Source organism: Vicia villosa, linkage group LG1 (assembly GCF_029867415.1).
Source record: "Vicia villosa cultivar HV-30 ecotype Madison, WI linkage group LG1, Vvil1.0, whole genome shotgun sequence".
Lineage (NCBI taxonomy): Eukaryota > Viridiplantae > Streptophyta > Magnoliopsida > Fabales > Fabaceae > Vicia > Vicia villosa.
The window spans coordinates 22097387-22168479 of NC_081180.1; the positions used below are offsets into that span (position 1 = coordinate 22097387).

At 35.0% G+C, this 71093-nt stretch overlaps 7 protein-coding genes, 1 long non-coding RNA gene and 1 other non-coding gene across 9 annotated transcripts; 7 read left to right on the plus strand and 2 right to left on the minus strand.

The window, feature by feature from the left end:
* Window positions 1-7619: 7619 nt before the first annotated feature.
* LOC131631001 (uncharacterized) lies at window positions 7620-11642 on the plus strand. The gene is made up of 7 exons (XM_058901765.1): window positions 7620-7809; window positions 8076-8325; window positions 8727-9249; window positions 10630-10727; window positions 10856-10945; window positions 11024-11151; window positions 11269-11642. The coding sequence occupies exons 1-7, from the start codon at window positions 7802-7804 to the stop codon at window positions 11411-11413; spliced, it is 1242 nt and encodes a 413-aa protein (XP_058757748.1). The 5' UTR covers window positions 7620-7801; the 3' UTR covers window positions 11414-11642.
* A 2389-nt stretch (window positions 11643-14031) lies between these two features.
* Window positions 14032-16561, minus strand: LOC131602430 (ubiquitin-conjugating enzyme E2 32). Its single transcript, XM_058874539.1, has 5 exons — window positions 16289-16561; window positions 15990-16121; window positions 15679-15763; window positions 14765-14928; window positions 14032-14652 (listed from the first exon to the last, which is right to left on the minus strand). The coding sequence occupies exons 1-5, from the start codon at window positions 16394-16396 to the stop codon at window positions 14212-14214; spliced, it is 930 nt and encodes a 309-aa protein (XP_058730522.1). The 5' UTR covers window positions 16397-16561; the 3' UTR covers window positions 14032-14211.
* Window positions 16562-24651: 8090 nt separating this feature from the next.
* LOC131631006 (probable bifunctional TENA-E protein) lies at window positions 24652-25604 on the plus strand. Its single transcript, XM_058901773.1, has 3 exons — window positions 24652-24824; window positions 24906-25123; window positions 25215-25604. The coding sequence occupies exons 1-3, from the start codon at window positions 24693-24695 to the stop codon at window positions 25525-25527; spliced, it is 663 nt and encodes a 220-aa protein (XP_058757756.1). The 5' UTR covers window positions 24652-24692; the 3' UTR covers window positions 25528-25604.
* A 2017-nt stretch (window positions 25605-27621) lies between these two features.
* Window positions 27622-28611, plus strand: LOC131631016 (probable bifunctional TENA-E protein). Its single transcript, XM_058901785.1, has 3 exons — window positions 27622-27791; window positions 27870-28087; window positions 28182-28611. Exons 1-3 carry the CDS (start codon window positions 27660-27662, stop codon window positions 28492-28494), a joined length of 663 nt encoding a protein of 220 aa, XP_058757768.1. The 5' UTR covers window positions 27622-27659; the 3' UTR covers window positions 28495-28611.
* A 329-nt stretch (window positions 28612-28940) lies between these two features.
* Window positions 28941-29012, plus strand: TRNAH-GUG (transfer RNA histidin (anticodon GUG)). The gene has a single exon. It is a non-coding gene; the product is annotated as a tRNA-His (tRNA).
* A 7778-nt stretch (window positions 29013-36790) lies between these two features.
* LOC131631025 (uncharacterized) lies at window positions 36791-47516 on the plus strand. Its single transcript, XR_009292588.1, has 3 exons — window positions 36791-37362; window positions 39550-43235; window positions 45429-47516. It is a non-coding gene; the product is annotated as an uncharacterized LOC131631025 (long non-coding RNA).
* Window positions 47517-47722: 206 nt separating this feature from the next.
* Window positions 47723-49367, plus strand: LOC131602436 (uncharacterized). Its single transcript, XM_058874551.1, has 6 exons — window positions 47723-48172; window positions 48265-48375; window positions 48460-48541; window positions 48635-48730; window positions 48832-48930; window positions 49169-49367. The coding sequence occupies exons 1-5, from the start codon at window positions 48117-48119 to the stop codon at window positions 48928-48930; spliced, it is 444 nt and encodes a 147-aa protein (XP_058730534.1). The 5' UTR covers window positions 47723-48116; the 3' UTR covers window positions 49169-49367.
* Window positions 49368-51368: 2001 nt separating this feature from the next.
* LOC131602442 (uncharacterized) lies at window positions 51369-51839 on the plus strand. The gene has a single exon (XM_058874564.1). It carries the CDS (start codon window positions 51439-51441, stop codon window positions 51745-51747), a length of 309 nt encoding a protein of 102 aa, XP_058730547.1. The 5' UTR covers window positions 51369-51438; the 3' UTR covers window positions 51748-51839.
* Window positions 51840-58500: 6661 nt separating this feature from the next.
* Window positions 58501-60033, minus strand: LOC131631033 (uncharacterized). Its single transcript, XM_058901794.1, has 2 exons — window positions 59876-60033; window positions 58501-59639 (listed from the first exon to the last, which is right to left on the minus strand). The coding sequence occupies exon 2, from the start codon at window positions 59605-59607 to the stop codon at window positions 58795-58797; it is 813 nt and encodes a 270-aa protein (XP_058757777.1). The 5' UTR covers window positions 59608-59639; window positions 59876-60033; the 3' UTR covers window positions 58501-58794.
* Between the last annotated feature and the right edge of the window lie 11060 nt (window positions 60034-71093).

Consider the following 71093-nt stretch of genomic DNA (forward strand, 5'->3'; position numbering starts at 1 on the left):
AGAAACTTTATGCGAAACTGTCAAAGTGTGAGTTCTGGCTAAGTGAAGTAAGCTTTCTTGGGCATGTAATTTCTAAAGATGGTATTGCCGTTGACCCAACGAAAGTAGAAGCAGTGTCTCAATGGGAAGCTCCGAAGTCAGTTTCCGAAATCCGTAGTTTCCTTGGTTTTGCGGGTTACTATAGAAAGTTCATTGAAGGTTTCTCGAAGTTAGCGTTACCATTAACTAAGTTGACTAGGAAGGGTCAAGCATTCATCTGGGATTCGAAATGTGAAGAAGGATTTCAAGAATTGAAGAGGAGGTTAACTAGTGCGCCGATCTTGATTTTGCCGAATCCGGCGGAATCTTTTGTTGTATATTGTGACGCTTCATTGTTGGGATTAGGAGGTGTACTAATGCAAAATCAACAGGTAGTCGCGTATGCGTCGAGGCAACTCAAAGTACATGAGAGAAACTATCCGACTCATGACTTAGAGTTGGCAGCAGTGGTATTTGTGTTGAAATTGTGGAGACACTATCTGTATGGTTCGAGGTTTGAAGTGTTTAGTGATCACAAGAGCCTGAAGTATCTCTTTGATCAAAAAGAGCTGAATATGAGGCAAAGGAGATGGTTAGAGTTCCTCAAGGATTACGATTTTGGACTAAATTACCATCCGGGTAAAGCAAACGTGGTTGCCGATGCTTTGAGTAGGAAGTCCTTGCATATGTCTATGCTTATGGCGAGAGAATTGGATTTAATTGAACAATTTAGAGATTTGAGTTTAGTATGCGAAGGCACTCCTGTCAGTGTTAAGTTGGGCATGCTGAAGCTGACTAGTGGTATTCTGGAAGAGATTCGAGAGGGTCAAAAAGCTGATGTAGAGTTAGTGGATAAATTGACTCTAATTAACCAAGGCAAGGGAGGTGAATTCAGAATCGACGAGAATGGTATTATAAGGTTTGGTAATCGTGTTTGTGTTCCTAATGTTTCCGAATTGAGGAAGAGTATTCTCGAAGAAGGACATCGTAGTGGATTGAGTATACATCCTGGTGCTACCAAGATGTATCATGATTTAAAGAAGTTGTTTTGGTGGCCTGGAATGAAAAAGGAAATAGCTGAATTTGTCTATGCTTGTTTAACTTGCCAGAAATCGAAGATTGAGCATCAGAAACCATATGGAGCTATGCAACCGTTATTTATTCCGGAATGGAAGTGGGATAGTATATCTATGGATTTTGTTTCTGGGTTGCCGAGGACGGTGAAGAACTATGAAGCCATTTGGGTCATAGTGGATAGGTTGACAAAGTCTGCTCAATTTATACCAATGAGAATGGATTACCCAATGGAGAAACTGGCTCAATTGTACATTGAGAAGATAGTGAGTTTACATGGTATTCCTTCGAGTATCGTGTCAGATAGAGATCCAAGGTTTACATCCAAATTTTGGGAAGGGTTGCAGAAGGCTTTGGGTACTAAGCTGAGATTGAGTTCTGCTTATCATCCGCAGACGGATGGACAGATGGAAAGAACTATCCAATCGCTAGAGGATTTATTGCGTGCTTGTGTGTTGGAAAGAGGTGGTACTTGGGATAGTTATCTACCCTTGATCGAATTTACCTACAATAATAGTTTTCACTCGAGCATTGGTATGGCTCCGTTTGAAGCTTTGTATGGTCGGAGGTGTAGAACGCCTTTATGTTGGTATGAATCTGGCGAAAGTGCGGTGATTGGACCGGAGATTGTTCAAGAAACGACGAAAAAGATTAAGATGATTCAAGAGAAGATGAAGGCTTCTCAAAGTCGTCAGAAGAGTTATCATGACAAGAGGCGGAGAACACTTGAGTTTCAAGAAGGAGATCATGTGTTTATGAGAGTTACTCCTATGACTGGTATCGGACGAGCTCTAAAGTCAAGGAAGTTGACTCCACGTTTTATTGGTCCGTTTCAGATTTCAGAAAGAGTGGGAGAGGTGGCGTATCGCATTGCGTTGCCACCGACACTTGTGAATCTGCATGATGTATTCCATGTATCGCAGTTGAGGAAATACATTTCTGATCCATCTCATGTGATCCAAGTGGATGACGTACAGGTAAAGGATAATCTGACAGTTGAAGCTTTGCCTATGAGGATTGAGGATCAGAAGGTGAAACAATTGCGTGGCAAGGAGATAACGTTGGTCAGAGTAGCTTGGGGAGGACCAGCCGGTGGAAATGTCACATGGGAATTGGAGAGCCAGATGAAGGACTCCTACCCGGAACTCTTTGCCTAAGGTATGTTTTCGAGGACGAAAACTTTTCTAGTGGGGGAGGGTTGTAACACCCCATAAAATTCTTTATTTAATTTAATTAATTTTTTTTTATTAAATATTAGAATTAATTGGATTATTTGGGAAATATGGATGAAATAAGGCTAATGGGCCAGTGTTGCTAGTAGCAGTTGGGGGGTGTCAGTTGTAAAGCCCTTTTTCTAAAATAAAGTTATATTTTCATAAAATAGAAAAGAGAAGTATTTTATGAAAGGAGAGCCAAAAAGGGAGAAGAAAGAGTTGAACGTGAAATTGGGAGAAGAGAAAGTGCGAAGAGAAAGAACATCCAAGAAGTCGACATCGAGGTAAGGGGGGATTCTTCTCATTAACCTCTATTATGGGTATTATGAATGATTCAATTGAATTCGTATGTTAGGATTCTGAATTGGATTATGTGTCGGTGTTTGGGGTTTTGGGGTTTATAGAACTTTTGTTCAATTTATGTTGTGAATGATGATTGGTGTTGAATAATGATGTTAAAGCATGATTAGAAGTATGTGTAAATGTGTATTTTCGTGTTTGTTGGTGCTGTTTGATGTTGCAATACGTTGTGGTACGTTCTGGTATGGATTGGAATTGATGCAGGTGCTGAAAAATGGAGTTTTGGGGTTTCTGGTACGAGGTAACCGGTTACCTGGGGAGTGGTAACCGATTACCTGAGGTTACGTCACTGAGATGGCCTATTCGTTGTGAAGTAACCGGTTACTTGAGTTGGGGTAACCGGTTACCACTGTTGGAATTTGTGTTCTGTGGTTCTGCTGGGAGGCAGTAACCGGTTACTGGTTTTGAAGTAACCGGTTACCGCTGTTACGAATAGACTTGTTGGTTACTCCGTAAGGTAGTAACCGGTTACTTGAATTGGAGTAACCGGTTACCACTGAAGCTTTTTGGAAAAATACTTATTTTAAAAATCCGTAACTTCTAAACCGTTAATCCTTTTTGCACGCCGTTTCGAGGGCCTTGTAGATGAATTATTTCCCTATTTAATGGTGTATATTAGGGGATTATAATTTAAAAATCATTTTGTTGGTTTTGTGGATTGTGTTTGGTGAATATCAAATGGTTGTGATATTATTATGCTTGTATGTTGTGACATGAATGATTATGAATTGTTGGTGGATATTAATGATGAGCATGTCGTGGTTGATGCATGCATTTCATAATCATGTTGTGGGCTGTATCCTTTATGGTGGTGGGACAGCGGTAGCTAATTCCCATTGTGCGGAATTAGTGAGAGAAGTAGCCGAATCTTTATGGTAGTGGATCGGTGAGATGGGTTATCCCATGATTGGTACCACATGCATTTAGTTGCATTGCATTAGGTTGTTGTGTATAATTGTAACATGAATGGAAGTTGTCCAATGTTGCAATTTGCGTGTATTTTGGTAATAATGACTGTATTTGATAAATGTTGCTATGCTATCTGAATATAATTGATTTGGGTGAATAATGTATGGATGAAGTTGTAATTGTTTATATTCCTATAACATTTGTTAATGTGAATGAAACTCACCCTTACTGTTGTTATTTTTCAGATTGAGGAGTAGCTTGTGTACTTGGTGAGGATTAGCTCGTCAAGTAGTTCGTTAGAGTCAGTTGGGTCTGTGTCATGCTCTGGTCGTGTAACACCGGGAACGTTATTTTAGAGTTGGCTGATAAACTTCTGTTTTGTTTATGGTTTATGGTTGAATTATGAGTCTATGACTCCGGTTGTTTGATTATTCAGTTGTTAAGAATATTCCGCTGTGTTAACATGCTACCTGAATAATTTTGGTTTATCGTTCCTTATATGGCATGACATGAATGTTTATTTATTTTATTGGAGTTGTAATGCCTTTCCTCATGTTTTACTCTGATTTTTGAAAAATTTTCCGCGGGGTTTAGAAGGGTGTTACATGTGATATGGAAACTTTTAGAGTGTGATGTGTGTTTGATATCATGAGAATGACCATACTTAAACTGTTCATACAAAGGTTTATATTTAATAATCATTTCATCAACAGGTTCTAGTTTATATGGAATTTCTCCCTCAAAACCTATACCTATTCTTTTGTTTCCACTAACACCGTAAATCATAGATGCTAACCGACTTCTGCCTATACCTCTAGATAAGAACTTTTTGAAGCTCAAGTCATATTCTTTCAGAATATTGTTAGTGCTTGGAATATACGTGTCTGAATTTGAAGATGTTTTCAAAGCTTCAACATCTTTAGTTGATTTTAAAACTTTTTCTTTTAGTTCAAAGTTTTCTATTTCAAATCTCTTAGTTTCAGATGCAAAAGACTTTTGTAGCTTTTTGTATTTGAGACTAAGTTTACTCTTGACTTCCGAAAGTTATGATAAGCTAGAAACTAAGTCATCTCTAGTGAGTTCAAAAAACACCTCTTTAGAGTCTGAATCAGAAGTAGATTCTTCTTCAGCATCAACTGTTGCCATGAGTGCTATGTTGGCTTGCTCATCTTCAGAGTCTGACTCTTGATCAGATGAATCAGATTCATCCCATGTAGCCATCATGTCTTTCTTCTTTTCAAACTTCTTTCTTGGCTTTTCCCTCTGAAGCTTAGGACATTCATTCTTGTAGTGTCCAAGTTCTTTGCATTCATAGCACACTACCTTCTTCTTGCCAGATCTTATGTGTTTAGAAGATTCTCCCTTTTCTGGTTTCTTGAAGTTCTTGAATCTTCTCTGCTTGCTCTTCCAGAGTTGATTCACCCTTTTGGATAAGAGAGACAATTCATCTTCTTCTTCTGACTCTGATTCGTCAGATCCTTCTTCTTCTGCCTGAAAAGCGTTAGCACAATGTTTATTTTTAGATTTTAAAGCAATAGACTTACCTTTCTTCTGAGGCTCATTTGCATCAAGCTCAATCTCATGACTCCTTAGAGCACTTATAAGCTCCTCAAGAGATACTTCATTCAAATTCTTTGCAATCTTGAATGTTGTAATCATTGGTCTCCATCTTCTGGGTAGACTTCTGATTATCTTCTTAACATGATCAACCTTTGTGTATCCTTTGTCAAGAACTCTTAACCCAGCAGTCAGAGTCTGAAATCTGGAAAACATTGCTTCAATATTTTCATCATCTTCCATTCTGAATGCTTCATACTTCTGGATGAGAGCCAGAGCTTTTGTCTCCTTGACTTGTGTATTTCCTTCATGAGTCATCTTTAGAGATTCAAAAATATCATGAGCAGTTTCCCTGTTTGTGATTTTCTCATACTCAGCATGTGAAATAGCATTTAACAATATAGTCCTTGCTTTGTGATGATTCTTGAACTCTTTCTTTTGCTCATCACTCATAGCTTGTCTAGTAATCTTGACTTCACGAGTAGTTACTGGATGTGTGTAACCATCCAACACTAAATCTCATAGATCACCGTCTTGGCATAGAAAGTAACTTTCAAGTCTATCTTTCCAATATTTAAAGTTCTCACCATCAAAGACGGGTGGTCTATTGAATCCATTAAAGCTAGAGTTACCATTGTTGCTTTGTTCAATATTAATTGGTAGTGGAGTAGGAGCTGCCATAATGTGTTTTTCTTCCTGAATCTTTTCTCTAACACTGTTAAGTGTTTGCATCTAGAACTGACGCTCTGATGCCAATTGAAGGACTGAAAAACACTTAGAAAGGGGGGATTGAATATGGGTTGTTTCTAAAAATGGCAGATAACAAATAATCACACAGATATTTTTATCCTAGTTCGTTGTTAATCAAACTACTCCAGTCCACCCCTTACAGAGTGATTTACCTCAACTGAGGATTTAATCCACTAATCAGCCTTGATTACAATGGTTTTCCACTTAGACAACTTCTAAGTCTTCTAGAGTATACAGATCACAACTTGATCACTCTAGGAATTTCTTTTTACAAAAGTAAACAATATTACAAGAGTTTAATGTGCTTCTTAATAAGCTATAATCACCAAGTGATTTTTCTCTCAAGATTAAGTTCTAACACTCACTAAGATATTACAAGATTTGTGAGTTTGAAGATGAAGTTTATTTGCTATTTATGTGATAAAGTTAATAATCAATTTGCCAGCGTAAGGTCTCTTAGCATGTATATTTTCTTCAGCATCCAGAACTTCTCTTTTATAGGCAATTAGAAAAGTGACCGTTGAGTAGCATTAAATGCTTTGCGTAAATAATACACTGCTGCATTTAATGTTTCCCTCTTTTGTCAACTACCTCAAGTCATGCTTCAACTGCTTTTGTTGACTTTGCCTTTTGTAGCTTCTAACTTTCCTTTTGTCAGTCAGACAGATTTGACGTTGTAGCTTTTTCATCTTGTACTTGCTTCTGGATTCAGACTATTAGAATTACGTTTGAATATCAGAGTCTTCAGCGTTGGTGCAGATGCAACTTCAGTCATCTGACTTTGGAAGTTCTTTGTAGCGTGATACCATCAGATCTTTAGAGCTTTGCTTTTGATTGCCATCTTCTGATGCCTTCTAGATCATGTTCTGATTTTCTCAAGACCATCTTCTGATGAAGCCATCCAGATCTTCTGGGTTAGATCTTCTGAATGATGATTTAGTGCACACTCTTTTAGACTTTTCCTGAAATGGAAAACGTGAATAATTAGAGTACCACACTGTCTTATACAAAATTCATATATAATGTTATCATCAAAACTAGAAATATTGATCACAACATTTCATGTTCTAACAAAAAGGGTGGTAAAACGGGTGTCTGCTCCGCGCTTGTCCCGCGTTAAACCCGTCAAAAAGAAAGCAGGGTCGACAAGTCTGTCAAATAAAATGAACATAAAAATCATGTCTGCTCCGCCAAGGTGGCGAGTTGGCGGACGACGGATTTATCCACCTATTTTGTTTTCATTTGTTAAATAAATTAATAATTTTTTATCATTCAATTAGTTCGATGTCCGTTTTTCCACCGCTAGTTAAAATATGCTATAAATTAATATAAATTGAACTCAAATCAATATGCTATGCTCTAAATTACCACATGTTTTAAGTTTTAACCTACTTTTTTCTTCTAACATTAATGCACGACATGCGTTTGAAAAAATTTAAATCACTTATTAATAAAAAATGGTTAAATATACAAAACCACCCTTCGCTTTTTCTCCTGTAAAATTTTTTTTCTTCCGCAAAAATGAGAATAGAGAACAAAGTTTACGAAGGGTAAAGCGAATTTCGCCTATATTGCAGGAGAAAAGTGGTATTAACCCTAAAAAAAATTATTATCAATGTATCTTATTTATTTTTATTATAATAACAATTTGAAACTTATTTATATTTCTCTCGAGATTAATAAAAAAAAACTCTTGTTACTGAAAGAAAAAAAAAACGCATTTTAACGATTAAAAAACCCTAACAACAAAACTCTTCAATTCCATGAAATCACAAAAGATAAAATGCAGCTGCTACTACATTGCCTTTATATTAGAAACAAATTGGAGTCCCACCGAAGTCGCCGGAAAACGAAAGGTTCGCCGGAAAACACAGGCCGAGTTTTAACCGGTGAACGGAAGGTTACAGGGAACAGTGAGAATGTCCAGGTATTTCACTTTTCTTTTTTCGGAAATTCATTCCTTGATACTTATCGCGCGCGAGAATGTGATTCCATCATGATTCGCAAAATAATCGCGTTTCGGAAAAGCTCTTTTCCCCACCGTGATTTTGCCAGTGTTCTCTAGTTGCATTGATTCAGTTTTGCATTTTTTTTTCTGTCTTTGAAATTAATTGTGATTTTTCTAAGCTGATTTTCTGTCACGTAAGATACAGAAGAAATTTTCATTGATGGAAGAATCTTTGATGTTTATAGGCTTGTGATTGATTTCACTGTGAAGAAGAAAAGAAGTAGTGTGCGACTCAAACCTAGGGCTAATTGTGATGCAATATTTAAGAGATACATTGGGTGGTTACCAAATGCTGAGAATGAGAGTTTGAGAGATACAGTGGTTGTTTCTGATGGATTAGGAAGTAATAACAAGCTGAAGAAGCTAAAACTCAAGTTTGGGGGTGTTACTCATACTATTCATACCAAGTCTGGTTCTGATGGTCGAAACCCTAAGGTAATGTGTCACTTGGTTCATATTGTGAGTTGTTTTCATTAAAGATTTTTCTTATGCGTTTAGATGAATTGAATAGATTTGCCAATTGAATTACGATTCTTCAGTTTTTGGTAGCCGAAATCAGTATTTGCAAAAGCAGCTTCTGGTGTCCTATGTATAACTTCGAAAAGTTATGCTAGCAACACACTTTCTTATTGGTTGATATTCTAATGGATCTCACCAATTAGATAGTGTGTTGAGAGGACAGAGGAGTATTTTAGAGATTGTGTTGAAAGCACTGCTCAACTTCTAAATATTCAATATCATGTTTAGTCTGTATATGTTAATGCTACTATATTTCCTCCTGATAACTTGTTATTACTCACTAAAGCTTCTTATCTTTCCGTTAACAATGCATGCAGGACAACGCAAATACTAATGATCCCCGTTCTTCTGATAAGAAGAGAGATGTTGGGGAAAAATCAGTTAAGTTCTCAAGAACTGAATCTTATTTTGCAGCTGAGAATCATTCACATAAAAGAAAGTTAACTGGACAACATGCCCGTAAGAGCAAGCCAGTTACTGAGAGATGTGCCTTAGGTGTGGGATTTAGCGACGAAGAGGGTGAAGATGCAGAACTTCAATTTCTTGAAAAAATCAATTCATCAAAAAGATCAGCTAGTCGTTATAAAGATAATCAAGGAGGCACAACATTGCGTGGCATTTGTAAAGATGCATTAGAGAAGAAGCATCGGGATCAGGACTATGTGGAAGAAGTCCCAACATCAAGTGATGAATCAATATTAGAAGGGAAGAAGCCAAAGAGGGAGTCTGTTGATTTGGTTGTACGAAGAAACCAATCCACCCGCAGTAATCGTAATTGTTCAGTTGACTCTTTCAATGATATGTTACCTGGGCCAGTTGCAAGCATTATTGACATCTCAGGTTGTTTGGTTTCCACATTATCTGAAAGTGATAATTTATTTATTTTAGATTTAATATTTACTCATTGATGCTTTTTTAGTTGCTTTATAATTTTAAGTTTTAATTAGAGTTTCAAGGTAAGAGATAAATGAAAAGCGAGAGATATAGCAACAAACCTTGAAAACACATGGTTTTCACCCCAAGCATAAGTGTATGGAGTTTACAAAGTGCAAGTTTAGTAAAAGACAACAGAATTCTAACTCAGGAGAAAATAGAAAAACATACAATATAACTAGTCTTGTGTCTAAAGGACCTTGAGTCCATGCAAAGTGATGAGGAGGCCGGGGGAGATGTAAACCATTGGATCGAAGTGGGATGGGTGATATAGGTGAAAGCTTTGGATGTTATATGAATATAAAATACAGCTGAAGCTTAAAGGAATTTTTTTCCGCATAGCAATAATACCATAGTGTTGTATGAAACTGAATGCTGGATGGTTAAAAGCCAGCAAGAAAATAAATTTAGAGTCACAAAGATCTGAATGTCACGCTGGATAGTGGTTATAGTTATGGAAGAGAAGATGTGATTAAAAGTACAATCATTAGAGAGGAATTTGGTGTAGCCTCTTTAGTAAGAAAGATGGTAGAATCTTTTCTGAGGTGGATTGAGCTAGTTATGAAGACCTATAGACCCACCCAACGATGAGGAGGAAAATAGACAATATGGAGAACATTCTCATATTTAGAGGAAGAGAGAGATTAAGAAAAACTTTAGGACAAGCCATTTGATGAGATTTAGTGTAAATAGTCTCCTGTTAGACCTAATAGTATACATGTTGGAATTTTACAGTATTGACTGATCCAGGTTCCCGGCCTCACCTATATGGATCTCGCCTATATGTTAAAGGCTTGTTGTTCCTATTATAACATTGACTGTTATTATTTGGATTTAGTAGATATACAATGAATAGGTTATAACTTGTGTAGTGCATATTACTTTAAATGGTATCTAAAAATTTGAAATTAATAGTGGAAGCAGAAAACTTTTAGGATGAGGTTAGCGGTGTAATTATTCTTAAAACTATCAGAGTTACCTTATAGATTTCATGATTAAAGTTATGATTTGTGTACGATTGATGTAAGAGGCCAACAAATATGGATTGAAAGTGCTAATACAACTTTTCAAATAGACTAATCTAATTAAAGATACTAAACTTACGAAGAATGTAATCTGAAGCATTCCCCCCATCCCACCTTGTTTGGTAGCTCAGCATTAAGTGTTGTCTCATAATTTTATTAAATAATAACCATCATCTTAGATCTTGTCATCTTGATTGACATGGTATAAATATCTCTAGGAATATTTGTTGACTCCATTTCCATTTTCTTTGTTGATAATAAGATAAAAAGGCCAAATTGTCAGAGGAGCAGCTAATCAAGAAAACCGAGGCTGCAAAGAGACGGAAAATTCAAGCAGAGAAGGCAGCTAAGGAGGCTGAGGTTTGCATGTGACTCCTTGATCATCTTAGATATAGGAATTAAGATTTTAGTATACCATTGAGATGCAATGCAACATATATTCTAGATAATGATGTTAATAAATTAATTCTCCCATTGTGTTTATGCAGGAGGCAGCCATTAAGAAGATACTTGGTCAAGATTCTGCTAAGAAGAAGAAAGAGGACAAGATGAATAAGCGCAGGGATGACTTAGCAAAGGTCTTGCTACAATTAATGACCAACATTTTTCCTAGCATATTGTTTCAAGTTATAAGCTCTAACATGTTGGTTGTGCAGGAAAAATCTAGTAAACCCTTTCATCTAGCATCTCAAACTGTTCGATGGACTATGGGTCCCAATGGAACTGTTGTAACTTTTTCTGAAGACATGGGTCTACCAAGTATCTTCCAAGCAATACCGAACAGGTACAGTTTTGTTACTTAAACTTGCAGCGTAGGGAGTTTTAATCTTCTAACAAATCGTCTTATTTGAGGTGCTTAGAAACTTCATTTCTGTAATCATTATGTTATGAATTGTTTCAGTTATCCTCCCCCGAGGGAAAAGTGCGCAGGTCCAAACTGCACTAATGCTTACAAGTATCGGGATTCCAAGTCAAAGCTTCCTCTTTGTAGTCTTGGTTGTTACAAGGCAATTCATGAAAAAATCTCACCTGTGGTTGCATGTTAATCCTTGTAAATAGTAGAAGACTAGATTTAGACATGGGAAATGCATGGATTAAATAGTGGAGCAAATATGAGAAAATAGTTGGATTTGATTTTTGCAAGTGTTGGCCAGGAGGATATGTGTGCTTAATATGAGAAATGGTTATCCAAATGGACCTATTTAGCTCAATTCTGTTATGTTTGTATATTCATTGTGTTTCATCTCATGGCAATTGAAACCCTTTGTACATTTATTTAGAGGTCATTTAGATAGTTTATGTATTTAAATCTCTATTAGTGAGCCACTAGGCCCTTTAGAAAAAAAAGGGTAGGGTTTATTTTTTAAATTTAATACTAATTATAAACTTTAAAGATGAAAAATTAAAAGAGAAATAATAAAAGAAATAGATGAAAGAAAATCAAATATTTATACTATAATTGAAAAGAAAAAAATATATACCTTAAAATATTTGTTTGTATGTGTGACTTGAGAATGATACTTGTTGAGTTTTTTTCTAGATAAATCTGAATTGTAAGCAATATAAGCAATAGCATTTGAGTGAATAAATATTTATATAGAAAAATAAATTTTAGATGTTATTTTGAAGGCTATTCTTACATTAAGTTGTCCAAGCAAGGACATGGTCTACTTAAAAAAAAATTTGTATTGTCATTTTTTTAAGTAGTTCATGGTTGAAATTTCATCTTTTAAAAATGAAATGGGTAAGTGAAATGTTGCAAATTCAACCCATATGTCTATGTATTGTATTGTTGTACATCTACCAACTAAACTGGTTTAAGGGATATTTTATTGTCAATTAAGATATCCTATTAATGATATTTCCACGTATTAAAAACAAGTGTTATTGTGTTATAGTTGAAAACTTTATACATTTAACCATGTGACTTTTTTTAAATAGTTAATCCCGACTCTTAATCTATTTAGAGTCTCTGCTTTGTCTTTTTTCTAGGAAGCTTTTTTTTTTTTTTTGGAGTTATATGTTTGTTACTCATACTCATGACAAAAAGGTCTTTCTTAACTCTTTCTCTATTTTTTATATTTCCTTTTTGAAAATGTCAAGTTAATGTTTAAAAGATAATTATTTGATTTTGGAGGGAATTTCTTTGGAGAGATATTAAAGGTTTTTTTCTAAAATATATTTTTGAGTTAAATGATCTTATGTTTGTAAAGCTAAGAGTAGAAGAGGGTTGAGTATTTGTAATCTTCGTCTGGTTAATATGATCTTTTTTGGGAAATGATGTCGGAGAATGATTTTCATTGTCATTGGCCTTTAGCGCGACATCTATCATGTGAGATATGAGATTCAAGTTGTTTCCTCTCTTACTAGAGGAAGATCTAGTAGTTTCAGTAAGCCTATTATTTAGTGGGAGAGGATCTCCCTCGTAGACTCAGACCAAGATACCAATTCTGAACGATTTGCTAATGGTGAGTCTAAAAAGATGAAAAATGCTTTCCTTACTTCTAAGATGGTTATTGAACAAGGTCAACCAACTTGTGAGTTTTTCCCCCTAAGCTCTTCCAAATCTTTGTTCAAGACCAATAAGTTGGGACCTTGTGCCATTTGGGAGGATGAAGTCTGGATTTTGGACATTAGGTGGAGAAAGAGATTACTTGTTTGAGAGCATAAGCTATTTCTTAACTTGTTTTTGGTTACTCATGGCACCACTCTCTCCCAGGAGAGGGACCATTGTGGGGGATGTTACGGTAAGAACGGTTAAGTATACCATAGTCTGACTCTAGCCTTCAAGAAGATAACCCTCAAATAAAACTAATCGATCCTGACTCTATCCTTCAAGAAGATAACCCTCAAATAAAACTAATCTATGTCTCTTATATGTAATAAGGTTCTGTCTAAAGTGGTTGACAACTTCTTCAAGATATCATTCCTACTAGACATAATCTTTTCAGACGTTAAGTCTTAGTAAACTCAAGTGGTATGTGTTTGTCAGAGATTCAAAGTCTTTATCTCATCTTGCAGTTACTTGGGTGGTGATAAGTTTGTGGTATAAACTCATAGTCAAACTTCCTTTAATGTAAGATTATAGTTGGCTTGACCCTAATTTAACTGAATGATGTTATATTACCCTAATTTGACTGAATGATCTTATATTCTCAATAATTGTGGAAGAGCTGGTGGGTAATTCTCAATAACTGAATGATCTTATACTCTTTTTTTTGACAGTTTTTAGCAGACTACTCCCTCCGTCCCAAATTATAAGAGAAAATCACTTTTTAGATTCATTGAATAATTAATGTATCTGGTCTATATATAGACCAGATACATTAATTATTCAATGAATCTAAAAAGTGATTTTCTCTTATAATTTGGGACGGAGGGAGTACTTATTAATTTTTATATCGTTATGTTTCAGTAAAATATCCAATATATAAATTTCACTTGTATTAAAAACAGCTATAATCATAGTAAAACTTTTCATACATTGGCTTGAGATTCAAGTGGTTTTATAGAATATGATGTGAAAGACAACGAGAGAGTATGACAATTTTTTTCCATTCTGTAGTCACAGATTTGCAATGTAGAGATTAGAAAAATAAACTTTGGAAACTCAAGTAGTTTTATAGTAATTGATGTGCAAAAACATTAAAAGAACATTATAAACTTTTCTAGACAATATAGTATGTTCGATTTGTTATTGACGTCGATCAATACATAATTACATGACATAAGTACAATAGCAGGGTCATAAAATATCAGTTGAGTATAGAACTGCAAGACATTCCTAACGACAGCATGGAGCTAAGAATCTTCATATTGGAGCTAACATGAAAAATGAAAACACCTAAGACTCATTCATGAAAACTGCTCCATGTTCCGTAGATTTAATGAATTTCTTCAGCAGAAGAACCATAATTGCTATAGCAAGTCCAATAGCTGCCAGTGTGAACAATCGGTCATCGGGTTTTTGAACTCTTGTCTCTGGTTTCAGATTTTGAACCCTTGCCTCTGACTTCGGGGGCAACTGATTGGTTGGGACTACTTCGGGTGGAATCTCATTTGTCGCTTCAACTCCTGCAGGGTTAGGATTAGCATTGACAGGAACTTCTTGTTCTTCAACTATTCTGTCACCAGCTTCATCTGTAATCCCCTCTCCTGCAGGTAAAGCCTCAGGATTCGGCAGAGTAACTTGAGTCTCGGCCTCTTCGTTTTTGGGTTCTTCAGAAGCCTGTGAAGGGCTAGGTTGAGGAACCGGGTTTGCTTTGCTTAGCATATACTCATGAATCTGTGATGACAAAGTACATTCAGTAAAAGGTATTGTAAAAAATTGATCCAGGTAAACATAAAGAATTTGCCAATAAACATGTACTACAGGAAAAACAATAAGCAACATTTACCTCGTCAATCAGTTTTTGACGTTCAGGAGTCCCAAATTTTGGAGATGCTTCACGAGATTTAATGGCTAAGGCACGCCTATCTTCTTTTTTGTAGTCTAATGAGCCTAAGGCACCATTTGGGCTGGTGGGCATGAACGCAATCAGTGCAACTAGAGCGGTCCTAACTGTCATAAGAAATTTATATCAATTAAATGGTAAAAGAGATTCTTCTTCCATCAAAGCATGACTCTCCGATAGTTATGGTAAATACTAAGAGGGGTTTGAAAGAGTTTATTTGAGCTTATGACAATAGGAATATTGAGCTTATGAAAATGGAGTAAGTACTAACTAACGAAAGCATTTGAAAGAGATTTCATTTTGATAAACTGCTTTCAGCTTATGAAGAGTTCTTCCTCATTTCTATTCTACTCTAGAAACAACATATACATAAGCTCTTACACTACATGTGTTAATATAAGTTGTATATCCAAACACCCTCTAAATGACAAGAGCCGCAACAAAATAAAGAAAACAATACAGATGCGTGCAGTCAAATGTTTTAGCCAGTTTATTTTATTTTTTAAGCTTGGTACCCGGCCTTGACACAAACTAATCCAAGGGACACAAACTAATCCAAGGGGACCAATCCCACCTTCCACTAGCAAGGGTCTCATTTAAAACCAGAGCAAGCTCTGTATGGACTGACCAACACAGAGATTATTATTATTGAGCCAGTCTAATTAGTGGAGAGCAACAAAATCAAAAAGTTGAAACAAAGCTAAGAATTAGAAACAACATGCATCATTCAGCAATTCTTCTATATCCAAAACGAGTAATCTAAGAATCAGAAACAAAGCCAACAAATGAGCTCCCAAACAAGAGTTGAAACACATTTCTTCATATGTAATGAGTCATGTGTAGAAATAAGTACTCACCACTCCATGATGGTTGCCAATGCTCAGGGTGATGATTTGATATGCTCAAGCAAATCTTAGTTTGTGTCTCAAAACGACCATTAGGCTGATAGCATAACAATGAAATTTATAAGCATATAGTAATTGAGTTTCATTCACAGCTCAAAAACAAATTAACAGACACCGATACTGATACATCAATGACAATAATTTGATAAAATGAATAAATGAAATGTAACCATAAGTGTCGGTGTCGGACACAAACACCAAAGAGTGACACCATTTTTCAGAGGTGTTGGTGCTACAGAGCTATCTAGAGAGTAAAATCTTACTGTCAACAACATAAATGAAGGAGGTTTGAAAGGATATTCAGCAGGCAATTGAATCCTTCCATGATAAATCCCACCTTCAAATTCAGTTTCACCAGGTCCCCTAATCGCAAACTGCCATTCAAATATATTTTCCTGAAACCAAACACAAACCTCAATAAATCATTTCCAATTACTTCATCTTCAAAATCATAAACCTAACTATTCAGATTATCATAATCAAATTGAATAACAAGAGATCGCAGAATGAATATAGAAAACCCTAAAACGAAGGGGTAAAAACGGAAAAAAGTAAAAAGAACCTCGAGAGGTAAGCTCATGAAATCATCGGAAGGGTTCGATTGCATTTCTTTGACCTCTTGGAGAATCCGCTTGACGGCGGGATTCTTCATGTTGTACTTGTCCGCCATCGTTGAGAATAGGATCTATGAAGCAGCGAATTCGACGGGATTTGATGAATTCCGGTGAATCAACGGTGATCGGAGAAATGGATTCAGGTGAATTAACGGTGATCGGAGAAATGGATTATAGATAATTCATGGTTGTGTTTGTGCTGAATTGGTGAGAAAATGAGAGATTTTGGATCGGAAATTATATAGAAGAAGAAGGGACTAAAATCACGTGCAGTTGAGTTTTCACGCGTCACACGTTTAAGTAAATCTGAACCGTTTGAAAAAGATCCAATGGCTAACAATACATCAGTACAAAATCGTTTAACTTTTTGAACGGCCAAGATTAATCCTAAATTCAAATCCGAAAGAGGATGTTAGTTAGGTTGTGTCTCCGATAATGGACACGTCATGAGAAGTGTGTTGGCTTACGTGTCATTGTTTTATTGGATAATTTGGAGCTGATGTGTTTATTGGCTGAAGTTGACTTGATTAGCCCCGTACACAAATTAGTCAAAAATTAGTTCATTTTTGTTGATTTAGCATATTTTCGAGCCGGTTTCTCAATTTGGTTTATTTATTAAATTAAAATTTATAAATCAGTCAAAAAATAATTTATTCTTTATGTTAATTTATGCATAATTTTAGCCAATTTCATCCAATTTTGTTTTAGTGTATGTTTGATTGGGGTAAATGGAAGAGAGGAAACGAGAGGGGAGGAAAGAAGATTTTTAATAATTTACGTGTTTGGTTCAAATTTTAAGAGAGAGAGGAGAGTTAAATGGAGGAAATTAAATTCCCTCTTGAACTATTTTTTACTTTCCCTGATTTTGGAGGATTTAGAGGAAGGAAAAATGTTCCATATTATAATTATATTACATATTTATCTTTATTATAATTATAATTAAATTTTTTTTAATTTATTTTTTATATTTTTATGTTACTTTTTAATTATTGTAATATTTTTGTTTCAAATAGTTTTGTTAGATTTTATTGTATTCGATAATTTTTTAAACTATATATTGTAACTGTTACGTTTTATAATTTTTTTTTATGTTATCGAATTGAATATTTATATTTCGTCAATAAATTTGTATTTAAATTACAAATGGTAAATATCGTTAATCCTATGATAAAATTACAAGGTTAAAAATGTAAATTAGTTTCAAAATACCTCTCATCTCCTTGTGAACCAAACATATTTTTAAATAAAATTTCTCCTCTCCCCTCCCCCTTCATATTTTGAACCAAACATATATGTAATTAAAATCTCTCTCTCCTCCTTTCCCTTCACTTCTCTTCCCTTTGATAAAAATCTATCTTTCCCCTCCTCTCAATTGAACCAAACAATAATTTTTTTTTAATAAAGTAATCATCTTCAATGAATCATTTGAAGAATAAATAAGAGTCATCGGATTAATCTAATTTACCAATACTATTATATATAATATCGCACACACTTGTTTTTCTTTTAACCTCTTCTACCTTCTTCCTTTCTCTATTTTCAAACCTGCATACCCACCATCACAAGACTACCGACCAAATTTAAGTAACCTTTTGAAGTCTACTTTCAATATGAGATAAAACAACAAAACTTTAAATGAAATTGTTTTTTTTTTCAAAGAAAGTGAATGATAACAAAATAAAGTAAAAGAAAGTAATGGATAGAATTAAAGGTTTTGATGTCAAAATAAAATTTTAGTTATATGTTTGAATTACAATTTTATTTGTCATAGTTGGAGATTGATTATTGTATTTGTCAATTATCAATATCATAAAAATTAGTCTATTAGACAGAAGGTCGTTTAAGTTAAGGTATACATGATAGAGATGAGTGGGAGAGAAAGAGGGTAGAATAAGAATTGTATGGAAAAAATATACACATGTTCTTCTTTTTGTTTTAAACTCATCTAAAGCTTTAATTATTTTTAAATAAATTTAATGGTGTACAAAAGAGCTTCACTAATGAAGCAGTTATTTGATGGTTACCACCACCATCTCGTATAGGAAATATCTAAAATTTGTTTGAAAGCAAGATAGTATCTCATAATTCTTTTTAAAGAAAAAAAAGTTGAAGGTAGTGTACTGACATAATTTAATTTTTCATTTTTATCTAATAAAAATTTATTAATTTACCATTTTTCAATTTAAAAAAATATCAATTTTTTTTAATCAAATACTCTATGAAATAGTTTTCCTTTTTTAAATAGAAAAATAATTATTATATAGGATCCAATTCTAAAATAGAACGAGCCAAAATCATACTATGATTTTCTTTAATATAATAGTTTACTACATAAGCATGAGCCAACATAAGGCCATAATATTTTGGCAAAGAAAAAGAATTTTAAAAGTTAAAGAATTGATATGGATTTTTTAAAACAAAATCACATGGGTTTATTTGAAATTACATTTCCGTATGCTCTTTAATTTTACTAAACGAAATAAGATGGACACAGAAGTATATATCCTAAATATTCTTTAAGACATGATAGAGTTTCTAAGGTCCATATTAATCTAAAATTTGTATAGATAAGGGTTTCTCTCATCTTGTTAGCACAAACACACATAGAATGTCGCAAAATGTATATATAGCTTTTGTCTACTTCAATGGCGAGAAACTCCATCTTGAATTTAAGTTCACAAAGATCACTCGTCTTGTCGATCTAAAATCCATATTAGAGAATATGTACATAGACAATCAAAGAGTTGTGAAGCTCTATTATCGTTCACCCTCAATTGCAACAAAGGAAAGATACACTTAAGCAAATTTTAGTTGAAGACGGATGAAAATTTAAATGTTATGTGAAGTACATTTCATTGTTATAAAACAAAAGCTCTAACCGAGGTGGATGCGAAAATTGAGAGATCGACTGAAGATATTCTTAAGATGTTAAAACGTCATACTTAATGATGAAATGGATTGTTAGATTTACGTTAGCGATTATCAATGTAATGTTACATTTTTAATGTATGTCATAACAATAATTGATGCTAATTTATGTTAAATTTTCTCCATCTATTTTTGGTTTTAAGAATAATAGTTTTTGGAACTAAAGTTCCAAATTTTTCTGAGAATTAAGTGCATCCGAAAATGTATTGACGTATTTGAGAGATGTTTTAAATTTTTCACAAGGGGGTGCTCTCCGCACCCCAAGAGTGGGAAAAGTAATCCTATAAAATATATGGGAGGTGGAAGAAAATTTCTCGAGATTTTATCCTGTTACCCCACACTTTGACCTGACTCCCCACACCTGGGTTGCTTTTACAATTATGCCCTTAGTCAAAATTTCCATTTTTTACAAAGTATATGCAATTAACGAATTTTTCATTGTAGTACCAGATTTTTCGTTGTAATTTTCATTTGACTGAAGAAACACATGATATTTTTTAAATTTTAGATGAAATATCGAACATTTACAAAATTATCAGTAAATAATCATGGCAATCTACAAAATTGTGGACGAAATACTGTTTTTTTTTTAAATTCAATGCTTATATACCAAATTTTTTGAAAAATCCAGTTACCTATAATACGTACTGATTTTTTTGAAAAATCTTGGTGAGTTTTAGAAAAAACTACAAGTTTTTGATATTTTTAACAAACCACACCCGATAAAATATATTCATATAATGCAAAAAGTGCTACAATATAAATACAAATCAAATTATGTTAATTTTATAACTTCTTCTTCTCAGTGCCTAATATGTCCCGCATATGATGATTGCAATGTTCTTGCACCATCACTACAGTTGTATCTCCATTGGTGTGTGATGGAAGGCAACAGACAATTGGGTTTCAACTTCACCCGGACTCAATGATTGTTGTCAACAAAACCACCTGCAATAATTTTGTGTCTACTTGAAACTATGCGTGAAGCTATCATTAATGAGGAAAATGTTGTTGTTTCTCTATAATTTGAATTGGCATTATGTTTGATAAAACTAACATAGTAGCAATTAGTTAGATAGGATTTGTAACTTGTTAGAGAAAGCGAGTGGAAGTCTGGTTTCTCTATGTCCGTGAATGGATAATTCAAGTGTTTGTTTTTGTCGGGTTTGTTTCCTCTTGTGCTCTGAAAGAGGATATTGTGTCTATTTGAATCGTGTCATAGTTCTCAGTTTGAGGGGGAGTATTTGGTATTTTCTTCCTCATATGCACAATGACTTCAGTTGTTTCTCCTTCTATGTGAAGTTGATGTCTGTGGTGTTATGATTTTTATGCTATAGTGAGTTCTCCTTCTAGTAAGAAGCCTTTGTCATATTATGTCCAAAAAGGGATAGAAGTGGTTATTATGTTATCTCTGTGGAGCATCTTTTAAGGGGGAGAAACTATTTGTTATCCGTGGGAACTTTAAAAGAGATAGAACATTGGAAAGTGGGACTGCCACAAAGAAGTCCTGGTATGATGTCGAGACATCATAGACGAAGACTGAAGATTGTCTCATACAAAGATTGTAGATCATAAACAGTGACTATCTGAAGACTTCAAAATTGCTACTGCTGTACTTGATTATTAAAGACCATTGTATTTGTGTAGCTTCTGTAATACAAAGGTTGTATAAATTAGTTTTAGCCAAAATAAGCCAACGAGGGAGATTGTTGTTTCTATATAATTTGAATTGGCATTATGTTTGGTAAAACTAATATAGTAGCAATTAGTTAGATATGATTTGTAACTTGTAAGAGAAAGCAGGTGGAAGTTCTATTTGACAAAGGAACATGTTAAGTTGAAACATTTCAACATCTGAACAACATGTTGAAGAAGATGTCCTATGCAAGACATTCAACATCGCGCGTGAACTTAACTGTTAATTGGACCAGACTCAATAATTAACAGAATGCAGAATATTTTGGAAATATTATGCAATCTTATGTGGCGCTCAAGTTAAGGATAAAAGTATATATTTGTTATCTCTGATTTCAAGATATTTGATTAGTTGCTAAATATGGAGAATATATAGGAATCTAACATTTGAAGCACTATTTTCATGGAGAAGATTGTGGAGAATATTATGGAGTGCTTTTAGCAGTTACTCCTATCTTTGTGAAGAATATCCTGGAGTGTTTCTAGCAGCTAAAGTTGTGGGGACATTTTAGGAAACAAATTATTGAAGTCCTAACTTTAAGGAGAATATTTTGGAGCGTTTCTAGCATGGATTCTAGCATGGAAGATGTTGAGACTTTCTAGTAAACAATTGATGAGCTGTGATTGAAGGCCCAAATCCAGTTGGATATAGGTTATAAATAGAAGCTTTGTAACCTAGGTAAGCAGCTAGCCGAATTTATCAAAGATGTAACCATTAGGGCTAGGAAAAGTGAACCTCCCGGGTTGTGGGAAGGTCACCGTATGTTCTTCTCGAAGTTGTGAAGCAAGAGAAGTTGTAGCGTCCACCTTGAAGCATGTAGGTAAGAGGTGTATTGTTCTTGGAGGAAGCTTTGAAGTAACTCCAAGTTATGTTTGTTTATGTGCTCAGAACGTTGGTGATTAGGTCGTTGTTACAACTCCTGGGACTGAAGAACTGTACAACATCATTGCGGTGATAGGAAATGGAATGAGGATATTCCATATCTAGAAAGGATCTAGGTAGAAGGGTCATTGGGTAGGGATTAAGTGAAGAGTTGTAAACGGGGTAGTTTAGCTCTGAATTAATACTGCTGATAGTGGAATTCATTCATGGCTTGGTGCCCACAGAGTAGGTGTGTTTGTCACTGAACTGAGTCAACAATTATGTGTGTTGTTTATTGCTTTTCAGCTTTTTTGTTTATATCGGTATATACCTTGTTGTGTTCTTATTGTTGGATCAGATGTCTTGACATGCCATATGACATATGAAGTCTGACTTGCCAGAATTTCAAATGTGATGCTAAGGTTCTTGGACAACGAGACCAATATGATACTATATCTAGAAGTAATAGGGTAATCCATATCAGGAATCATCATCAACTTCTCACGACGCTGCATACCTAAGCTAGTAACCAGCAACACACTCCTAACTTCGGAACATATTGGAATACATTTGATGGTGTTGATAAACTTCACTATCTAACTGCGTGTGAACTAAAGGCCAAGACTCTTCGCCCCATCCAAGTAAAGCTGCAATAGTAGCAATAATAATACGATGTGTTTACCAACAAACCATGTCCATGCTAACACGTCAACTCGAAAGGAAAATATCTGTCATTTCAAAGACGGAGCCAAAAACTTTAAGTTAGGGGCAATATATTTTTGTAGCATAAATTATGTATAATTTTATTTTAAATATAATTTATATATTTTTTATGAGATTTATTTTAAAAATTATTAATTAAATTTAAAATTTTAAAATTATTAAATAAATTTTCAAATTTTTTATTTTTTTTTATTTTAGTCTGAAGTTATTTTAAAATAAACATAAAATCAATTTGATTATATTTTAGCTAAATATATTTTTATTTTATATTTAATTTTTAAAATAAAAAAACTACAACCGCTACGAGCAATCTAATTTCTAATAGTAAGAACCATCTTTCAATTTTCAACTAATTGATGTGTAATACTATTTTAATTAAATATTTTTAAAAAATATTTTGAAATATTTGATAACAATATACCAAATATTTTAAATATTCGGTAAATACAAAATTAATTCTTAGAAATTTTCAAATTTTAAAAAAAAAAGGGTAAAATTGTAACAAAATACAATTTTTTTTTAAAAACTCTGGTAAATACGCAATAAAATACTGAATTTAAAAAAAAAAGTAAAAATTTTTATTAAATTTTTTAAAATTTTGATAAATCGCCTTTTTTGAAAATTTCAATACGAAGATTTTTAATTAACCATCAGCTTTTTTGTTTTTTACTAGTTTTTCAAATTAAATTTTTTTTTTACACTAAATAATTTTTTGATAGATAAATAACCTAAAGTGTATTTTTGTTATTATGAAAATATGTGGGTGCCGAGTGAAAGAAGGGTAGCAGGATAAAATAGAAAATTATACCCCGTACCCCTACATTTATCCCAATACCCCTACAATTTTAAAAAAATCTCAATTTTATCCTTATTAAATTTTTAACTTTTCTTTTTTATTTTTTTTTTCAATTTTACTGAACCGGATACCCCAGGGGTGGGTGTTCCAATTCTTTTTTTTTTCAATTTTACTGAACCGGATATCCCAGGAGTGGGTGTTCCGGTTCTTTTTTTTCTTCAATTTTACTGAACCGGACATCCCAGAATTGGGTGTTCCGGTTCTTTTTTTTCAATTTCTCTAGGTTCAGAAAATCAAGATGGAAAAAGCGGCCCCCCTTAACCTCACTCGGTTACCATTTCGCTCTCAATGAACTTTTTCTGTTCTTCTCACAACTCTCCCTCTGTTACTTTCTTTGATAAACAACAGAAACCTTCCTCTCAAACCCACAAAAGGAAACATGATATTGCACAAAACATAAATAAATGGCACAAATAATTAACATAGGAGAAGGAGCATACAAATTCGAGCAAGGAAATGAAGCTATTGTGAGAAAGTACCAGTTCAAAAAAAGAAGGAAATAGCCGGTGCGAAAATTCTGGATTATGATCGGCGGGAATCCTGTGATTCGACTTGCGGTTGTTGATGATGTTTGATTCAGAGTGGCAAATTGCTTCGGTGTTATTTCGCAGGTCTTCCGCGACGTCTTCGCTGCTGGTGGTGGTGTCTCTGATGGGTGGATGAATGGCTTCCCCGGCAGGGTTGCAGCGGTCGGAGTTGTTGTTCTTCTGAGCTTGTGCGGTGTCGGTCTGAAGCTGTGGATGCTGAAGCTAAAACGTAAGCTTGTGATGCTGAACCGGAACACCCACCCCTGGGATATCCGGTTCAGTAAAATTGAAAAAAAAACGGAACCGGAACACCCACCCCTGGGATATCCGGTTCAGTAAAATTGAAAAAAAAACGGAACCGGAACACCCACCCCTGGGATATCCGGTTCAATAAAATTGAAAAAAAAAATAAAAAAGAAAAGTTAAAAATTTAATAAGGACAAAATTGGGATTTTTTTAAAATTGTAGGGGTATTGGGATAAATGTAGGGGTACGGGGTATAATTTTCGATAAAATATTGTTAATTGAAATTGCTGGCTGTTTATTTAAGCCCAAAACAGAATTGCCAAATGTCGTGGTGCATGCGAAGAGATGACACTCTGTTTCACCCAAACCAAAGCCACGTGTAATGGTCAATACATTTCCAGAACTCCATCGAAACAACACTGTTCTTTGTAGCGGCTTCACCTCAAAATTCAACTCATTATATAAGCCTCAGTTCCTCTGTCACATCGATCAATAACAACAAAACAAGCTCGAAGATGCAGGAAATCGGCAAGACAGAAGCATGGTTAAGGAAACACCGTCTTGTCTACAACTCAGCCACCAAACACCCTTTTATTCTCAGCATTCGCGACGGCACTGTTCAATCTCACTCCTTCAAAACATGGCTAGTGAGTAATAACTCACCTATTAGAATTTAGATCTCTGAAGAATCTTTTTTATTATTATTCCTTCATATGTTGTTTTTTCAGGCACAGGATTACTTGTTTGTTAGAGAGTTTGTTCCGTTTGTTGCAAGTGTGTTGATAAAAGCTTGTAAGGAGTCAGATGATAGTGATGATGTTGAAGTTATATTGGGAGGTATAGCTTCTCTCAATGATGAGTTATCATGGTTTAAGAAAGAAGCTAATAAATGGGATATTCGACTCTCCGAGGTTGTTCCTCAAAAAGCAAACAAAGATTATTGTCGGTAGGTTTATTTATTAATTATATGTTTTGGTTTTAGTCATAATTGTTTTCTTTAAGGTTGTTTGATTATGTTGATGTTATTGTTGTGATAGGTTGTTGGGAGGTTTGATGAGTTCAGATGTGGGGTATAGTGTGGCACTTACTGCGTTTTGGGCTATTGAAGTTGTGTATCAAGAGAGTTTTGCATCTTGTGTTGAAGAAGGTTCGAAAACTCCGAAAGAATTAAAAGAGACTTGTGAAAGATGGGGGAATGAGGGGTTTGGTCAGTACTGTCAAACTCTGCAGAAGATGGTTGATCGGCGGCTGCTGAAGGCTTCTGATGAGGAAGTGAAGAAGGCTGAAGTTGTGTTTTTGAGTATTGTTGAACATGAAGTTGAATTTTGGAATATGAGTAGTGGAAATTAGTTTTTGTTCTTGTTTAAAAGAAACCTTTGATGTATGTTATTATGTGTAAAATAATGAAAGCTTGTTCATGTTGGTAAGTGTGAATGTTGTTGATTGTGAAGCTTTGTAGCTTAAGGTACTGTATATAATGAAATGTCTAGTATAATAGAGTAAACTAGAAATATGGAAATGGAATGCACCTTGTTTTATTAATTAAGAAGGAAAGAACACTTCTGAATTTGAAAGAAGTTAAGTTTATTTGCTGCTTTGGGCATATAAACAAATTCCATGACAATCTATGCTCTAATGCCTTTGACAACATAACTGGTTTGGTATATGGAGAGAGAAGGGATCCATGGCAGGAAATCTGGACTCTAAGAGTCACAGAAAGGACATGTATTTTTATATGGATGATGCACCACAATGGTGTATTAAAACCAATCAATATCTTAGAAAATTGAATCTTCGAGATCCTTATTGTGAAGACTGTGCAGGACAAGTTGACTCTATTCTTCATGCTGTGAGAGACTGTAAAAACTGTAAAATTGTAAAGGAGATTTGGCTGAACATGTTGAACATTGCAGGCAAATACATATTTTTTTAAATTGAATCTAACAGATTGATTGGAGCATAGTATGAAGAGGAACCTAGGCAAGGAAGAGGAAGACTGGCAGCCACATATATTTTTTGATTGTGAATTAGATATCAATTTTATGAATAATCCTTTGAATCTCCTATGAAGGTCTCATCGTTACGATACCATGCATGAATAAGAAGTTTACAGTTGTCGTTGATTTGATGAATAAGTGGGTGTAACACAAGGGCAAAAAAGAGCGGCCCTAACAGACAGGGACGGACCTAGGTTGAAGGGAGTGTGGGCTGGTGACCCCACTAAATGTTGTTGATTGTGAATTAGATATCAATTTTATGAATAATTCTTTGAATCTCCTATGAAGGTCCCATCGTTACGATACCATGCATGAATAAGAAGTTTACAGTTGTCGTTGATTTGTTGATTTGATGAATGAGTGGGTGTAACACAAGGGCAAAAAAGAGCGGCCCTAACAGGTCACCTTGTTGCACTTTACTGGTTGACATAATATGTCCATCTCTGAGATATAACCTTGTTGTCCGCAAGTAAATATATGGGCATCTCATCCCACCTATCACAGAATGAGTGATCGATTTACCAGGTTGAAACCATCTAGAAATCTACCGTGAGTATGGTCAAAGAGCCATCACCGTGTCGCTTGCTTTACACCTTATTGACATTATGAAAAATGGCCTAAACACCACCCGATATCCCGACCCCAAACTAAAAGTCATTGAGATATCATATCACATCTTTACTAACCTTTTTTATTGCAACCTTGGATACCAACCGCCTCCAAATAAAATCCTCAATAATTGATCGTATCCCGACATCATGCTTAAATAACGACGTCAAGGGGCAGAGGCAAAAAACTCTGTCAAACTCACCGGACATCTTCCTCCTAGCCATAGGTTAATACCTAAAGTGATTGCACATAAGAGATCTCTAGACACATCAGAACCTTCCCCATACAATGCATTCAATAAATGTTGTGCTTGTACGGGTTGTTTAACCTCCAAAACCTTCATGGTATCATGGTATGTGTATTATAGGAGGCTACACTAGATGACCCCAACACTTTCAAAACCGCTGTGAAGTGACCATCTGCAATCTTACGAAAGCATTGTTTGACATTAGAGTCCACCTTTGCATCTTTTTCCTCAATATGAACTCCGTTATGGTTCAATTTATATTGCTAAGAATTGCTTAATACACTATTAGCTAATTTGACAAGACCATAAACATCCTTTCAAATAGCTAAACACTCTCAAATTTAATATTGCTGCAAGGCTTTCTAATTCTCAGACCCACATGCGATCCAGTCTATTCTGAAGCTTGACCGAATGTAAAGTGCAACGACCGCCTATTGGTTAGAGTCCAAAACAGAATTGCCAAATGTAGCGGTGCATGCGAAGGGATGACACTCTGTTTCACGTAAAACAAAGCCACGTGTAATAATCAACAAAGCCACGATACTGTTGGTAGCGGTTACCTCAAAATTCAACTCATTTTATGAGCCTCATTTTCTCTGTCACATCGATCAATAACAACAAGCTCGAAGATGCAGGAAACCGGCATGACTGAAAAATGGTTAAGAAAACACAGTTCTGTCTACAACTCAGCCACCAAACACCCCTTCATTCTCAGCATTCGCGACGGCACTGTTCAATCTCATTCCTTCAAAACACGGCTCGTAAGTCATAACTCATCCATTAGATAGATCTTTGATGAATCTTTTTAACTATGCTTCCTTCATATGTTGTTTTTTCAGGCGCAGGATTACTTGTTTGTTAGAGAGTTTGTCCCATTTGTTGCAAGTGTATTGATAAAAGCTTGTAAGGATTCAGATGACAGTGATGATGTTGAAGTTATATTAGGTGGCTTGGCTGCTTTCAATGATGACATATCATGGTTTAAGAGAGAAGCTAATAAACGTGACATTCGACTATCTGAGGTTGTTCCTCAAAAAGCAAACAAAGATTATTGTCGGTAGGTTTTATTAATCATTTGTTTTGATTCTAACTAACTGAAAATGTTTTGTTTAAGGTAATTTGATTTTGTTTATGTTGTTTTGATGTGACAGGTTGTTGGAAAGTTTGATGAGTTCAGATGTGGAGTATACTGTGGCACTTACTGTATTATGGGCTTGTGGAGTGGTGTATCTAGAGAGTTTTGCATATTGCATTGAAAAAGGCTCAAAAACAGCTCTAGAATGGAAGGAGATTTGTGAAAGATGGGGAACTGAAGGATTTGGTCAGTACTGTCAAACTTTGCAAAAGATGGTAGATAGGCGGTTGCTGAAGGATTCTGATGAGGAAGTGAAGAAGGCTGAAGTTGTGTTTTTGTGTATTGTTGAACATGAAGTTGAATTCTGGAACATGAGTAGTGGAAATTAGTGTTTGTTCTTGTTTAAAAGAAACCTTTGATGTATGTTATTATGTGTAAAATAATGCAAGCTTGTTCACATCTTATAAAAATTCATCAGATAGACTACCATTTAAATTTAACAAATATGATGTTGACCGTTGAGCTTACACATTATAATATCAACATACCTCACTTTTTTGGAAATTAAATAAGCTCCAGGCTTTGTGTGAGCTATAAGGATTTTACTTTTATAATGTATAGGTACAACATTACTCATCAAATAAGCATTAAGAAATAGTTTGAAGTAAAGCAAATTAATTTACTCAAATACTAATTAATTATATTTACTTATTTAATAGTAGTCATTTTTCCAATAACATGTTGAATAATTGTAATTGCATCATACGTATAATATAGAATCAGAATTTTAATTTTAGTTTATTTATAATTAAAACTGATATATCTGATCACCAAAGTGGCTGTAGTTTAGTGGTGAGAATTCCACGTTGTGGCCGTGGAGACCTGGGCTCGAATCCCAGCAGCCACACTAAATTTGTTTTTTTTTTAATATTTCTAAAATTTTAATTTAAGTTCCTTAAAGAAATTCCTTCAGCTTTAAGATTTTATAATGTTTTCCATCAACCACAAATAATCCAAAACCGAATAACAAAAACAAAAAGTTTGTAATCAGAATCAATTATATCAAGATTAAGATGCTTTAAATTTTCAACTTTATACTCCACCAACAATAACTTTATTTGAGTGAATAATGATTATATTCCTTCTCTCCATCTATAAAAGAACACTTATTTTTATAGTAATCTATAGAGTCATACAAAATAAATACATAAAAATTATTAGCAGAGTGAGTTCCATTCCATGGCTGATTTTCAACAAAAACTGGAAGCACTGAAGGGTCTAGTTGGTGTCCTTAATAGCATGGAAGATGATGGTGAAACTGAACCTCAAAACCCATCACCTTCTCAGCCTGGAAGGAATAATCGTCGTTCATCTGGAAAATATAACAACTCTGGGAAACAGAATATAAAAGGTTTGAGTAATCAAACTGGTTTCACTGAAGGAAATGCTAATGGAGCTATCAACTTTGGTGATTTACGTATGTAAAATCATTCTAAGTCAGTAACGTCATGTATAAATAAATTATTAGAATAAGTGCTTTCTTGCACGGCTCTAATATATATATATATATATATATATATATATATATATATATATATATATATATATTTCTTGAAGTTTTATTATATATAATTATATAATATATGATGGTGTCTACATTAATTGACAGAGCAATAATAATATATTAGCGTTGTAAATTTGTTTATTAGCTCCATTAATTTGAACAATATTTAATCAAAATTTTCCATTCAATTAATAAGATTTACTTAGGATAAGAACTAAAAGCTTCCAAACCATCACTCAAAATGTATGCCTTAAGTTTTCATGCAAATATCCTAAACTTCTTAAGAAATCACTATTAAAGATCATATGTCCCTTCAAGTTGTTTTTTTGTTGAGATTTTACTTCAAAAGAGCTTTCTTGCAAATAAATACACTTTCATCCATTGATAGGAACTATTGAATCAACCTCCATATCTCAAGAAAGCAACCGATAAATATGTGTAACACGATACTTACTATAAGCCTTCATAATCACCTACCTGCTTTGTTTTCATTGAAAAAAAACATTATTCAATAAAGTACAACAATTTAGAAATAAGCTCTCCTCCATACAAACAAACAACTTCTCTAACTCCAACATCTAAAAATATATGTGTGCATGGTATTCTTACAAAGATAAAGAATACTCAGAGATCTTAATATTTTTATAACAGTTAAGGCTTGCTCGTGGTGACGAGATGCCATGTATGATGGTGTTACCGTTTTTACAATGGTTTTAGAAGGACAATTCACATGATGTAAGAGGTTCTCTATGAAAGCGTTGTGCTTGGAGTATAGTGATATGTCTCGTTAAGGTAGAATATTTATAGAGACTTTTCTTTTTCCCTTAGGGTTTTAGAAACCATTAGAAGTATTAACTGCTTCCCCTTGACAGTGAGAGACTGTTGACTACCTATTTTTCCGCAAGTCATGGTACTTCTTATATGACTAATTGGGGGGGGGGGGGGGAGTATTATACATGTCATGTGCCCCAAGGACGAGCCCACATGTTATGTGAAGATGTTACCCGGACGATGTCATGTAATGCGAGGACCCTAGTGTCGCCCTTGTTTAGGACTCTTGTTAGGTTTTGGTTTGTTGACTGCATCTTGGTAAAACAATAAGTTCATTAAGATGTTGAACAAGATGTCGTGACATGTTGCTACGACATTGCAGCATGTGTTGTTTTTATTTTTGGAAGATCTGTTTCTATTGTTCCGGGAAATTTGTTTTGTTATTTGTTGATCAAGCAGCGCATTGAAGATTGAATTCTTTGAAGATTTGTTTCAAAGTTGAAGAGATAACATAATATCTGATTTGCTTGATTGGATGTCAAAACATTTTGCCTTGTATTTAAATATTTTGTCTTCCTTCTCTTTGTCGCATTGAAGAAGAAAGAGATGTTCAAATGTACGGTCGAGTGTGATGAGGCTTTCGTAAAGGTGAAGGATTTCCTCACATCGCACCCCATCCTCAATCGCCCGAGGAAGGAGTCACTATTACTTTTTAATCTCTCGCTTACCGATCATGCAATAATCTCTGTCCTCATCCAAGGGAGAAACAAGGAAGCTAGAACTCGTTAATCTCTCGAGAAGCTAGAACTAGTCGTCGTTGTCGCAGAGAGGAAGCTGAGACCTTATTTTCAGGGTTATAATTATTAAAACTAACTATCCTGTTCGACAGGTCTTGAAGAAGTAGGACATGACTGAAAGGATGGTATCATGGGCAGTGAAAGTCTTGGAATATAACAAACAGTATGATCAAGAAGGGAAATATCAATTCACAAGCTCTAGCCGATTTTATGGCAGAATTTAGCTTGCAAGTAGACGAGGAGACACCCCTAGAGTGGGTGTTGTCAGCTTGCAAGTAGACGAGGAGACACCCCTAGAGTGGGTGTTGTCAGTTGATGGTGGCTCGAATGTGAAAGGGAACGGCGCTGGATTAGTCATGGAAGGACCTGGCGAAATACTCATCGAGCAAGTTATGAAGTTTGATATCACCGTCAAACTGAAAGCTAAAAGCGACTCCAGACTGAAAGCCAAGAGGGACTCCTAATAAGTCGCCAACTTGGTTTCTAGGAAGTACCAGAAAAAACCACAGGTGATAAAATATCTACAATAGCTACGAAGACTATCATGTCGCTTTACTTTCTTTGAAATGGAGCATGTTCCTCGAGAACATAACTTCAAAGCAAATCTTTTGTCCAAGTCTGTCACCTTGAAGACAACAGGGTTGGTTTAACAAGATAGTGATCCAATACTTCCTTCTCTTCTGGGGGGATTGGTCTCTTGTTGGTGCTGTTGGATATTGATGACATTTTCCTCTAAAAATGTCAGATAACAGTACTATACACATCATAAATAATATTATTACTCTATCCAATCAAAATAATTTACAAACAATAAAAATTCAATTTTTTGTTTACTATGAAAAATCTATAAGTTTTTCCATTTTTAATAAATAATATGAATTTCTTTAACATACTAAAACAATTTTCATCATTTTAACATAGTCTAAATTTAAATCGGACAAAATACATTATTATAAATTTATATTATTATGAAAAATCTTTAAATTTTTATTCAAACAATAGGTTTACATAAAACATTTAAATTTCTTCAAAATAATTACACTACCTCAAATTTTTTGTAAAGCTAAAAATACAAACTATTTAAATTTATATTATATTTTTTTGAGAAAATTAAGTGATATTTTCTTCTCAATTAACTTCCTTGCACTAGGTATGATTGGTTTCCACGAGATAATTGAGTGATATTTATTAGATACAATGACTAGTATTTATATCATATTAGCTAATATTTTTGTCATCAAAGACTATAATTGTTAATCGATAATCTAGGATGTGAACATTACATAATTGTTTTATTATAATAGCATCATGATTTAGTGAGTGTTTTGCATAACATTAAGCAATATAGCAAAACGCCTTATAAAGAGAGCAATTTAGTCCACGACTCGATTAAATATTTTCTTAATAAAGACAATTTTCCAAAACCTTAAAACGACATATATTGATATATGAATCTATGCTAACCAATTATGCGGAGGAATATTATTTCATATATATATCGCATTGGCATTGATTCCCTTATCAACACAACTTTAGATGTTCTTCCATATGCATCTAAGAAACATATATGAGAAATAATTGAAGTAACAATTGACATGGAATCATATTCCTATCTTTATTTGCATTCACATTTATCAATTAAATATTCTCCTCTCCACTCAAACTCTATTAAAGGAACTCAAACTCCTCAAACACATAGCAAACCTATCAAAACTACATTTTTAACAACTTTTCCATTTTCTCAAGCATTCAATCAATGGCAGGTATTGCATCTGGAATCTGCAGCCTTGCTGTCGGCGGCGATGCACGACGCCGGCAAACACAACCACAGCAGTGTTGCTCCAACGGCAACACTCCTGCTCCTACGCCTTCGCCTGCGCCTGTGCAGCAGTCATATGAAGAGTTTGCCTACTCAAATACTGGAAAACAGAACATCAAAGGACTTACTAATCAAACTGGCTATGTTAAGGGTAATGCTAATGGAGTCATCAACTTTGGTTCCTTGACATCCTCTGCTAATGCTCAGAGGCAAGCATGAATGAATGCATGAAGCAATAATGTGTATCTGGTGGAGGCAACTCAATATAACTATTAACTAAATAAGTGTTATGTTGTGTTGCCTATCATATATCATAATGTGTGTGTGTGTGAGTCGATCATAACCATTATAATATAATAAGACGTGGGCTGGATTTTCAAATGTATTAATTAAAGTTTTATTATATGTAAAATACTCAATAAAGGGCCTTCACAAATAGCATTTATAGCATAAACAACTTTTTCTTTTTTTTTTATAAGCAACATTATATTCAATTTCGAGTACTAGGGGTACTCCAACCCGAATACAAGAAACACCAACAACTCAAACTATACAACAATTCAACTTAAGTATAAAACAAAGTCTGAGACATATTCCTCGCACCTATGCCAACCACATCACAATTAATCTACATAAACCTTTATCTGCATCTAGTCTCGTCGATGAGTACAAATCGAAAGAGCGAGAAATAAGGTTCATCATCAGCCTTGCAACCTTCTTGCAAGGGGCACCGCGGGTGTCATATAACTGAAAAATTAAACTTGCTGAAATTTTCAAAGCACGCACTATAATGCTTCCACGAGGTATGCTTATGCTTAAATCCTTTAACAAATTTACTCTAAAAAATATTACATATATTTATAAATAAATGTATAAAATAAACCATCAAGAATTGAAATTACTAGAATTAACTAAAAAAAAGTGAGTTTTGGAGGAGCAGGTATGGCAGGCGGCGGGTTTTGGCGAGCGGCGAGCCTAAAATCCCAACCCAACCCGCCAATTTTTAGCGGGTGCGCGGGCGGCCCGGCGGGCCCCGGCCCGTATTTAAATTTTCCATCAATACATTCCAGTAGGTGGGAATCATCGAAGAGAGGGTTCATGGAAATCGGTGATTGATACTGTGAGAAGGAGATTATCAACTTGGAATAATAAACACCTCTCAATTGGTGGTCGTATCATTCTGCTAAAGTCAGTCCTAAGTGCGCTTCCTGTGTATTATTTATCGTTTTTTAAGGCTCCTTCATGTATTATTTTGAAATTGGAATGGATGTTTAAAAATTTTTTATGGGGAGGAGATTTGGAGCGTAGGAAAATACATTGGATCCAGTGGGATAAGATTTGTAGAAATAAGGCAGAAGGTGGTGTAGGCATTAAGAACCTAAAGGCGTTTAACCTGAGTTTGGTAGGGAAGTGGAAATGGAGATTAATTACTGAGAAAAACAGGTTATGGGTTAGAATCTTGGAGAGCAAGTATGAGGTAAGCAGTTCTGGAGGAAGCAAGATAGATAAGTATAGTTCTCTATGGTGGCGAGATTTACAGTCGATTGATAAGGATGAAGGGAGTTTTAGGGCAAAGTGGTTTGATGACAATCTAAGTAAGGACGTTGGTAACGGTATTGAAACATCCTTTTGGGAGGATCCTTGGTTGGAAGGGAGGAGTTTAAAGGAAAGCTATCCTGAATTATATAGTGTGGCAGCGGAGAAAGAAATATCAGTAGGAGAAGCTATTAGGAGAGAGAGTAGCGGATCGGTTTGGATTGGAAACTGGGAAAGCAATTTGAATGAGGAAAATGTCAAGAGTGTAGAGGAAATCAAAGAAAGGATACAAACAGTTACTGTGAAGGATAATGTGAAAGATAAGTGGAGTTGGTGCAAGAATGTTTATTCGGTTAAGGAAGCATACTCGGTGATCATGAAGGGGTTGACGTCTCAAAGAGGGGAAAATAAGGAATTGGCGGAGGTTTGGAGTAAAATTGTCCCGTTTAAAGTATCGGTATTGGCTTGGAGAATTTGGCAGAATAGGATTCCAAGCAGAGATAATTTAGTTAGAAGGGGTCTCCTAGTAGAACCTCAAAATTCATGTCCTTTTGGCTGTGGAAAAGAGGAAAATGTCGCTCACATTTTCTTCGAATGTCCTTCAGCTTGGCTGGCATGGAGCGAGGTCCTAGGCTGGCTCCGTATTTCATATGTTTCACATAATGATGTAATGCATAGTTTTAAGCAATTTGCAGGAATTGGCAGCGGAGGGAGAGTCTTCAGGGAGAGATTCGTAGTGATATGGTATGCATGCATTTGGACCATATGGAGAAGGAGGAATGAAAAGGTATTCAGGCCGTTGGTATGTCGGAATTCCAGCTACATAGAGGAAATTCAGGCTCTGTCATGGAGGTGGCTAAAGTCAAAGTTGAAAGGATTTAGTTATGACTTAACTCAATGGATAACACACCCAAAGGAGTGTGTTGGATGGATTAACAATTAGTTATATGGCTGTGGCAGATCTGTGTATATTTGGAGAAGAGGAATTATCTTGAACTGGCTTTGTGGAGTAGATAGGCTATGTGGAATTAGCTTTGGTGTAGGATGAGCTTTTGTGTAGGATGTTTTTGTGCTGCGTGCTTTGAGGTTATCCTGACTGCGATACTGGGTGGATTGGTATTGAGTAGGGTGGGCTCTAAAGAATTGGTTCGGCAAAGGACTGGTGGAAGGACATTAGGAAGGGTGATGATAGAGTGTGGTTCTGGTTTGGTTAGGGGGTGTTGAGTTATAGAGATTTAGTTTGTATTTGTTATGGTATTTTGTTTCTCCTGTACTGGTGTTGAATCTACACTATTATACCACAACATTGGGGGTAAATTGCTTGGATTTGCAGTATTGTAGCAGTGATGTTCCTGTGCAAGTGGAGTGTAGAAGTGTTCTGTTGTTGTGGAATTTAGTCCGTAGAAAGTGTTGGCAGTTGGCAGAAGTAAGGCTAGAAGTGAGTGTTGGCAGTTAATGTCTTAGAGGTAGTTTCGTGGTATATCGGTCTCTCGGTAATTTTGGGAGGCGGTTCGAGCAGGTTTGGCTGGAATTGTGTAACTGCATGAGCATTGGCAAGGGAGGGTGGAAGTATATAAGGTTAAGACAGCAACTTTCTGTGTTCACATTAGTAGTTGTGGTGTTACTGTAATTTTGTAGGAGTATTGGCATGGGAGGGTGGAGGTATATAATGTTAAGTCAACAATTTTCTGTTTACACATTAGTAGTTTTGGGGTTATTATAATTTTGTAATTGGTCTTGGTGTGTCTTTTGTATGTTGGATTTCTAATCTAGCTGCAACACTGCTTGTGTATGCAGTTACTCAATAATAATTTTTTCCTTTGGCTTTGCAAAAAAAAAAAAAGTGTGGCACAGAATCCAATTTGAATAAAAATAATAATTAAGGGAAAAATATATATGGTACGGTGTGGTGTCAAATTCAGGTGTAAACATAATATTTATCTTCTTCCATTTATGACTAAATCTCTCGATGGTTTAAAAAAAATTTAAGATTATTTTTAGAGTTTAAAAACATTTTTAAAATGCTTTAGAAATTACCAGCAGAAATTAATAATGCAGACCGTAAAAAAAATTTGTGAAAGAGAAAAGACACGAGAAATTTATATAGGTTCAATCAAGAAGACTTAATCATGTCTTCAAAATTTGATTCAGAGAGTATCTAGTAACATCCCGATTTTTATTAATATTTTTATTAATTATATTATTTGGTGTTTTTAATAATTATTTTCTTAATTTAGTCATTTTTGACGTTTATTGAGATTTTCGCGTTTTGGGACGATTTAGTCGGTATTAGTTCGGGATAGCGGATCGATATTTAATCGAAAATTTTAATATTTTTAGTATTAAAAGTATTAATTAGTTAATATTTAGCGTTTTGAGAATTTTCTAAGTAATTAAGATTAGACCGGAAATATAAGACATTGAGTTATTAGAGGATTTTATCCGTATTTATTTTATTATATTATTTTATTTTATTTGGTGTGTTAATTATTTATTTAATTGTTATGTGATATAATAATTAATTTAATTAATTAACTTGTGTGTATTTGTGTTTAATTAGTAGTAGAATAAATGAGATAACAGTTATTGGGCCTAATTAGTTAGAATGTGAGATTAGTTGGGTTAAGCCCAATAAGAATAAAGATATTGAGGGTTTAGAGAATAGAAACATTATTTTCATTTTGTTCTTTGGCAAGAGTAGAGAAAGAGGGGAAGAGGAGCAAAAGAGGAGCAAAAGAGGGAGCTATGGTTTTGAAGAAATTATCAAGAGGTAAGGGGGAGAATCCCTATTATTATGGGTTAGTATGATTGGGTCAATGGGTAGATTGACATGATTTAGGGATTTTGTTCTTCTAATTTAGGTTTTTGACATGGTAGGTTTTGTTGAGAATCCATAAAATTGATGTTAGAAACATGTTTTGATGATAGTAATTAGTACATTGGTGAAATTGAGAGATAGATTGAAAATCCAATTTGATATTTTTATACTGTGGTGTCAATTTCTTATACATATATATATTGCATCGTTTCTCTGTTATTACTACCTCATGTAGTGTCACTTTGTTTTACTACTTCCTGTAGCGTTATTTGATTCAATGCAGATATATTACAGAACCACTTTACTTTACCGTAGCGAGACAACTAGTAACAATTAGATATACATCTTGTAGGTTCATTAATGAATTAAATAGATAGAAAATATAGCCATGGATAGTTAGATTTGCATAACTATATCAATCTCTACTGTAAACTTTATATGCTTGGCCTTTGACTTATTTATCTATTTTATCAAAGAATTCTTGGTAGGATAAATAAAATTAAAAAAAAAATAAATAAAATTGGCACAGGATGGGAATGATAGGCGATATATATCATTGCCATTCACTGTTGGAGTTTACTTAGTTTTAATAACCAATAATAAGACAATTTTTTAAAATTTACTCAGCCTAGTATATTGTCACAAACCATATATTTTAAGATTAGATATTTGCAATTTATTAGTTTTAGAATATTTGCAATTTAGAGATAAATATTTGAGGATTTGGTTAATTTAAATTAATTTCAATTTCGAGTTGTTAATAGAGTTGTTAAAATTGTCAATAAAATTGTTAGAGTTGTTTCGAGTTATTACGAGTCATATTTTAATTGCTTTGTGTGATTTTGACATGTTTAGAGTTGTTAGTGTAAGATGTCGGTATTTGTTTTTTATGGAAACTTTAACAATTCATATCTTTTGAACCGTAACTCCGTTTGAGTCTCCGGTCGGAGCGTTAAAAAAAGCTAGCGCGATATTCTTTTCAATAAAAATGGTCTTGAGCAATAGTATGCTAGAAGGTAGAAATGGGATAGAAATATAAGTGAATTAAATTAATATAGTTTGATATTAATTGGTTAAACTAATAATTGAATTAATTTCGATGAGTCTATTTAATCAGATTATGTTTGGACTTGGATAACTTATTCGGTTTATCGGTAAATTACGGTATTTTGAGAATTGTCCGTAATTGGGTTTTTGGCTCGAATATTAATGTTGAGAATAATATATTGTCATGCCAATGATGTTGTTTTGATATATATGTATATATATATATATATATATATATATATATATATATATATATATATATATATATATGTGATAAATGTGAATTGACATGAGATAGTATGGATACTAGTGTTAATTGGATTTTGTGAATCGTAATTGATTAATTGGTCTTTTATATGTGAATGGTATGTATGTGTTGAGAATGTTGTGTACAATATTATGGATAATTCATAGAGTGAATTATTGTGATATGCTAAATATTAAGATGGTAGAGATGATCTTAATTGCATATGTTTGATTAACATTGTACATACATTCATATTATGGTGTGCCTTGAAACAAAGGTGGTTTGCTTTGAAACAAAAGCGAGGCTTAGATTCTAGAGTGAATCGGAAGCGGTAAACTATATGTTTACATTTTGGTGGGCTTTGATCTTGTCCGGATCGGAAGCGTGGCTTGGATTCTAGATATTGAATCGGAAAGCGGTGAAACGTTGGGTTCACATTGCGGTACCACATGCATAGCGTCACATATCTTGCATTGAGTCACATTAGAATTATGCGATAATTGATCATGTGAAGTTGATGTAGTTGTGATGTGTGTATGAGCTTGATAATTGAAATGAGTGATGTTTGAATGCATATTTGATTAAATGTGTGAATATGTGATAATTATGGTTGTGTGCGTAATTGAGAATATAATATTGGAATTGAAATATTATACTCTTTATACTTGTTGTATACTTGATAACATGTGAAATATCGATCGATTATTATTGTCTACATGGTTATACATAGTGTGATTAATTATTTGAACTGTTGATTCAACCATTGTATCTTATTATACCTTCTTCATAATGATTCGTATTCTCACCCTTCTGTTTTAATGTTGCCCTCGTTTGGCGACATGCAGGTTCTGGAGTTTAGTAGCTCGTGTGTGATCTAGTCGGAGATTCTTCCGTGTTTGTTGGAGATTAGGTAGTGAGTCGATGCTCTGGTCATGTAACACTGGGTAGATTAGTCGTGTTGAACTCATGTTTCTATTTGGTTATGTATTATGTTTATGACTTGAGAACTTGTTATTTGGCTACTTGTTGTTTGAGAGGTTTTCCAGCCAAATATTCTGAATTATGTTTTTAATTTATATTGATATGATTATTGAGACTTGATCATGGTATGAGACATGGATCATTTTATGAAACACATGAGTATTTAGTAGTTTCCGCTGTGAATGCATATTCTGGATAAAATATGATTAACTGAGAAGTGTTATTTGAAATGACCAGGTGTATCATATATTGTAAGTAAATGCTGTCGGTTTTTAAAGGTTTTTAGTTTTTGAAAACATCGATGTGACGCCCTTTTATTATATGCATGCTTATTCTCTGATTATATGCTTATTTATTTTGGGGTATAAAATGGGTGTTACATTAGTGGTATCAGAGCATGGTCGACCAGTTGGTCAATAGTCGATAATGTTTTCTAATCATGTTGTATTTGATTCGTGTATCTGACACGATCAATACTGTTTGTCTGGTTATTTGGCTGTTTAGGACGACGGTTGCAAGAAGGAATGATGACATTAATGTCGGAGCAGTAACGAGGTGGATTGGTGCCATTGGACAAGCATCGCACGAGAGTGCAGGTAATGGAGGAGAGGATGAGTTACGTGCTTTTGGAGACTTTCAAAGGTGCAATCTGCCGAGCTTTGAAGGAAAGTATGGACCGGACAAAGCACATGCATGGATGAGAGAAGTGGAGAAGATCTTTCAAGTCATGAGTTGTACTGATGTACAGAAGGTACGGTTTGATACTCACATGCTGACGGAAGGAGCTGAGGATTGGTGGTCTGTGGGAAACCGTATGATGACGTGAGGAAACAATCTGGTTTTAGCAAGAAGCCAAGTGGGGAGGAGCTTCTACTCCGATTAAGTGCTACAGGTGTGGCGATACGGGTCACAAAACTGTTGATTGTGGAATTGGTTTGAGTAGGATTTGCTACAGTTGTGGTGAGCAAGGACACAATTGTGCCATGTGTGACAAGCCAAAGAAGGAGCAAGCGAAAGGAAAAGTGTTTGCTTTGTCTGGTGCTGAGACCACTGCTAAGGAGAAGCTAATTTGAGGTACGTGCTTTATTATTGATAATGGTGCAACACATACTTCCATTCTTTGGATTGTGCTATGAGATTGGTTCTTGTTTTATCTGTTACGCATAGAAGTATGGTTATTGATACTCTTGCTATGAGTTTTGTTCTACTTAATTGTGTGTTGAATTATCCGTTGAGCATTTTTGGTAGAGATTTTGGAATTGACTTAGTTTGTCTCCGTGAGTTCAATTTGATGAGAATGTTGATATGAGTTGTTTGGAGTTAAATCGAGTAATTGTAACCTCAAGAGAGATTTTGGGTCTCGGTAGTTTAGGAGGTTTAGAATACAAGATATGAAGGAACGATATTGTAGTTTAGTAATGGAGGTTTATGTTTCATTATGATTGTCGACTGTCTATTGACAAATTGAGGACTTGATCACCCTTAATCTATTGTTGATAGAAGACGAGATCGTATTGGACGAGATAGACTTTTCTTACTAACTTGGTAGTGTGTAAAACGACTAGGAAGAAGTTGAAGGGTCAAGTTGAGGAGTTATATGAGAAGAGGTTCATTCGTCTAGATGTGTAGCCGTAGGGTTGCGCTTGTTTTGTTGATTAAGAAGAAAGAAGGTTCCTTGAGGTAACATTTCTGGAGGATTTAATTCTAAGAGTAAAGATGATCATGTTGAACATGTAAGGATTGTGTTATCGGTGTTGAAAGAGAAGAAGTTATGTGCTCAGTTTTCTAAGTATGAGTTTAGTGAAGGAAGTGAGTTTCCCTGGATATGTGATTTTGAGCTGAGGTGTGTTGATGCGGAATCGACAAGTGGTGACTTATGCTTCAAGGCAACTGAGAATTCGTGAGAGGAATTATTCGACGTATGAATGAGAGTTATCCTCCGTTGTGTTTGTTTTGAAACTTAAGAGGTATTATTGTTTGGATCGAGATTTGAGGTGTGTAGTGACTACAAGAATTGAATATGAGGAAAAAAAAAGGCGAGTGGAATTTTGAAGGATTATGATTTTGGGTTGAATTACCATCCTGGAAAAGCGAATGTTGTAACTGATGCATTGAGCAGGAAATCATTGCATATGTCTATGTCAATGATTCGAGAATTAAAGATGTTGGAACAATTTAGAGACTTGAGTTTGGTTTGTGAGACGAAGTCTTCGTGTATTAAGTTTGGTATGTTGAAGCTTACTTGTGGTATTCTTGATGAGGTTAGAGAGGGTCAAAAATTGGATTTAGAATTAGTTGACAAGATGACATTGATGAAGTAAGGAAAAAGGTAATAACTTTCGGATTGATGAGAATAGTGTCATGAGGAGTCATGATCAAGTTTGTATTCCCGATGTTTCAGATTTGAGAAAGAGAATTTTGGATGAAGGGCATTGTAATGGTTTGAGTATACGTCATGATGCTACTAAAATGTAACAAGATTTGAGGAAAATGTTTAGTAGTAAAGTATGAAGAGAGATATGGCGGAATTGTGTATTTGAGTTGGACTTTTCAGAAACCGTTTAGTTGGTGAAACAGTTATCCTATTAGAGTGGAAGTGAGATAGTATCTCTATGGATTTTGCTTCGGGTTGCTGAAAACATCGAGTAATTGTGAAATGATTTAGGTCATTGTGGATAGGTTGACGAGATGCGCTTATTTTATTCCAGTGAGGATGGATTGTCGGATAGAGAGACTTGCTAAGTTTGACATCGAGAGAACGGTGTGTTTGCATGATATTCCATTCGAGTATTGGAGCGGCATCCTTGAAAGCTTGTATGGTTGAATATATGACACGTTTTGTATTGGTATGAATCGGGAGAGAGTAAGTGTGGTTTCGGTGTCGAAATGGTTGTGTCGATTGAATTTTCGAGGACGAAAATATTCTAAGTGGGGGAGAGTTGTAACATCCCGATTTTTATTAATATTTTTATTAATTATATTATTTGGTGTTTTTAATAATTATTTTCTTAATTTAGTCATTTTTGACGTTTATTGAGATTTTCGCGTTTTGGGACGATTTAGTCGGTATTAGTTCGGGATAGCGGATCGATATTTAATCGAAAATTTTAATATTTTTAGTATTAAAAGTATTAATTAGTTAATATTTAGCGTTTTGAGAATTTTCTAAGTAATTAAGATTAGACCGGAAATATAAGACATTGAGTTATTAGAGGATTTTATCCGTATTTATTTTATTATATTATTTTATTTTATTTGGTGTGTTAATTATTTATTTAATTGTTATGTGATATAATAATTAATTTAATTAATTAACTTGTGTGTATTTGTGTTTAATTAGTAGTAGAATAAATGAGATAACAGTTATTGGGCCTAATTAGTTAGAATGTGAGATTAGTTGGGTTAAGCCCAATAAGAATAAAGATATTGAGGGTTTAGAGAATAGAAACATTATTTTCATTTTGTTCTTTGGCAAGAGTAGAGAAAGAGGGGAAGAGGAGCAAAAGAGGAGCAAAAGAGGGAGCTATGGTTTTGAAGAAATTATCAAGAGGTAAGGGGGAGAATCCCTATTATTATGGGTTAGTATGATTGGGTCAATGGGTAGATTGACATGATTTAGGGATTTTGTTCTTCTAATTTAGGTTTTTGACATGGTAGGTTTTGTTGAGAATCCATAAAATTGATGTTAGAAACATGTTTTGATGATAGTAATTAGTACATTGGTGAAATTGAGAGATAGATTGAAAATCCAATTTGATATTTTTATACTGTGGTGTCAATTTCTTATACATATATATATTGCATCGTTTCTCTGTTATTACTACCTCATGTAGTGTCACTTTGTTTTACTACTTCCTGTAGCGTTATTTGATTCAATGCAGATATATTACAGAACCACTTTACTTTACCGTAGCGAGACAACTAGTAACAATTAGATATACATCTTGTAGGTTCATTAATGAATTAAATAGATAGAAAATATAGCCATGGATAGTTAGATTTGCATAACTATATCAATCTCTACTGTAAACTTTATATGCTTGGCCTTTGACTTATTTATCTATTTTATCAAAGAATTCTTGGTAGGATAAATAAAATTAAAAAAAAAATAAATAAAATTGGCACAGGATGGGAATGATAGGCGATATATATCATTGCCATTCACTGTTGGAGTTTACTTAGTTTTAATAACCAATAATAAGACAATTTTTTAAAATTTACTCAGCCTAGTATATTGTCACAAACCATATATTTTAAGATTAGATATTTGCAATTTATTAGTTTTAGAATATTTGCAATTTAGAGATAAATATTTGAGGATTTGGTTAATTTAAATTAATTTCAATTTCGAGTTGTTAATAGAGTTGTTAAAATTGTCAATAAAATTGTTAGAGTTGTTTCGAGTTATTACGAGTCATATTTTAATTGCTTTGTGTGATTTTGACATGTTTAGAGTTGTTAGTGTAAGATGTCGGTATTTGTTTTTTATGGAAACTTTAACAATTCATATCTTTTGAACCGTAACTCCGTTTGAGTCTCCGGTCGGAGCGTTAAAAAAAGCTAGCGCGATATTCTTTTCAATAAAAATGGTCTTGAGCAATAGTATGCTAGAAGGTAGAAATGGGATAGAAATATAAGTGAATTAAATTAATATAGTTTGATATTAATTGGTTAAACTAATAATTGAATTAATTTCGATGAGTCTATTTAATCAGATTATGTTTGGACTTGGATAACTTATTCGGTTTATCGGTAAATTACGGTATTTTGAGAATTGTCCGTAATTGGGTTTTTGGCTCGAATATTAATGTTGAGAATAATATATTGTCATGCCAATGATGTTGTTTTGATATATATGTATATATATATATATATATATATATATATATATATATATATATATATATATATATATATATATGTGATAAATGTGAATTGACATGAGATAGTATGGATACTAGTGTTAATTGGATTTTGTGAATCGTAATTGATTAATTGGTCTTTTATATGTGAATGGTATGTATGTGTTGAGAATGTTGTGTACAATATTATGGATAATTCATAGAGTGAATTATTGTGATATGCTAAATATTAAGATGGTAGAGATGATCTTAATTGCATATGTTTGATTAACATTGTACATACATTCATATTATGGTGTGCCTTGAAACAAAGGTGGTTTGCTTTGAAACAAAAGCGAGGCTTAGATTCTAGAGTGAATCGGAAGCGGTAAACTATATGTTTACATTTTGGTGGGCTTTGATCTTGTCCGGATCGGAAGCGTGGCTTGGATTCTAGATATTGAATCGGAAAGCGGTGAAACGTTGGGTTCACATTGCGGTACCACATGCATAGCGTCACATATCTTGCATTGAGTCACATTAGAATTATGCGATAATTGATCATGTGAAGTTGATGTAGTTGTGATGTGTGTATGAGCTTGATAATTGAAATGAGTGATGTTTGAATGCATATTTGATTAAATGTGTGAATATGTGATAATTATGGTTGTGTGCGTAATTGAGAATATAATATTGGAATTGAAATATTATACTCTTTATACTTGTTGTATACTTGATAACATGTGAAATATCGATCGATTATTATTGTCTACATGGTTATACATAGTGTGATTAATTATTTGAACTGTTGATTCAACCATTGTATCTTATTATACCTTCTTCATAATGATTCGTATTCTCACCCTTCTGTTTTAATGTTGCCCTCGTTTGGCGACATGCAGGTTCTGGAGTTTAGTAGCTCGTGTGTGATCTAGTCGGAGATTCTTCCGTGTTTGTTGGAGATTAGGTAGTGAGTCGATGCTCTGGTCATGTAACACTGGGTAGATTAGTCGTGTTGAACTCATGTTTCTATTTGGTTATGTATTATGTTTATGACTTGAGAACTTGTTATTTGGCTACTTGTTGTTTGAGAGGTTTTCCAGCCAAATATTCTAAATTATGTTTTTAATTTATATTGATATGATTATTGAGACTTGATCATGGTATGAGACATGGATCATTTTATGAAACACATGAGTATTTAGTAGTTTCCGCTGTGAATGCATATTCTGGATAAAATATGATTAACTGAGAAGTGTTATTTGAAATGACCAGGTGTATCATATATTGTAAGTAAATGCTGTCGGTTTTTAAAGGTTTTTAGTTTTTGAAAACATCGATGTGACGCCCTTTTATTATATGCATGCTTATTCTCTGATTATATGCTTATTTATTTTGGGGTATAAAATGGGTGTTACATCATCCAATTCAGCTACACACTTTCTATATTCCTTCTTGTCTGCATCAAGTTTTTTTTGCAAGATCTTCTATATGTAAAGTCACTGTAAATATAGATGGCACGTCTGATAACCCAACAAAAATTACAATAATGAAGAGTTTCTGTCTTTGACAATCCTCATATTGTTCCAATATGTTAGGATTGACAAATAGGATTGAATTGGCTTGAGAAATTGTAGCCTGGATTGCTGCCTCCAATATGTTTGTCCGATGATTTCTCTTATAGAAACTTGTTTGAGTAGGCTTTAGTTACATTACATTCGATTGTCGTTGATTTATAGGCTATAGCCAAAATAGTGATATTTCCCGGTAGCTTAATTGCAACTTCAAGAGGACAAAAGCTGCAAACTTCACCCCAACTATACTTCAATGATATAAGCTGCAACAATCTAATGAAAAAACACACCAAGATTTCCCGGTAGCTGAATTTGTGTGTTTTGTTTTTTTTGCTGTAATTTTGTTGGTAACAGTTTTTCTAGTGAGTTATGAATTATTTCATTTGCTGTGGAACAATACTGACTTTATTAACTTTTGAACATTTTTGCTCTTAATATGGGGTAACTTCTAGAGTGAGGCACTAACCAAATCCCTCACCATGTACCACATTTACAAACCATTAGATTAAATGAATATATAGATTTTATTATACACCACACCACATTGGATTGTATTTTCTTTTTAACCTTTTTTTGAGTCTACTCTTCTCCGCCATCGTAACTACTACCGCCACCAAGACATTAACATCATCTTCTCTGCCATCGTAACTACTACCACCACCAAGGCATTAACATCATCTTCTCCGTCATCGTAACTACTACCACCACCAAGACATTAACATTTAACATCATCTTCTCCGTCATCGTAACTACTACCTTTTTTGAGTATGCTCTTCACGCTATTTCTACATTTGTTGCATTTTTCACACTAGTTTATCAACTCAAATTTTCTCTGGTTTTTTTCAACCTAGTAAATATGATATTTGTTTTCTTCTAAGAAGACAATAATGAGTTTTTGAGTTCTTCCATATTTACTGTGATTCTGGTTGGATCTAAGATGGTGTTGGAAGTTAAGATAAATTGATGTTGAAACGTTGGGAAGAGTAAAAGAAGTTGTTTTTTCTCCAATTAATTTGCTTATAAGACTGGTTTTGCAATTTAGTAAGGATTAGTCCAACATTTATTGGGTTGTCGTTAGATTAATCTGAATACTGGGATATAAAAGAGATGGTTTTTTTAGGAGGGAGGGTTGAAATGTGGAATATTTATTGATATTAAAACACCACTGTTAATGATGGCGTTGTGGTGCTAGTTATTGTAGATATAACAGTAGAGAAGATGCATGGTTCATGTCTTCATGATATAAGAGTGTTAATTAATATTGGAGACTTAAAACAAAGAGGAAAGATTGATGAAATAATCTTATGTGGTATGGTCTATGATAATATATATGAACTCTTTTAATCTATTGGTTGTTAAAAGTGGTTCATAGTGAGGGACTTAATTAATCCCTCATTCTAGAATTCACCCTTAATATGGTAGTCAGTTTTTTCCATTATTTTATGACATGTCTTTGACATTATCATTAAGGGAGTTTTTTTGTGATTTAATTTTTATCAATATTCTTAAAAGAGTTTGTTCTTAATGCTTATAATTAAAGACACATAATTTTTAAACGTTCTAATGAATTAATTTTCATCATCTATTTCAAATTAAATAACTTTTCACAAACTAAGATGGATCATATTGATAAGAGTGTTTACCAATGCTTCTCTAAATGGAAAGCACAACTTAGACTCGTTCATATGCATATATATGTTTTAGGTTTCCTTTTCTGATATTTTTTCTTTCTTTTTGAATTTCTTAATTTTCTTACTAATGCATGAATTTGTTTCTCATGCCAGGACATGTGATAGTTAGGCCATGCAATTTATAGTCTTGAGAAAGCATGTTGGAATTATAGTTCTAGCTAATATGAAATTGTGTTAGAAGCATGTTCAATTTAAGGGTATTTGTTTTCATGATGAAAATTAGATTGCAACATGTATTTGAAGGCTATTGTTTTAATACTGAAAAAAAACAACATCTGACTTTTTTGTATTGGTGTAGTTAGTCGAGGACCATCTCAACCGTTTTATGGCTAGCATAAATTCAGAAAAGTTGTTCTTTTTACCGTTTAATACCGGCAACGGGTTAGACTTCAATTCTAAATTAATCTATTATAATTTTTCATATTTTGACATTGTGTAGAAAGTTTTCATCTCACATTTGTTTTGCCTTACAGTGGACATTGGTTGTTGGTCGCGATTAATCCTATCAGAGAAGTTGTATATTTTCTGGATTCCTTACACAATCCAGTTAGTACATACGAAGCTGTGAAGGAGTTGGTTGATACGTAAGTGAGATTGTTCTAAATATTCGTGTGTATATTTATTTATTTATGGGAATTGTTTTAAATTATGCGTTTATGTTTTATTAGCGTTATACAAGTTTTTCGAGCACAAAGAGGAAGTCAAGTACCAAAGAGTAAAGTTAACAACATCACATGGATTCGAGTGGAGGTATATTAATTAATTATCGCAATTTTGATTATATAAATAGTGATGATACGTGATAAAACTTACGCCTTATCCATATTTCCTTTCCATGTGTAGTGTCCTGGGCAGCGTAATGAAGTAGATTGCGGTTTTTACATGTTGCAGTTTATGAAAGAAATTCTTCTTTCGAATCAAATAGAGATTCCATCCAAGGTATGGATTTCTAACTTAAGAGTTATTTTAATATTTAACACATATTTCTCATATAATTAAATAGCTTTAACTTAAACATACCATGTTATATTATTTTGTAGTACTTTGATGACTTCAAGTGTGCTACTTACTCAAGATCTAAGTTGGAGGAACTTAAGGAGGAATGGTGTCAATTCATGATTGAGTTGAAAGTTGTATAGGTATATTGAAATTTTACTATAATTGATGAGAATTTTGAGTATAGCCAAGTGCATGTTGCAATATTTGATTTATCTACATAGATTATTTAGCGATATGTAGGCCGTTTGAAATACATTCGTGGCAAATGTAGAATGGTTTTATGGACACTAATGTAGAATGTTTTTCACCTTTATATTATTTTGTTTTTGGTTTTCTGTTATTCTGTTTTGTGGTTGTAATGGTTTGATGCAATTGCAGGATATTGAAGGGTAAAAAGGTTACAGTTGCTGGCAAGAAGAAAAAGTAGATATTTAGCATCCTTTTGACTTGGATGTAATTTTGTGTAATTGTTTTCATTGAATTGGATGTAATTTTGTTGTTTTGGGTAAAAATGTTTTGGATGATGCAATTGTTTTCATTGAATTATATTGGATGTAATTTTGTTGTTGTTTATTAATATATTCTTAGCATCTTAGCATATAAAAAATACAAAGTTTATTCGTATATGTGAAATTTGTAATGGTATATACAGGTGCAAAATGTGGTGAAAACCTGGGGCAAGCCTTTTTTAAATAGATGCATCTAAAAAATTCTTGGACATTAGACAGCGCTTTACAAGAGAAGCGTTTAAAAATTTTGTTCAGAAAAGCGCTGCCTAAAGTGGGCCTTTAGCAGCGCTTTTAATATAAAAGCGCTGTCTAAAGGGGGCCTTTAACAGCGCTTTAAAGGTAAAAGTGCTGGCTAAAGGGTGCATTTAGCAGCGCTTTCAAGGTGAAAAAAAGCGCTGCCTTTACCTACGGCAGCGGGGGAATAGATAGCGCTTTAAAGCGCTGCCTAAAGCCAAAAAAAGCGCTGTCTTTTTCCTTGTTTGGCGTAGTGTTGGCACTTTTCTCCAATGGATATGAAGACCTAAAAACAAACGATTAGGATGTTTAAAAAGGAAATAAGGGATATTGAGCCATTTTCTTTCATTAAGGCGTTGACCTAAACGTTCAATGATGGTTTTTGCATTAACCCAATTGATTGGGTATGATTGCCAATCGATTGGACTATACAACTTTTGTCCAAAATCATTCAGATTGTTCGTGATTCAACTGGCACGTCTCCAAATCATTTTTAGGAATTTTTTTGAGAAAAAGAGACATTAAACTTTATGTTAGTGTGTGTGGGGTTAACCGTATAATTTTACAAAAAAGCCCTTATATCTTTACAACACACAATTCACTCAGACGCGATGGGGCGAGCTTTCAGACTTCATCTCTTTCATAATTTGAAGCTTCAAGACTTGTCAAGTAACCCAATCATATAAACATTTGCTTGCATTTTCTTGGAGTTAAGGCCTGAGATTTAATTAATTTTAGTTCAAATTTTGAGTTTCTTTCATAAATTCAAGCATGTGATTATAACATTCTTGATCACATCGTTCCACCTATTGATGAGACGGCTCAATAGAAAGCAGTTGAAATCAAAATCGAAGATTTTGATCTTTCAAATAGGCTTGACGTGATCGTCCTACAATGGATGTGCGCCATAATTTCACAAGATATTCTCAACTTCATTCTTGTGATTGATGAATCTGCTGGAATTGAATTGCCTTATCGTTTCATCCAACAACAAGACCCATTTCCTACGTTTGAAACCACGAGGTCGCAATTGCAACTCAAAGATTTAATAGTGATTCAATGTGTTGCTCGTAAATTCGTCTTTTCACCGGGAGCCTTTGTTGCCGAAACTCAACTTCATTGATGACATGATTTCCCCATCCTGAAAACAAGAAGAGTTCTAGTGGACGAAACTCTAAAAAAAAGGTCTTGTATGGTACTAGTAACTACGGTGACAATCAATCCTTTTACGCCAATGTTTATATGGTAAGAATCCACCACGACAATATTTCATCTCGTGGCAACAATGGACCCCGTGGAACATGCCTCTGTGCCCATGTCCATCTTATAATTGGCCAAAACAAATTGTTGTGAACAAGTCTCAGCAACTCGGTATACTTGGCTCAAGCCCTCAACAAGCCGCTTTCACTACTACTACACCACCAACTTCCACATACATAGAGGAGACGGTGCACACCCTCGAAATAACTTAGCCCGATCCAACGTGATACATTGACACTGGAGCAACATCCCGTATGACATCTATCAATAATAATCCCTCGTCTTGTCTTATTTTTATTTGAGAAAAAATAATAATAATACAGTTTTAACCATGAAAAATAGAAATCCAAAAACATTTTTTGTGTACCTTTTCTTTGGTAATGTCTATCTTTAGTGAATGAATAACAACAGCAACAAAATAATTAAATTTCAGTTGGGAATCATATTCCACAAATAGATCTTTCAAAAAACAAATTTCAAATTCTTACTCTATAATAGAATAAAAATAATTAACATTAGCTTATTGTGCAAGCTACTACTTCAATATTCCTCCTCACCTACATATAAAAGCATATCAAACTTGACAAACCAAATAACTTAGATAAGCCACAAAAATCAGCTTCATAGTGTTTCCTATAAGTAACAATGGCAAATTCTAGATCTCTTATGCAGTTGCTTCGTCTTTTAGATGACGGTGGCGATGACACCGACACGTACACTGACACGGACGATGAGCCGGCGGAGACACAACCCCAACACTCACCCAACTCCGATGTCGCTACTACTACTCAGCGACAAGCCAAGCCACAGAACAAGTCTCCGGCCTCGTTTAACAACAAAGGCACACAGAACATGACAGGTCTGATAAACAACACTGGTTACACCAAAGGCAATGGTAATGGAGCCATCATCTTTGGAGGCTTTGATTCTTCCAATAAGCGATATAATCGCTAATGTTGTACCCATCAAAATGATGTAATGTTCTGTAATATAAATTGGGGCATGTAAGATCTCAATAGTTAAATAAAATGGTGAGATTTTAATAACTCTTATCTCTTAATAAATGTTTATGTTTCCTTTTCAGTGTCTTCTGAAATATGAAAAACGAAAGTGAAAACTACGTCTTCATCCAATTACAGCTAGCTATTCACCATCTAAATATAATTCATCTCCACAAAAAACACATGAAGTCATATTAATGTAAAATATAAGTACAAGTAAGTAAACTAGTTAGAAGTTAGTTGTTTTTATGATTATATAGTTAGAAGTTATTTGGAAAAAAAAAATTCCAAATATTAATTTAGATGATGAGGGTACATAAACACATTTCTACATTTAACTGTCAATTGTAAAATTAAATACAATATTATATTAAATGGGCTTAAATTTTATCCTAAAAACTAACTCAAAAGATAATACTCCAAAATACATTTATATATCCGATAACCTAAAAATAAACAGGATAAAACTTCAATACTCATAATTTTCTATTTTATTTTCTTAACCCGTCTCTTGCACACTCCTTATAGAAAACATTTTTTTTAATAAAAGTTGATCCAAGATTAATGTCACAAGAAAATACCAAAACTTAGATTGATGGAATTGGATACACAGAACTTCATATTCACCAATTAAAAATATCCACCCCTTTTCAAGAGGCTTAAGCTAAACATATTTAAACCCTTTAATACGAAGAATGTTTCTGAATGCACCCCAAGCACATCTTATACACCATATGCAAATTTTCATTTTTGTTCCTACTTTCGTAGATGCACATTCGGAAGCACTTCATATTTAAAAAAAATGTGCTTTCTTCCATAGATGCATATACGGAAGCGTATAAAATAAAAGAAAACACATTTAATTTCACCTTATTTTCATTTTAAAAATACTTCCGTAGATTCATCTACGGAATGTGGTGAAAATAGAGTGTTCTGTAGGTCATCTACGGAAGAGTCTGCTATTTTTTGAATTCATGTCATTTTCATTCAGAAAATCCATTTTTAAAGACATACATTTTCAGATTCAGTAATGCATTTTAAAGACAACAGTAGGTAGACCAATAAAAATACAATATATAAATAATGTCGGTCAAAGTGTTGAGTACATCATCAAATACATACAAAAATGAAATATAAATACATCATCAAATATAACTACTGAGTATGTCGGACGTCCTCCTACGTACCATCATGCGCATTCCCTCCGGATCCACGAAGGGCTCTGTTGGCTCTACCCCTAGCATCAAGTGTCCCACGGGTCCTGGCACGATGTCGACGGTACAGAAATGCACTCTCCGTCATCCTGATCATATCATCCAGCACACGCCTAAAAGCAGTCCCCTCAGGGAGTAAACCCTCTGCAATGGCTCTGATGCTCCTGTCAATTATCTGACAACAGAGAGAAAGAAGACCCTGAGTGTGGTCCAATTGAGTCTGATGCGCACGGAGAATCTCCTCGTGGGCTGGTCTGGGAGGACCTCCCTCTGCAGCTGGAAGCATGTATGGATGTAAGACTCTGTAGTACCATGTGATGTACCTCTCGGTACAGCTCCAGTCGTGCTCTGCTAGCGTCGCCCAAGCCTCCTCAAGGACCATGTGATGCTCCCAGCCTGCAAACACCTCATCTAACTGCCTGCGAGTCATGGCGAGTGGAGCTGGGACCGTAGGATCGTGAGGTATCGTCTTCTCGTATCCAATTTGACGCATGACGCGCTTAGAAAGATAGCGTACAACAATGGTCGAACTGGCGGCCAACCATCCAGAATACAAAGTTATCTCGTCAAACGGAACCGCCTCTCGGTGCTCATCATAGCAGCAGTACCCGATGTCCTCCGCGGCCATGCGGTCAAGAGCGCGCCTGTAGGGATCCTGCACCTAGTTCCCTCTAAGGGGGTGAATGCACTGGCACGTGGCATGACCTCTCCTTTACCTCTCCCCAGCCAATAATGTTTGGGAAGTGTTGTAGTATTCAACCCTGAAAAAAACACGATTAGTAATAAGCAAGGTCAGAACTGACGCAAATAAAAAGTAATTAACAAATAAAATGTACCTCTCCATCCCATATACGCCTAGTTGCATGCTCGTCATACCCGTGTCTACAGGACCCCCAGGGTATCAAATAGGCTCCAACACCGGCTCATCCTCGTGTCCCGCGTAGGTGGCACAACAGATCCTGCATCTCCCGTCACTATCACAGGCACAGGAGTAGAAGTAGTACCACGACGACGTCTGCGGGGTGGTGGCATCTGTGAAAAACCCTCTGCATCATCCTTGTGCCTCCGTGAAATAGTAGTAGACGGGGAAGGCCCCTCAACAAGGACAGCTGTAAAATTCCCAACTGTAGCGGGTGTATGAACTGGAACAGCAGTTGAGACCCCCTCAATTGGGACAGCGGCTGGAGCGGGTGTATCAGGTGAAACAGTGACTCCATCAGTCACATGAGATATAACACGCGCATGTTCACGACGCACAGATACGTGTTGCGCAGTCTTCCCATGTATATCTCTATCTGGCTCGTGAGTCATAATGTTTGTATAGGTAACCATACATGAACAATGAAATATTAATAAACAAGAAATTAAAAAAATACTTTTTCCGTAGATCAACCTACGGAAGTATGTTAGTTTCAAAAACATTGGGTATTTCCGTAGATGGACCTACGGAAGCATGTTACTTGTCAATACATTGGGTGATTCCGTAGATGGACCTACGGAAAGCCCTAACGTCCATCTCTTTCGTAGATGGATCTACGGAAGCAACTGAAACTCAGAAACGCAACAATGGCGTCTGAGTACAGTTCTAGCCACTACAAACTCAATTTTTGTGGCTTGATCGTCCTTTTAAAACCTCAAACAACCCCTACATTGTCTCTATACACTATTGTTAAACCTATCAATTCATTTATACACCTAAATAGCACATTCTAATTCAATTTTAAAACTACTCTAAAATAACTAAAAATTTCAAAAACTTACCGATTAAATATCGCTTTGAATTTGATAGATAGTTGAAGTTGATCTTGACAACGTAGCCGAACTTGATATCGATTTTGAGGTAGGGGAAAGAGAGTATGAGGGTTGAGAGAGTATGAGGTTTGAGAGAGTTGAATTTGAAAATGTGAAGAATGGGGGAGAGGAAAGATCTGCTGCGAGATATAACACCAAAATATTTCCGTAGATGCACATGTGAAAGACTTCCGTAGGTGTATCTAAGGAACAAAACAACGTTTAATAAAAAAAGATGCTTTCGGAGATGCATCTACGGAAGCACGAGAACAAAATGGACAATTCGGTGGTGCATGAGAAGGGCATGGAATTGGTTGAGAAATTCTCTATAAGAATAGATTAGATTAAGCGAGGGATTTCTTTTCTTGTCTTTTTGATGTTCTCTAAATTGATTGTTTGTGTGCTGTAAAAGAAATAATGTAACAAAAGAAAGATGCTTTTATTAGTTTAAAAGAGAATATTTCATTTGGATTATCATATCCAATCAAAGAAACACAAACATACATAGACTGCATAAAATTTCAAAATGTGTGTGGATATAATTCATATTTTATTCAATTCTATCCGTTTACACAAATTGGATAAAAGATGCCCAAACAAAAATCCATCAGCCATTTGGTTTCACATTTCTTATCTTGATTTGCTTTCAAGTTTGAACGAATGTATGAAAAATATTTCTCTACCTAGCTCGAGTGAGTGGGGATTTTTTTGAGACATACTCATTACTCTTATTCTTCATAAAATAAAATAATAAAACTATTTACCACTTAATTTGATGCCTATTTGTGTGAGGAAGAAGTTTCCAAAAGACACGTTAATCATAAGGTTACATCAGAATTTGAACCTGATTCCAGTCTTCAATCCAATAAAACCAAATGTGATTAGGATGATAGAGACGAGGCAGCAACAACAACAACCAAGTTTTATCCTATTAAGTGGGATTCCCTACTTAGATCAACTTTCATCATAATATTATATATAGAATCATTCTTCTATCTAAATCGTTAATCTCGAAATCTTTCTTAACAACTTTTCTTGTATGACTTCTAAGTATTACAACATGTAACTCATGATGTAATACTACTAAATTAGATTATCAAACAAAAATAATCAACAAATCTCCAAATTTTTACTGCTTCTCAGTAGGGAAAATTTAACATAACCTTATTAAAATCAACCATATAACAATAGGAACAATAATATTCTAATTAAGATCAACCATATTACTATAGGAACAATAATAATCTCACCACTTTAAACTCAAATTTCAACAAACTCTTGAAAGTTTGTTGCTAAGATAATTGATTTTGACTTGTGGGAGACTATTAACTATGAGCAAAAAAAATAACATCATTGTCACAATTTTTTGCTAATTTTGTTTGGATTTGGGTTAGACCCGGCCTGAAGTTACAGGTTGGGGATGGGTTAATGGTTTGGACCAAGAGTTTTGAACACCTCTAGTGGGAAGCAATCACTAGCCCCAAGATTCTCATTTTTGCACCTATAAAAAGGTAATCTTCCTTCAACATTATGCATACATATAACAGAAAACAAGTTACACAGTTTCTTTTCTTTACTTCTTAATTAGTTCATACTTCTGTTTGATTGATCCTAATGGCAGGGATGTTTAGAGGTTTTGCTGACTTGATGGATGGACGGGAGAGAAGCCGAGCTATGTCAACTCGGCCTGAACCATATCCCAACCTCAACTCTCCTCTCCCCATTCAAGCACCACAAGGTTGCCTTCTCAATGGAGACAATCAAAAGCTACTTGGTGTTACTAATAACACCAACATCAAGTTAAAGGGTGATGGTAATGGAGCGTTTACTCTTGGCGACTTCAAATAAATCAGCTGCTCCTAGTTATATAGATGGCCTTCACACATATATATATAAATAAAACATACAATTGTGAGAAGGCCATAATAAGTACTCTCTGCATGCTTTGACCTACTTGTTATAAATGTAATAATCTTATCAACTGCTTATAACACAAGTTAAGGTTACTATATACTATAACTATGCACTCACTATACTTATATTAGATATAGTTTCTTTTTAATACATTTTCTTATGGTGAAACTTAAGAGGAAGAGCATGCATTCCTAACTCCCTCATAGAAATTTTCAAGAAATAATAACTGTAGACTAACAATAGTAAGCTAACCTGGAATTAATAGTAAACAACAAATTTCTGAGCATTGAATTCACTCTCAATTTCCATCAATTTTATTTATAATCAACAGAACTCTGTTAACACTAGAGAATCACAAGTGGAGAGACACTGTAACCATCTCCATTTGCCAAGAGATCTACAATTTTAATTTGTACAAAACAATCCAATATGTCCTCGGGGTCAGGAACAAGCGACTGAATATGGTTTCTAAGAGCGCATTAGTGCAAAGCATGGGTTACCATATGGTCTAATGTCTATGCTCTACTGTAAATACCTAATTTCCAAAGTACAGGTTAGCATATGGCGGTGCTCTACTGTAAATTCCTACTTTCCAGCCCAGCAATGAGCATTGCCGGCTATGAATATAGACCTTAAAACACACAAACAGTATTGTCGATGAGGATGGTGGTCCATGGCGGAGAGCCAAAATTCTGCCTTGCTGGCCACTTTGCAGCGCCATCATAGCAGATTAAGCCGGAAAACCCCGCAACATCGGCCGGTATTTACCATTGAGGCAAGCCAAAAAACCACCATGTATATCCGCCATAACAGCCATGGTGCCACTATTTGATAACACTGCACACAAGCTGAAGCTTGGATTCAAGTCAAACTTGTGCTATAAAAAATATATGAAACAAATACCCTTTCAAAAGACTCTGAGATATCGGCGTTAAATCTAACAAATGATGTGTTTGTGTATACTAGTTTTTGTTGAGATCCTTATATCTAGCAATTGAATTGGACTTCAATCAAGTTGGGTAGAACTAAGTTATAATATGTCTAACATTTATTTTTATATTCAAAAGATATCTTATCTAAAGAAAACAAAATTATTTAACAGTTAAAGGACTAGACATTGGTAAATGTTTGTAATTCTTTGCATGTCATTCCAAAGTAATAAAACAATTATTCTTAATATAAACATACCTGAAGCAAAATAGACACACTGTATGTACGCAACGCATAAGAACCTGTATCCTTAAGGGCATCTTAACACCTGACCTAATAACAGGTGTTAAGTTGCCTCAAGCTTTTTAGAAGAAAGAGGGGTGAAGTACCCCCCAAAAAAAGTTTTGCTTTCACTTAAATCATAGCAAGTGTAATCCCAAAATAATTTAAAAGCACTTCACAAATAAGCTACAGAAATTGGACTACTCCTTGTGTCATTGTGTTCTGTCAGTTGCACTAGGTCATGTATTTAAATCTAAATACCACCATTGTAAATCGAAAACATAACTAGACTGCAAGGAAAAACAAGAAAAATTCCCATAAGGTCACAAGTATGTAAATTAAAAGCTAATGGGGTTCACGACGAGTAAACATATAACTGAACATTGAAACCCTAATGTATAAGTACAGTCTAGTATATCAGTTGATGAAAACTCTGAGCACTAAACTCAAGCCCTGCTAATTTTATGCAATGTAAATGCAAGAAAACCCTCAGTTATGCAAGACTCATACCATAAAAAGTTTAAGTAAAACTCATACCATAAAAAGTTTAAGTAATAAACGGGATTATCTGAGAATGACAGAATTTGTGAAGCTTGCACCAATTGCAAAATCCATATAACTACTTAAGCATCACAAGATACATAGAGCATCATCCATAAAATCAAACATTAAAGATAAAATCAAACTTCCAAGTTTCTCAAGATGACAAAGTTAATGAAAGAGAATACGTACAACCCAAGTATCTAGCAAAGCTTATTCTACATTATATCTGCTAAAATTTGAAGATTGTGTCTGTGGAGCCAATCAATGATACCGTTTAACACCTACTCACCAAAGTCATAGCTGCTCCATACATTCGTCAGTTTCATTCAACGTCTTCGACTGTGCCTCTTCTTCCTCTTGCTTCTTTTATCATCGGAATCAGAGTCTGAACCAGAATCTGAATCAGACGATTCAGATGATGTACTGTACCTCCTGCTTTTCCCTTTGCTCTTCTTCTCAGCCTGCTTCTTCTTCAGACTCTTCCTCTTCCTCCGTCTCCTTTCTTCCTCCGAATCTGATGATGAACTAGAACCCGAACTACTCTCAGAAGAATAATCCGACCCTGTAACAGACGATGATCCACTGCCACTATCAGTCTCAAACACCGAATCCTCGCTATCACTACTAGGAGCAGACCGATGCTTCCTCTTGGTCTTTTTGGAACTCACTTTAACATTTTCCTCCTTAGGATCATTCCGATTATTATAACCCAAATCACTTTCCATTGTCACTTCGGACACTTTCACCCTCAACTTAGGGTTTTTAAGTTGCTGGGTCCGAGAAGGCCGCGAAATGTAAACCCGCTCACCCTTGCACTCATACGTCCAGTGTTTATTGCTGTAACACTTTTGACACTGCGCATTCCCACCGATCGTCGACATAGTCGGCTTAAGCTCCTTCCTTTCACCCAATTTAACAGCTTTCTCAGTACTCATCAAATACATCTGTCTCTTCGCTTCCCTTTTCTCTTGCCATCTGCTCGGCCCTTCTTCCTTCTGACCATAAGCATTAACATTTCGAGCAGCCGCAGTTGCTGCCCGTTCTGCTTGAGCTCGACTAAGCCCTTTGGCAGCAGTCAATGCAGCAGCCTTGATTCTATCAGCTGCAACCTGAGCCTTTTCTTCCTTCTTACTTGACATTTTCTATTTCAAATATAGGTTTAAAATTGCAACTGCAAGAATATAAAAAAACAGATATGAATACAAAATTAAACAAACACAAATATAAATCTAGCTAGAGGATACAAGATTATTGTTAATCGCGGCGGTTGAACGCCGGTGGTGCGGAGTGGAGGTCCGATCTGCGGCGTAGTAAGGGAAATCGCAATGGTTACGAAACCCTAGCGCGCTACATGAAGGAACAAGAAGAGGAGAAGGAAGATAAGAAAAGAAAGAGAAGAGGGAAAACCTGAATGATGAATTTCTCAGTGATTCTGGCGGAAGACGATAAACCAGGATGGTGTTGAGATCGGTCGGATCCAAACTTGTTGGTTCAGCGGCTTCGCTATGTTTTCGTTGATTTAGGGTTTTTATTTGTTAAGCTGTATTTATTTTGTCTTTGGTGAATTATTATGGTTATTTATTTCTGACGTGATTTGCTTCGATTTTGAATTACAAATTCAGTCAATTTGTTTGAAAAAATTATTTGTGATTTGATTAAATTTTAGAGATTGGTAAAAAAAATCTGATTTAATTTGATACAATAGTATATATTATTTAATTTAAAGTGATTTTTAAATATCTAAATTAAATATTTATATTTTTTACTAATACTATTAAAATATTTTTAAATAGTTTTGTATAATAATATGTTAAAATTTAAATACTACAAAATGATAATATTTGATGATGATAGAAACAAATAAAACAATAAAAATAAATAAATTACACTAAACAAATTAATAATATTGAAAAAATAAGTATTAATGAATAATATATTATCATAATATATTAGACTAATATAAAATAAATAAATGTTAAAATATATGCATGTAGCTTGAATCGATTTTGAAAAATTAATTTGAAATTCAATCTAATCCGAACAGTGTTTACAAAATGAAATTCAAATGTGTTCAATCACCTCTAGAAATTTGGAACACTTTTGTTTCATAGCTTCACTCATCTCCTTCCCGGTATCCCTCTCTTTGAAAGAATCATACATGGCCAGGACATCGCCCCGGTCAGTAGTAGCCAATGAAAACAAAGAAGTCGTCATGTAGGTATAGAAGGCAACCTTATTAAAGAGCTTTGTCTTGTCCGCCTCAGGGAAATTTAGGAAGCAACTTCTTCGGGAGTGCGGGGAATCTGGACGGGAAGGATGACAGACAGCTTGAGAAGAGGAGTAGTCAATCCTAAGGCAGCACCTCTCGAAAAAGAGCTTATTTAGGGGAATCTTTCTCCAAAAAGGGGACTTTAGTCCTGATCTCGCCCTCTTTTCACTTTGGCAGTAGAACTAGGGGCCCTTGGTTGACACCCTAAGAACTAGGGTACCAGGGCTGACACCCTAAGAAGTGTCAATGATGTAGACCTTTTGCAAATAGTTTAAGTTATCTGCAAGTACAAACATTCAAGTTTTAAAAAGGGAGCTTCATCCTCACCAAAGGTCTTTTTCCTCTTTACACAACCGATCACACTAACAATGGCACGAGTATCAATAGATTTCTTCCTCTGAGAGAAAGACAACACTCTACCAGGGCCAAATCCTTCTCCATAGTCGAGTCCCTGGTATAGAAACTCCATATCCTTCTTCATCATAACTTCTTTAGCAGTCATGAAATCTAGTTAAATGTTATACGTATGAGGCTCATAACGGAAATGAGGCCAAGCTGAGTATTTCAAAAACCTTACCCTTACAAGAGCTAGAAGATTCGACAGGGCTAGAGAAAGAGGCAAAGTGAGCCTCTTGAGTACGGGGCCTCACTGAAATTGCACATCTCTAATATATTCAGGGGAGAATCCCTATACGATTTTGTTGCTTGTCTCTTAAGCTTTCATTTCGTTTATTATTGTGTATTGAATATCCTTCTCAATTGTACATCTTTGGATTAAGTTTAAAATTCATTCGTTTTAGCATGCATAATTCTTGTTTGTATTTGAGTATAATCATTGTGTTTTAAGTTAATTATTTGAGTTTGGTTCAAGTTATGTGGAAAGTGAAATCTCAAACTATTTTTAGAAATTTGAAAAATTGAGATTTATTGCGTGTGAATAGAATCACTCACAATCTATGACTTGAATCAAACCAAACAGAGGAGAACAGGAAAATTTTGGTGTATGTGACTCGAATTACAGTTTACACATGATTCGAATCATGCAACATCGTGACTTGAATCACAAGTTGCATATGATTTGAATCACACATGTCATGTTAGCCACTGCCTCATTTGATTCGAATCACACTTCTACAAGACTCAAATCACAAAGTTTTTCACTTTTCCCTATTTGGTTAGGACCAGTTTGATTTGAATCAAGCATTGTAAATGACTCGAATCATAAGCTTTCATGACTCGAATCAGAGTTACAACAAGACTCGAATCACAAGAAAAGGGTTACTTTTCTTTATATTAATCTTGTTCCACTTGACTCAAATCAACAAATGCTCTTGACTCAAATCTAACAACCACTTTTCACCTATTTTTGTGCATAATCTCCAACACATATAAATTCTTTTTGTCATCTCATTCTTCACAAGTGAACACAACATCAATCAAAGTGATTTTGAGAAATCAACAACCTCCATTTTTGAAAACTCAAAATCTCTTACAAACATAATTTCTTTCATCTTCAACCTCTAGTTTAATTTCATATCTTGATTATGGAGTTTTGTAATTGTTGAGGAAGATGTGTATTAAAACTAACATTTCTTAAAGGTTTGGTAAAGAGTTTCAAGAAGCTTGCAAGATTGTGGTTGTTGTGACTGGTGGTGACAAATTCCAGTGAAAAGAATGAGATTTTTCTCTCCAGGTTGACCTTTGTAGTGCTGTGTGGAAACCTACAGACAAGATAAGAGTTCTTCTTAATCTTCATATAGTTCATCGCTCAAGAAACCGGTGGGATCAAGGGTGATTGCCATACAAGAATACTTGGAGCAGATTGGTTAAGCTAGAAGATTCAAGAAGTGATAATCAAGTAAAGATTTTGCAGAATTTGGCGTAAAGGTTGTATACAAGTCAAGATCCATATATGAGATTTAATTTTCTCGACATTATTGTTAGGGGTGTTCAAAATATTTGGTTTTCCTTAATTGATTGAAAACCAAACTGTTCCATTTTAAAAAACCTAATCCAACCAATCGTTAGTTGGTCCAGTGGTGATTGGCGCTGGACTTGGTAGGGAGAACCACGGTTCGATCCCCCGCAACTGCGATCGGGAGGGGGCTTGACCCACTTGATGCCAGAGTTGTTCCCCCGAACCGGATTAAACCGGTGGTTATAAACCAAAAAAAAAAAAAAAACCTAATCCATATATGAAAAAACCAAATTGGATCCAATTAAGTCCAAAAGCAATAAACCGGTTACCATTTTTTCAATTGGTTTATAAACCAATTTTTATCTCATTCACCGAAGCAACAACGCAAGTTTCCTTTATCATCATTTCATGAATGGATTTAAAAACCGGTTTTTGTTTGATCCAGTCGCCTTTTTTCAATCATTTTGAATGATTGCAAACACTGCAATTCTCTCCAAGTCTCTGTAATTGACTGTGTTTTTCAATGGTTTTATGTGAATCAATTTCAATGTGTTTCTCAATCGTTTTTGTGAATTTCTTGCGTGAATAGTTTGTCAAGTGTGTCCATGTAATTGCTCGAGTTGTGTAGCATTCATAGAACCTACGACATCGAGATTCAATGCTGAACCTCAAAGAAAATATCAGTTCAGTGGTAGTGAACTAGTGATCTTCGAACCGGCTACATTCAACGATGACACTCAATATGCAGGTGTTCTCAAAACTAGCGATATTCAATGATGGCACTCAATGTGATGGTGTTCTCATAAGCGGTGATATTCAAAGAATCCATGTCGTTAAACGGTGTTGTTCTCGAAACTGAAGACTGTTAGAACAAGATTTGTTCTGATCAATTATCTTAGTTTTGATGATAACAATAATATGAATTCTGCTTAAGATAATATGGTACTCTAATCCAATGCAATTTCCTTTTCAGGAAATATATAAAGAGTATGCATAATTCAGCGCTCAGAAGCTTTGTCTCAAAGGGTTCAGCATGCAACATCAGAACATGGTCTGGCAAGACATCAGAAGATGGTCGAAGCAGAATCAGAACATGGGTCTATGGAAGCATCAGAAGAACATGAGATCAGAAGCACTGAAGTTCTGATGGTATCACGCTCAGAAGCACTTCAAGGTCAGAAGATCAGAAGATGCTTTGCACCAAGCTGTTTGACTCTGATGATATTCAAACGTTGTATTCACAAACATCAGATCAGAAGGAAGTACAAGTGGCAGGCTACGCTGACTGACAAAAGGAACGTTAGAAGCTATTAAAGGCAACGTCAGTAGACACAGCGTGAACAAGGCTCGAGGTAGTTGACAAAAGCGTATAACATTAAATGCGATGCTGTACGGAACACGCAAAGCATTAAATGCACTCAACGGTCATCTTCTCCAACGCCTATATATATGAAGTTCTGATGAGAAGCAAGGTTAACGATTCTGAACAAAACAACTCATATTAACTTGCTGAAACTCTGTTCTATTCAAAGCTCAGAATCTTCATCTTCATCAAAGCTCACTACATTGCTGTTGCAATATATTAGTGAGATTAAGCTTAAACGATAAGAGAAATATCACAGTTTGTGATTATAGCTTTTAAGAAGCAATTGTAATACTCTTAGAATTGATTACATTAAGTTGTAAGGAACTAGAGTGATCGTGTGGATCAGAATACTCTAGGAAGTCTTAGAGGTTATCTAAGCAGGTTGTAACTAGAGTGATCGTGTGGATCAGAATACTCTAGAAAGTCTTAGAGGGTATCTAAGCAGTTGTTCCTGGAGTGATCAGTGTGTGATCAGAAGACTCTGGAAGACTTAGTTGCTGACTAAGTGGAGAACCATTGTAATCCGTGCGATTAGTGGATTAAATCCTCAGTTGAGGTAAATCATCTCTGCGGGGGTGGACTGGTGTAGTTTAGTTAACAACGAACCAGGATAAAAATAACTGTGCAATTTATTTTTTATCGGTCAAGTTTTTAAAGCTACACTTATTCAAACCCCCCCCCTTTCTAAGTGTTTTTCTATCCTTCAATTGGTATCAGAGCGCCGGTTCTAAGGTGCAAGCACTTAACCGTGTTTAGAAAAGATTCAGGAAGAGAAAAACGCTTCAGTAAAAGATGGCTGATGAAATTGCAAAGTCTACATCTACATCTGGCTCTGCTGAGCAACACAACGGTAACAATGGTTATACTAGACCGCCGGTATTTGATGGTGAAAACTTTGAATACTGGAAAGATAAACTGGAAAGTTACTTTCTTGGTCTAGATGGTGATCTATGGGATCTTCTGATGGATGGTTACAAACATCCGGTAAATGCCAGTGGCGTAAAGCTGACAAGGCAAGAAATGAGTGATGATCAGAAGAAGCTTTTCAGGAATCATCATAAATGCAGAACTGTTTTGCTGAATGCTATCTCTCATGCTGAGTATGAGAAGATATCTAACAGGGAAACGGCCTATGACATATATGAGTCCTTGAAAATGACTCATGAAGGAAATGCTCAAGTCAAGGAGACTAAAGCTCTTGCTCTAATCCAGAAATATGAAGCCTTCAAGATGGAGGATGATGAAGACATTGAAAAGATGTTTTCAAGATTTCAAACTCTTACTGCTGGATTGAGAGTTCTTGACAAGGGATACACCAAGGCTGATCACGTAAAGAAGATCATCAGAAGCTTACCCAAAAGATGGGGTCCTATGGTGACTGCATTTAAGATTGCGAAGAATCTAAATGAAGTCTCTTTGGAAGAGCTGATAAGTGCCCTGAGGAGTCATGAAATTGAACTGGATGCAAACGAGCCTCAAAAGAAAGGTAAGTCTATTGCATTAAAATCCAATATCAAGAAATGCACTAACGCTTTTCAGGCTAGAGAAGAAGATCCTGAAGAATCAGAATCCGAAGAAGAAGATGAACTGTCCTTGATCTCCAGAAGGCTAAATCAACTCTGGAAGAACAAGCAAAGGAAGTTCAGAGGCGTCAGAAGTTCAAAGAAATTTGAACGTGGAGAATCTTCTGATGACAGAAGATTTGACAAGAAGAAGGTCATGTGCTATGAATGCAATGAGCCTGGACACTTCAAGAATGAATGTCCAAAACTTCTGAAAGAAAATCCCAAGAAGAAGTTTCATAAGAAGAAAGGTCTTATGGCAACCTGGGATGAGTCAGAAGATGATTCAGACTCTGAAGATGAGCAGGCCAACTGTGCGCTGATGGCGACAGAAGATGACGGATCAGAATCTACATCAGAATCAGATTCTGAAGAGGTATTTTCTGAACTTACTAGAGATGAGTTAGTTTCCAGTCTAACAGAACTTCTGGAATTCAAGTCTCAGATTAGTCTCAAATACAAAAAGCTGAAAAAGATATTTGAATTTGAAACAAAGAAGCTTGAGTTGGAGAATTCTGAATTAAAAGAAAAACTTTTAAAATTATCCAATAATGTTGGATCTCCTTCTGATTCAGAAAAATCCACTCCTAGTCTAAACCATATTCTGAAAGAATATGATTTAAGTTTCAGGAAGTTCTTATCTAGAAGTATTGGCAGAAGTCAGCTAGCTTCTATGATATATGCTGTGTCTGGAAACAAAAGAGTCGGCATTGGTTTTGAGGGTGAAACCCCATACAAACTTGAACCTGTTGATAAGATGAAAATCACATACAAGCCATTGTATGATCAGTTCAAGTATGGCCACTCACATGATATTAGGCACACTTCACATGCTCAAAGTTTTCACATTACACACACTAAGAAGCATGTGACACAACCTAGGAAATATCATGAAACTCACATTAAGAATTATCATGTTGTTCCTCCTATTGCTTACAATGTTAAACCCAAGTTCAATCAGAACTTGAGAAAATCTAACAAGAAAGGACCCAAGAAAATGTGGGTACCTAAGGATAAGATTATTCCTATTGCAGATATCCTTGGCTGCAAAAAGGACAAAGCACAACATGTCGTGGTACCTGGACTCTGGATGCTCACGACACATGACAGGAAGAAGGTCTATGTTCCAAGACCTGGTGCTTAAGTCTGGAGGAGAAGTCAAGTTTGGAGGAGATCAGAAGGGCAAGATAATTGGCTCTAGAACTATAAAGTCTGGTAACTCTCCTTCCATTTCAAATGTACTTCTTGTAGAAGGATTAACACATAACCTCTTATCTATCAGTCAATTGAGTGACAATGGTTATGATATAATCTTTAATCAAAAGTCTTGCAAGGCTGTAAATCAGAAGGATGGCTCAATCCTATTTACCGGCAAGAGGAAGAACAACATTTATAAGACAGATCTGCAAGATCTTATGAGTCAGAAGGTGACTTGTCTTATGTCTGTTTCTGAAGAGCAGTGGGTCTGGCACAGAAGATTAGGTCATGCTAGTTTGAGAAAGATTTCTCAGATTAACAAACTGGATCTTGTCAGAGGACTCCCTAATCTGAAATTCAAATCAGATGCTCTTTGTGAAGCATGTCAGAAGGGCAAGTTCTCCAAACCTGCATTCAAGTCCAAGAATGTTGTTTCTACCTCAAGGCCATTAGAACTCTTGCACATTGATCTGTTTGGTCCAGTCAAAACAGCATCTGTCAGAGGGAAGAAATATGGATTAGTCATCGTAGATGATTATAGCCGCTGGACATGGGTAAAATTCTTGAAACACAAGGATGAGTCTCATTCAGTGTTCTTTGATTTCTGCATTCAGATTCAATCTGAAAAAGAGTGTAAAATCATAAAGGTTAGAAGTGATCATGGTGGTGAATTTGAGAACAGATTCTTTGAAGAATTCTTCAAAGAAAATGGTATTGCCCATGATTTCTCTTGTCCTAGAACTTCACAGCAAAATGGAGTTGTAGAACGAAAGAATAGGACTCTGCAAGAAATGGCCAGAACCATGATCAATGAAACCAATATGGCTAAGCATTTCTGGGCAGAAGCAATAAACACTGCATGCTATATTCAGAATAGAATCTCTATCAGACCTATTCTAAATAAGACTCCTTATGAATTGTGGAAGAATATAAAGCCCAACATTTCATATTTCCATCCTTTTGGATGTGTATGCTTTATTCTGAACACTAAAGATCATCTTGGTAAGTTTGATTCCAAAGCACAAAAATGTTTCCTTCTTGGATATTCTGAACGCTCAAAAGGCTACAGAGTATACAATACTGAAACATTGATTGTAGAAGAATCAATCAATATCAGGTTTGATGATAAGCTTGGTTCTGAAAAACCAAAGCAGTTTGATAATTTTGCAGATTGTGATATTGATGTATCATAAGTTGTTGAGCCAAGAAGCAACGCATCAGAAGCAGAGCTTCTCAGAAGCAAAGAATCTGAAGATCAAGTATCAGCTTCTCTGGAGAATCTAAGCATTTCTGAAGAACCATCCGTCAGAAGATCATCCAGACTCATCTCTGGTCATTCAGAAGATGTCATTCTTGGAAAGAAGGATGATCCAATCAGAACAAGAGCATTCCTTAAGAACAATGCAGACTGTCAATTAGGTCTTGTATCTTTGATCGAGCCAACTTCTGTTGATCATGCTCTAGAAGATCCAGACTGGATAATTGCTATGCAAGAAGAACTGAATCAGTTTACAAGGAATGATGTTTGGGATCTTGTTCCTAGACCAGATGGATTCAATATAACCGGTACAAAATGGGTCTTCAGAAACAAGCTCAGTGAGAAAGGTGAAGTGGTAAGGAACAAAGCCAGACTGGTGGCTCAGGGTTACAGTCAGCAAGAAGGGATTGACTATACAGAAACCTTTGCACCAGTGGCCAAGTTAGAATCTATTCGTCTATTAATTTCATTTGCCACTCAACATAACATCACTCTCTATCAGATGGATGTTAAGAGTGCCTTCTTAAATGGTTATATAGATGAAGAAGTTTATGTCCATCAACCTCCTGGTTTTGAAGACTCTATGTCTCCTAATCATGTTTTTAAACTAAAGAAATCGTTGTATGGATTGAAACAAGCTCCCAGAGCTTGGTATGAACGCTTAAGTTCTTTCCTTCTGGATAATGGTTTCACTAGAGGAAAAGTGGACACTACTCTCTTTTGTAAAACCTTTAAAAGGGATATTTTAATTTGTCAAATATATGTAGATGATATTATTTTTGGAACATCTAATGCTACACTTGGAAAGGAGTTTGCTGAGTCTATGCAGGCTGAGTTTGAAATGAGCATGATGGGAGAACTCAAGTATTTCCTTGGAATACAAATAAATCAAACATCAGAAGGAACGTATGTTCACCAAACCAAGTATGTGAAGGAACTTCTGAAGAAGTTTAATCTTCTAGACTGCAAAGAAGCCAAAACTCCTATGCATCCAACATGCATCCTAGGTAAGGATGAGGTAAGTAAGAAGGTAGATCAGAAGTTATACAGAGGTATGATTGGATCTCTTCTATATTTGACTGCTTCTAGACCTGACATTCTGTTCAGTGTTTGTTTGTGTGCTAGATTCCAATCAGATCCTAGAGAATCTCATTTAACTGCTGTTAAGAGAATTCTAAGGTATCTGAAAGGTACTACTAATGTTGGCTTAGTTTACAGAAAATCTAAAGAATACAACTTAGTAGGATTCTGCGATGCTGACTATGCTGGAGACAGAATTGAAAGAAAGAGTACTTCAGGAAGTTGCCAATTTCTTGGAAGTCATTTGATCTCCTGGTATAGCAAGAAGCAAGCAACTATTGCTCTATCAACAACAGAAGCAGAATATGTCGCTGCTGCTGGTTGCAGTACACAAGATGCTCTGGATGAAGAGTCAGCTAGAAGATTATCAGATATATTAGAGTAACATTCCTATATTCTGTGATAATACTTCTGCTATATGTTTATCTAAGAATCCTATTCTTCATTCAAAAGCTAAACATATTGAGATTAAACATCATTTCATAAGGGACTATGTTCAGAAGGGTGTTCTATCTTTAAACTTTATGGATATAGACCATCAATGGGCTGATATCTTTACAAAACCCCTGGCTGAAGATAGGTTTAAGTTCATTCTGAAGAACATCAGTATGGATTTATGCCCAGAATGAGAAGATGAGAAGTTCTTATGTATGAGTATCTTCTGAAATGAAAGTGGATTATTTTTTAAATCAGAAGTTCTGATTGAAATCTTTTAGAAATTATGATTCGGTTATTACTAACGTTTCATTGTCTAAGTTGATTCAGAACCTCTTTTAAAGCAAAACAGCTATAACATTTTATCTCGGATGGTAAACCTGTCTTTACTGTTCATGGATAAGCGCGCGTGCAGTTGAAGGGACGCCGACCATAGGTAACTGTGCGTATCTTATTTTTTGTCAAAATCTCTCTCCCGTCTTGTTAAACATAAGAACCTTTTGTAATATCTTTTGATTATCAATGAAAAGTTTCTTTGTTTTTACATTCCAGTGTTTTTATTTGTCGTTTTATACATCTGAATCTTTTGAAATATTCTTTTTGATGTTATGACAAAAAGGGGGAGAAGATAAATGATAAATGATTTGATTAATCTATCAGTTGCTGGGTAAAGCTCCCACACATTCACTAACAAGAACTGCAAGTTCTATATGGTTTAAGTGTTTTGCAGGTATAAAGAAGTGAAGAGAATCTTCAAAGCACACAAGAAGCAAAACCAAAAGAAGCGTTATTCTGTAAAAAGAATAAGCTTATGGAAACTGAAGCAAGCTGAGTGCTGTCAAGCTTCAGAAATCAGAAGCAAGAAAGAAGAATGATCAGAATTTCTGATAATAGAATTTGATCCAAAATTTGTCTATTTGCTCTGACAAAATTCTATTTGCTCTGATACATTATTTTAGCCTATATGGCTCTGATACATATCATGTGTTCTAATATACATTTTATGTTCTGACTCGTTCATGCTGACTTTTGTCGTTTAGTTTTTGTTCTGTAACATTTCAGGATGTAGAGATGCTCTGATGATGCTCTGGTACATTCAACAATGTTCTGATACAAATCTAGCATGAAGTGATGTTGGTAGAACATCAAAGCTCTGAAGCTATCCGAGGGAAGCAGAAATCAGAAGCTGTGAATGTTCTAAAGATCCAGAAAACTCAAGTTCTGAAGCTGTCCTAAATGGAAGCAGAAATCAGAAGCTGTGAATGTTCTGAAGATCAAAGAAATTCAAGTTCTGAAGCTGTCCTAGATGGAAGCAGGAATCAGAAGTTGTGAATGTTCTGAAGATCAAAGAAATTCAAGTTCTGAAGCTGTCCTAAATGGAAGCAGGAATCAGAAGCTATGAGTGTTCTAGGGATCTAAAGAAATTCAAGTTCTGAAGCTGTCCAATGGAAGCAGAAGTCAGAAGCTATGGATTCTCTGAAGACAGAAGCTTATGTGATCGTCTCTACCGAAATAATCAGGGAAGTCTTTTATTAAAGTT

Coding starts and splice junctions, on each gene's coding strand:
- LOC131631001 (XM_058901765.1), top strand. Junction 10,728..10,855: donor AGGCAGCTAAGGAGGCTGAG/GTTTGCATGTGA, acceptor GTGTTTATGCAG/GAGGCAGCCATTAAGAAGAT. Junction 10,946..11,023: donor GCAGGGATGACTTAGCAAAG/GTCTTGCTACAA, acceptor TTGGTTGTGCAG/GAAAAATCTAGTAAACCCTT.
- LOC131602430 (XM_058874539.1), bottom strand. CDS start 16,396: ATGGCGGACAAGTACAACATGAAGAATCCCGCCGTCAAGCGGATTCTC. Junction 16,122..16,288: donor TCATGAGCTTACCTCTCGAG/GTTCTTTTTACT, acceptor GTTTGGTTTCAG/GAAAATATATTTGAATGGCA. Junction 14,929..15,678: donor TTGGCAACCATCATGGAGTG/GTGAGTACTTAT, acceptor TTCTTATGACAG/TTAGGACCGCTCTAGTTGCA.
- LOC131631006 (XM_058901773.1), top strand. CDS start 24,693: ATGCAGGAAATCGGCAAGACAGAAGCATGGTTAAGGAAACACCGTCTT. Junction 24,825..24,905: donor ACTCCTTCAAAACATGGCTA/GTGAGTAATAAC, acceptor TTGTTTTTTCAG/GCACAGGATTACTTGTTTGT. Junction 25,124..25,214: donor GCAAACAAAGATTATTGTCG/GTAGGTTTATTT, acceptor TTGTTGTGATAG/GTTGTTGGGAGGTTTGATGA.
- LOC131631016 (XM_058901785.1), top strand. CDS start 27,660: ATGCAGGAAACCGGCATGACTGAAAAATGGTTAAGAAAACACAGTTCT. Junction 27,792..27,869: donor ATTCCTTCAAAACACGGCTC/GTAAGTCATAAC, acceptor TTGTTTTTTCAG/GCGCAGGATTACTTGTTTGT. Junction 28,088..28,181: donor GCAAACAAAGATTATTGTCG/GTAGGTTTTATT, acceptor TTGATGTGACAG/GTTGTTGGAAAGTTTGATGA.
- LOC131602436 (XM_058874551.1), top strand. CDS start 48,117: ATGGCTAGCATAAATTCAGAAAAGTTGTTCTTTTTACCGTTTAATACC. Junction 48,542..48,634: donor TCACATGGATTCGAGTGGAG/GTATATTAATTA, acceptor TTCCATGTGTAG/TGTCCTGGGCAGCGTAATGA. Junction 48,731..48,831: donor AAATAGAGATTCCATCCAAG/GTATGGATTTCT, acceptor ATTATTTTGTAG/TACTTTGATGACTTCAAGTG.
- LOC131602442 (XM_058874564.1), top strand. CDS start 51,439: ATGGCAAATTCTAGATCTCTTATGCAGTTGCTTCGTCTTTTAGATGAC.
- LOC131631033 (XM_058901794.1), bottom strand. CDS start 59,607: ATGTCAAGTAAGAAGGAAGAAAAGGCTCAGGTTGCAGCTGATAGAATC.